This window comes from Mus pahari, chromosome 21 (assembly GCF_900095145.1).
Source record: "Mus pahari chromosome 21, PAHARI_EIJ_v1.1, whole genome shotgun sequence".
NCBI lineage: Eukaryota > Metazoa > Chordata > Mammalia > Rodentia > Muridae > Mus > Mus pahari.
Genome location: NC_034610.1, coordinates 21407487 through 21472224, shown reverse-complemented (window position 1 = coordinate 21472224; position 64738 = coordinate 21407487). Strand labels below are relative to the sequence as shown.

The window sequence follows — 64738 nt, the reverse complement described above, 5'->3', positions numbered from 1 at the left end:
GGCAGGCGTGGTGGCAGGTGTGGTGGCAGGTGTGGCGGCAGACGCCTTTAATTTCATCATTGGGGAGCAGAGACAGGAGAGCCTCTTGAATCTGAGATCTGTCTAGTCTACCTAGTGAGACCTTGTTTTTAAAAAAAAAAGAAAAGGGAGGAGGGGGAAGAAGAAGAGGGGGATGAAACGGAGGGAGAAGCGGAGGAGGAGAAGGAGGAAAAGGAGGAAGATAAAGAGAAGGAGGAGGAGGAGGAGGAGGAGATATAGATGGCAAATGAGTACATGAAGAAAGAGAAATCAGCATCTTTAGCCATCAAGGAAATGCAAGCCAGAACTCCATGGAAACCCAGCTCCTGTCCATCAGAGTGGCTACAACAAGCCAACCAACACTGCTAGTGAGTCTGTGGGGCTCAGACACTGCTTACACATTGCTTGTGGGAATGTAAATTAGTTTAGCCACTATGCAAATCAGTATAGAATTTTCTGTAATACTACGCTGGAGTTTTCCTGTGATCCATCTTGGTCACTTTGGTGGCACACTCTCGAGAACCAAGGTGAGATGAGGCAGAGGAGCCACAAGCCCCAGGTACTTCAGGACAGTACTGACACCAAGGTATGGACCAATGCAGATGCCCATCAGTGGATGGATGGATAAAGTATGCTGTTATGGTGCATGTGTATGTGAGCGCATGCCTTTAATCCCAGCCCTCAGGAGGCAAAGGCAGGTGGATCTCTCTGAGTTCGAGGCCAGCCTGGTCTACAGAGTGAGTTCCAGGACAGCCAGGGCTACATAGAGGAACTCTGTCTAGAAAAGCAAAAACAAAAGCAACAAAACAAAACAAAACAAAACAAAAAAACACCAAATAAACAAAACCAGAAAGGAAGTGTAAGTTGTGTGTAAGAGTGGTGTGTTGGCTGGCATGGTGGCTCAGGTCTGTGGTTCCAGCCCGTGGGTGAGGGGAACCTGGGTTACAGAGTAAGATCCTGCCTTAAGAATCCAAACTAAGGAGCTGAAAAGATGGCTCAGAGGTCAAGTACACTTGCTGTTCTTGCAGAGGACCCACATTTGGTTCCCAGCACCCACATGGCAGCTTACTGCTATCTGTAACTCTAGTTCTTAGGAATCCAGTGCCCTCTCTGGCCTCTTGAGGCATGTGCTTGCACTTACATGCAAATAGAGAAAACATGGACATAGCAAAAAACGAAAACCAAACCAAACCAAACCAACCAACCGACCAATTAGCCAACAACAACCAAATCATTTTCATCAAGGAAGAGAAAAATAAACACTAGAAAGAAGACACAGTGAGTCTTACTCAATTATTAATAATAACAAAACACGTCCCTTAAAGGTCAAGTGGGTGGGGCCAGAGAGCATCATGTTAAGAGGAGTAAGGCAGACCGGGAAAGACAGACATCACACGACCTAGTTACTTTTCTCATTGCAACAAAATATCTGACAGAGACAACAGTAGGAAGGAGGGGTTTATGTTGGCTCACAGTCTGAGGGTGCCCCCATTCATGGCAGGAGAGCAGGATGAAGAGGAAGCAGCTCTAAGCTGTGGCAGAAGGAGAATGAGGCAGCTGGTGACAGTTTCTGCAGTCGCCAAGCAGAGAAAGTTGAATGCTGTTGCCCAGCTGATGCCCCACCCGACTCCATTTTCCATTTCTCCTGCCTCCAGCCCAGTCGGTGCCTTACACACTTAGATGGGTCTCTAAATTTATTTAAGCATCCTGGAAACACCCTCACAGACACATCCAGACCCGTGTCTCCTAGGTAATTAGAAGTCCAGTCTGGAATAAGAGTAGACACTGTCCATGACGTGTTCTCTCTCTTCTATTGAAAGGAAGAAATAGAAGCAGAAGCCAGGATGTTTGGGAAGAAGAAGGGAACCAGCAGTGTGTGTGTGTCGGGGGGGGAGGAGCAGGAATCTGTGGGGGCTGTAGGAGTGAGCACAAAGTGTGTTGTATGTGTACATAAAAAGATCACAACGAAATCCAGCATTTGAGACAGGTCCCAGATGTCAACAAAAACAGCAATGGCTCCACTCTCTAAGCTTATTAGCTTCTATACTGGAACATTAGTTGTTCAGAACATTTTGGGAGTGGCCAGACATTGGGGATGGGGGTGACTCCCACCTGTCTTTGATTTTAGGGCTCTATCTGAACTTATTGGGAGGAGCCATGTATCTTAAATATTCAACACTATCTGGAAGGTCACTGTGTTGACTCTCCTTATCCACAACACCAGTTTCTTCTGCCATTACTAATGGCCAGTCAGCCAGTCCTACAGAAAACTCCTTCCAACCACTGCCTGTTCTCCAGCCTCCTTTCAGCAACCTGGGAGAGAATGTATGCTTTCATCTTCACCCCCAGTCTCTCTGCAGGACGCTTAGGCTTCAAGTCCAGCTGCTGTGTAGCTCCAATCCTGCCTCCCTCATCAGCAGCGGCCATGTCCCCAGCCATGACCACATACCCAGGGATCTCAGGCTGAACATTTAGGGCTCATATTTGATTCCTTCCCCATCCAATCCTCCCAGCCCATTCCATTATTTCTGCCTCAAAACAAATTCCTAGCTATTATCTAAGTGTCCGAACCATCCATACAGCTCCACATTCTGAAATTCAAAGCCCCAAGGAAAGAGGATATAATGCAGTGGGGCCTTTGTAGGTGGCTTCTGCTGTGAAGATGGAGCATTCAAGAATGGGAATCAATGTTGTATTCAAGAGAGAGTTTATAAAAGGGAGAGTAATAAATGCCTTATTAAAGAGAGCGTTCCCTATGCCCTATAGCATCTGAGGGCACATCAGAGGGTCTGCAGGCACCTCGATCTTGGGTTTCCTAACCCCAGAGCTGTAAGAGCATGCTCACACACTCCCCAGTCTTGCTTGGGGGTGGGGGTGGAGGATACCAAAATCCTAGGTGCCTGCATCTGTTTTACAAACAGCGGGAGATTTGTGCATGATCTGCACACCTCCTGAATATCAGCTCATCTGATTTGCAGAATCATCCCCAATACAATGTAAATCCTTTGCAAACAGTTGTCAGACTATACTCCTTAGGGAACAACCTGATAAGAAAAAAAGGGGGGAGTGGTCTTTAAATGTTCGGTATAGGAGTGAACTGCATGGTGAAGAGGGTCAATTTACTCTGTCAGAGCAGCCAGAAGTGACCTTCCTTTCTTCTGCCTACCTGTGTCTGTTAACTCTGCCCCGGGTGCAGCCATTGGTCCTCTGTCACGGACCCCGTAAGAGTCTTCTCTGAAGAGGGAGCACCCATACGACCAGATGCTGGGCACACAATGCAGATGGGACCTGTCTGCCCCTGCCTTCCCTCTTCTAATGGGGTAAGCTTGAAAGACCCAGTGGCAGAGGGTTGTGAAGGGACACGAGGCTGTTGGTGTGGTCATGAGGTGACTCTGAAACAGCTGTACTTAGATGGAGGCTTTGCAGGCTCCTCACTTCCGGTTTACTTTGGGAATCTGGCAAGGATAAGTCTAGGAACTATATAATCTGCTTCATACTTGAAGAAATTCGCTTCTACTGCTGGGTGGACAGTGATTTAGAAAGGACTCAGAGAACTCAAGAAGCACAGTTAGGTCAGGCCATGTGCTCAGCTCTTGGCCCAGGGAACTGGGCCTGCATGTGTGACTCACTGGGCAGGCCTGGGAGGCAGCGCCCCTGAGAACGTTTAGTGCTACTTTGAATTTGTGTTTACTGTGGGTAAGTTTAGTGTAGGAAGTAAAACTGTAGATAAGGACAGACTACCATGTACGCATTCCAGGATGGCGTAAGGTATACACAGGCAGGTGTGCCACCACTATCCTGACATTTTGGCATCCCCAGGTGTCCTGGAGTGGCTCTCCCTCCAAGATTCTAGGAGCTTTTGTCATATGCAGACCAATAACATAAAAGTGCTATTCACACTTAGAATATTTATTGAATAGGAGCTAATGCAGGGGAATTCATGAGAACTCTCCTCCCCTTCTGGATTCAGGAGGTCGTAGAGTAAGAGGCAGGAGCTGTCTGTCAGGGGTCCTCAAGGAGAGAGCACTCATAGAGCTCATAGGTGGCTCAGTCTGACACACTGTCCCCTCCACCCCTTAGTGGAGTCAGAAGCACAGACCCACTGAGGAAATTAAGCAGTGTTGACATAGCGTACTTCTCAGTCACCATGAAGGGGCTTGACATCGACCTTTCCCATCCTTAGAGACTTCTAGACTCAGCCAAATCTCTTCCTTAGGCCCAGGTAGCATGCCTCCCATGTTCCCCTGCACCCAGAACCCTCACAGAGTAGAGGGAGGGGCAGGACAGAGGCAGGTGGTAGAGGCTGTACTCTCGAATCGCAGGGCCTGAATCCAGATTCTGTGACCATGAGACCCAAGTCCTTCCTGGAACTCACCCTACTCTCTGTCTTCTTCACCTACTGTGTTTGTGAGACTTTTGTGTGGTGCCTACTGAGTGCCAGCACATTAGGGGTCTCGGTGGCAAATTAAACGTGGTCCTTGCTCCTGAGAAGCAGGAAGTGAATGATTACAGATTAACCTAGCCTGATGGGATGGTTGGCTGGAGTCTACCAGGGGAAGCTTCCAGAAGTCATGTGGAAATGGGGTTAAGAGATGTGAATGAGTGGGAGTGATCCAAGTGGACTCTCTTCTCCTCTCCCCCCCTCTCTCTCTGTATGGGTGTGTCTCTGTGTGTGTGTGTCTGTGTGTGTGTCTGTGTCTCTGTATATCTCTGTCTCTGTGTGTGCCTCTGTCTGTCTCTCTGTCCCTCTGTGTGTGTGTACGTGTGCGTGCACATGTGTATGTGCCTGGAATGGGTGATGACATTCCAGAACGAGAGGAGCATGTGGGTAACAGGTATGACTTTATCCACCAAATCCATGCATGACATGAACTTCTCTCTGTGACTGACTTCCTGTTCTGAGACCCCCTCCCACCAGCATTCTCCCCCTCTTCCCAATGTCACAGCTAAGGGCTCAGTACCAAAGTGTTGATGAGAAGCCAGCAGAGAACCCAGGAGTCCATTTCCAATGCCATGTGTTGCCATGGCAATTCAAACTAGTGTCCCCCCTTCCTATTTGTGTTCTGCCCTGGGTCATCTTTCTATGGAACTGAGAGGGAGCGATTCCAGGTAAGGAGGAAATGACAGCCTTCAACACTGCAGTGGTGGCTCACTCCAGATGGGTACACAGAGATGCAGCCTGATGCTAGGAGGGATTGGGGTACAGGGAGATGGGGAGTCAGAACATCAGGCTGCAGAACTTGAATGTCCTATGCACAGGAGCCTGGACTTGACCTTGACTCCTAAGGTGGCAGTCCACACTTCAGAAACGATGAGAGCTGTAGGGAGCATGGCGTCCTGAGTTCTCACAGCCCCCGTCCTCCTTACTATCCATGAAACGGGCTCAGTCTCTTTCCCACTATTGGGGACCTCACGATTTCCCTGAGGCCAGACCATGCATCCAGAGTCAGTCTAGGTATCTTGCTGTTCTGCTGCTGAAGAAGCCAAGGGCAGGAGGTGCCACGACTGCTGGCACCATGTAGATTCCAGAGCCAGGATCTTACCTACACCCCAGGGCATGCTCCTGCTTCTCTGTGGACAAGTGGGGATGGGTGAATGGGATTCTCTCTCCTTTAAGTTGACTAACTGTCTTAGCATTAGCAGGCCCCAGCTCAAGGGGGAGGCCTCGAAGATGGGTCAGAGCCTTTTCTTGTTCAGGTTAAAGGGGAGGGAATTATTTAAGAAGCAGCATTCAAAAGCTATTCCCAGGGGCTTCAACCTCTTCTCCAAATCAATTTTTTCTTAGATTCTTCTTTTTTTGGTAAGGCCTGGTGAGTCCAGGTAGAAGGAGGCTGCCTCTGGGCCTGTGCATCTGCGGTGCCATCTGTCTGGCATTCCCTTCCCCCTTGTCTCAGTCTGCAGTCTGTGGATCGACTGCAAGAAGAATGTCAAGGCCCCGCTAGAAGCCTTCTGTGATTCACTCAGGTCAGGTCAGGTGTCCCTTCATCCCTGCCACAGCACTGTCTTGTAAGATTCACTTCATGTCTGTCTTTGCCCTGAATAGAGGAGTCTGAAAGCAGAAAGGAGTTGTGTTAATTAACTAAGTCATTGTATGAGATGCTGGAGATGGAAGCTCGGCCTCACACAAATTAGGCAAATGTACTTCTGAGCCACATTTCTTTACAAGAGGTCCCTCGTTAGTCATCCCTTCACCCCCCTGTCTAGAACCTTCTTGAATTAAACAATAATAGTTTTCATATTGTGACAATGATATTTGGCCCATACAGAATTATTTGTTGCTATTATCACACAGAGAAACAAACTAAGAAAGTGAGTGTGTCTATGCTCGCTCCCACCACTCCCCTATCGAGATCACCTTTGTTAACATCCTTGCTTATGTTTGTGAGTGTGTATACGTGCATGTGTGTGCTGCATGCACACACAGCATGAAGCCCATGGAGGGTTGGTGGAGGACAGCTTGCAGGAGTCTGTTCTCTCCACCCACCATGTAGCTTCAGGAATCAAACTGTGGTCTTCAGCCTTGGGAACAAGTGCCTTTGCCTTCGGCTCCAGCTTTCTGGCCTGCCTTTGGCCTTCTGGACTGACTTTAATCCATGTGCTTTTAAGGATGTGTTTCTTTATTTTATTGTGGTGTTGAGGATTAAATTTGGGGCTTCCAGTGTGCTGAACACATTGCTCCCCAGAGCTGCATCACCAGCCTGTTTGTGGGGCTGTGGGTGTTGGGGAAGCTGGGGGAGGGAGAGAGCCCACATCCAGCCAGAGCTCCTCCTGTGCTCTGGGCAGGCAGACGTGGGAGGACTGCCGGACGCTTTCCACTCGACCCCAGGTGGGCATCTAAGCCACTGACCCTACTCGGCAGGAGGTGGACAAGGGGCAGCCCCTGATACCAGGGGCCCCGGGGCGACACCCTTGGCCCCGGGGATACAGGAGAGAGGGCAGAGGGAGAGACATTCCCACGCAGGCGAGAATCCTAAGTCTGGTCCGTGGCTGGAGCACTGGAAGGCCTTCCATTGGGAGATTAGAAATGGCTCGTTAGAGGAAAGCCTGTCCCATCCTCCAAGCACAGTGGGCCTTGATGAACAGAGACAGTCTATGGTTTTAGAGCTTTATTGTAGAAAGGCGGGGGGGGGGAGAGAAGGTGGAAAGAGAGAGAGACCGGTTATGGCTAAGAGGAGAGAAGGGGGAAAGGGAGAGAGAAGAAAGGCTAGAGAGTAAGAGGGAGAGAGTAAGGAAAGTAAAAAGCTTAAGAGAGCGAGGAGAGAGAGAGAAAGAGGTGAGAGAGAGAGAGAGAGAGAGAGAGAGAGAGAGAGAGAGAGAGGAGAAAGGATGAGGAGAGTGAGGGGAATAAGAGAGTGAGGTGGGGCCAAGCAGCCTCTCTTATAGTGGGGCTTGTTCTCTTGCTGTTGCTAGGTAACTGGGCGTGGTCTAGCTTGACGGTCAGAAGCTTGGGACATTGTGTACATGACTACTGGCCACAGCTTCTCCTGTGTGGACTGTGGGGGGCAGTAACTTCGACAGGAGCCAGGGGTCCAGGAGACATGAGGGAACACCTACCATCCCATGTAGGTGATTTATCACCACCAGGTCCTACCGGGGTTCACAACCCCAGCTCGACTGGAGACCAGACTGTCTGTGCATAGCCCATTGCCCCACATCTGTTTATCTATTTTTATTTTGGTTTTTAATGTATTTATTCTAATGCCATCATATCACACAGATGCTTTTGTGACTTTTTTCTTGCTTGGTGTGTCTGGGACATTCATGTCATTCCAAAGCTAGCCCTGTGAGTGAATCTCAGACCCGTCACTATGGTGTTGGAGAGAGAGGCTCTTGGACTAATGTTTGGAGGATATGGTGTAAGCTTTAATTTTTCAAAACCTAATTTTTAATGATGGTTCTTAAATGCTTTAACCTCCCTTCTAGCCCACCACCCACCAGAGGTAGTAGAAAAGAAAGGTTACTAGGATATAGGGGAAGTGGACCTGCTTAGAAACTGTTCTTTGGAGCTGGGTGTGGTGATGCATGCCTTTAATCCCAGCACCCGAGAGGCAAGAGGCAGGCGGATTTCTGAGTTCGAGGCCAGCCTGGTCTACAAAGTGAGTTCCATACAGAGGCTATACAGAGAAACCCTGTCTCAAAAAAACCAAAAAAAAAAAAAAAAAAAAAGAAAAGAAAAGAAAAGAAAAAAAGAGAAATTGTTCTTTGGAGCAAATCTTATCTGTGTTGTCAGGAAATCAGCAGTTCAGTTCACAGGTCAGTAGTGGCAGCTCAATCCACTTGCAAACACTTCACAGATCCACCAGCAATCCAGTTCAGTAGTGTTGGGATAGCAGCAGTGGTGGCACCACCTAGCAGAGACAGCCAGGCCTCAGCAGAATAGGCACAAGTCAGCAGGAGAACCAGGACCACCAGGGATGCCAGGAGTTCTTGGCTGTGCCTCTCTCAGTGAACCGAAGATATGCCATCGAAGAGAGACCAAGAAGCGCTGCACAGCTAGCTCTACAGGCAAGCAAGCTGAGCCAAGCCTAGCCGAGCCTAGCCAAGCCTAGCCGAGCCAAGCCTAGGCAAGCCCGTTGCTGTCCACTGGGTCCTAGTTACACTCCCTCCAAATGTCACGTGTCCTCCACGGGTCCTGCCTCAGCACATGAGCCTGTCTTAGCAAAACTCCACACGAGTCTGTATCAGCTGACATCGCTCTGCCAACCTGAGTCGGCAGACGCAGCAAGAAGCCACCAGTACACACAAGAGGTTTTTTGGTGTGTTTCTATTGGGTCCTGACAAATGATGACCAATAAGCAACAGTAAGGCATACCACTCCCATCCAACACCATCCACTGTCGGTTGGGTCCTTCTTTTTTTTTTTTTTTTTAAGATGTATGTATGTATATTTTTTAAAGATTTATTTATTTATTATATGTAAGTACACTGTAGCTGTCTTCAGACACTCCAGAAGAGGGCGTCAGATCTTGTTACGGATGGTTATGAGCCACCATGTGGTTGCTGGGATTTGAACTCTGAACCTTCGGAAGAGCAGTCGGGTGCTCTTGCCCACTGAGCCATCTCACCAGCCCCGGTTGGGTCCTTCTTAACATCACATGTCCTAGCAAAATGTCCCTTCACATGTCTGCCTAAGTGAAACACCCGCTCACCTTTGTCTGCTTCAGGGAAACACCATCTGACACAACTGACTTTCCAAAGAAACCAGAAGTCTCCACTTCAGTATGGCCTATCTGCCCGAGGGTTACTGTGTCCCTGAGAGGGCAGGCTGGCACTGTCGCTGCTTGTTGGCATCCACTCTGTCTCCGGGGCTTAGCTGGTGTGCAGAGGTAGCCACAAATGCTGGGCTTCAGTTATCGTCCTGAAAAGTAACTGGCTCTGTGACCCAGCAGAAACTTGCCACACACTAGACCATGCCTCTGAATCACTGGGTCACAAATTCCTCAAGTCCCGGGACACTCATATTCCAGTCACTAAAGCTATACATTTAGCACTCTTACTTTGACTGTCTTATGTCTGTGTTCCCATTGCCTCTCTTCAAGGTTCCTGGCATAGGTAGGCTGGGTGAATTAAAGTGAGTCTGAGACCAGTGGCCTGAGACCAGCGGCCTGAGACGAGGACCAGGTGCATGACCCACCTCCTGGTCTTTCAGGAGTGTGGCAATCCTGGGATCCTGTCGGGGTCTGAGCTTCTCCAGTAGGCTCCCACCACCATGCTAGGCCATTCAAAAACAGCCTCAAAGTCACCCTGATATCCCCACATCCTGAAAACACCAACCTGCAAAGCCAAGCTGGGGTTTCACTTTCCTGGTTGATGGGTGCCACCTGGAGGGCACCACCTGGAGGGCGCCACCTGGAGGGTGCCACCTGGAGGGTGCTGGGTGGGGTGGAAGAGTTGATCTGGATTTGACTGGAGAGCCAGCTGCTTATGAGTTTGAGGGACGCCACCTTTCATCATGTCCACTAGGGGGCGATGATGTTTCATCTTCCAAAAAGCCCCAGTTGCCTCTCTTCAAAAACCCAAAGCCCCTTCCAACTTCAGCTTTACGGCTTTCCAGAGGCCTAAGTGTGGGCTGTCCCTGGGCAGGGGCCCTTGTGTCGATCCAGGGAGGAAGCCTGCTTAAGAGCCGTCAGGGAATGGCTTCTGAGGATATCTTGGAGAAGAGCCTGATGAGGCAGGAGAATGCCAGATTGCCCCAGACCCAGCACCCACCTGCTGACCTGTCTGTTCCTTGGCCGGGCAGCCCCTTTCTGCTGGTGGGACTCAGGACAGTATCCCTGCTGGTCGAAAGCTGCCTGCCTCCAGTGACTGGCTTTTCTGAAACCTTAGAAGAGACTCACCCAAGCCTCTGTATCGCTGCCACAGCAGCTAAAACAATGACCCTGTGAAAAGGTGTCACTATTTTTTAGGGCACAGCCCAAGGGGGCCGGTGTGGAGGTGAGATTGGCACAGAAAGGGAGGAGTCTGAGAGGGAGCAGGGGGAGTGTCTGAAGGGTCCCCTTCTAGCAACTTCAGACATCTATCCTGTGCTGGTTCACGAGACCTTCCCCTAGGCCCGTTTCCATTCCGCTGGGGTGGGCTGGCTGTCCCTGGGGGCAGTGCAGAGGCTGGAAGCAATGACTGCCTTTGCTGGGGAAGGCCAGGCCTTTCCCACGCCTCCCCTGGAATGCGAGACTGCTCCTGGGAGTTGAGCAAAAGTGTGACTTTCCCTCCAGAGTCAGGAGGTTAGCCTCCCGGGCCTGGACTAGCATTCTTGACCAGGAACCAAAACAAACAAGGGGACGGGGCCAGGGCGGGCTCAGAAGCAGGCCGGGTAAGCCCCTGCCTCCGCACCCCGGGTTCATTCATTGTGGGAAGGAGGTGCGCTAAATTCAGATGCTCCGTTTGGTGGAGGTGGGACGGAACTCGATAGCTCCACCGTGTGGTGGTAGACTGCAGGGAGCAGAGCTGTCGCTGGGGGAACAAACAACTGCCTAGTCCCCTTCATCCAAAAGGAGACCCCTTCTAACACCCTGAGGGGGCAAATGCAAGCACTGTGCTGCAAGCACCTTCTTCTGGCCTGCAGCATCCAGGGCAGCTGTCACTGTGCCCTCCAGAGTTCCTGTCCTGGCACTGTCTGCAGCTCACTGCTTCCACCAGGGGCCATTGCGAAGGATTTAAGGGTTACTCAGCTAGAGCCCTGCCCTACCAGGACAGTGGATCTGACAAGCCAATTAGCTTCACTGTGGCTACCGGCTGGGTAGCATATACATTGTGGACACTTGGAAGATGTGCAGTGTAAGCTTGTGGGTCATTTATTGCCAGAGTGTTTTGTGTAGCATTCAGACCAGGGTTGACTGTGGTAAGCCATAGACCAGAAATCAGGGTAAAATAAGTCCTGTACTTAGCCTTGACTATGTGACGTCACTGCGACCTAACCCACAAGGCAGGAGATGCCTCTCTTTCCTCAGAGATCCAACCAGGCTAAGAGAGGGAAGGGGTCTCACCCAGAAGCAGGCCTGGACCTGAATGTGTGTTCCCAGAGCCCCTGTGCTAGCTGACACCGAGAGCCCCAGGCAGTATGCCCACCCAGTGGTGAGAAGATGGAGTTTAGGGAGGGACCTCCCTTTCACAGATAGCTCCAGGGTGCAGTCACATGCAGAGTGATTTTTGACATGGTGGAGAGGGTCTCACACAGGAAGCCGGTGGAGTAGTGTGTAGGCTTCAGACTGCCGAGCAACTCCCGAGCTGATCTTGTGCCGCCCAGGCAGCTGAGGCTGCAGTAATGGGCCTTATGTACAGTCTTGGAAAAAATGTCTAGGCCTAGGCGGGCCACATCTGGGACAGCAGGCGGAAAAAGGGACCGGGGATGGTACCTCCTCTCTGGGTGTATCTAATAGTCAGGGTCAAGTTTTGTTTCCAGAACTGGACGCTCAGAATACTTGAGTTCTCCCCATCCTCATGTAGAAGACAAAACAACTTCCAGGACCAGGCTGAACCTATAGGAAGCCTAGGTGAAACCCTGGCTCTGGGAGGGCACGACGGTACCCCATAGTGCAGGTATGGCACCCGCGTCACTTCCTTCCTCTCTACTGGAGATTTAGCCACAGCTGGGCTGCAGCCAGAGCCAGTCCATTCAAAGCCTGCCTCACTGCAGCCCTGCCCTCAGCGAGCCTCCTCCTCCTCTGCTTCCCTACAGGGCCAGAGCACCTAGGGAGGTGGGTGAAGGCTGTGATGAAATTCCTTGGAAAGATTCATTTGCCTTGGTAAGATCACCAGGACTAGATGCTGGGGCAGAATGAAGAAGCCAGAGAAGAAAGCTTTCGGCTGCACAGCAAGGTAGAGAACTCCTGTCTTTGGTCCTGCTTTTCTTTTCTATCAAATGCCAGTGGCAGTGAGACCTACTCCAGAGGTTCTGTGAGGACCTATGGATGAAGTGGAAGTCGTCCACATGTAGGAAGTGCTCACTAAATGACCCCTTATTGTTAGTTCTGTGTGCCACCCGGTGTGCAGAACCTCAAGCTCGAGGGAAAGAGAAGCTTGTGCGCATGTAAGATGGCTAAACTCGGGGTTGGTTCAGCGTCTGGTTGCAGGAGTGGTGGGGGCTTTGCATACTCAAAGAGAAGCCAGAGAAGGCAGGGACAAGTGTACAAGACCAGGAGGGACACTGACGACTTCCTTGCATTGCTGTGATAAAGCCACAATGACCAAAAGCAACCTGGGGGAGGGAAAAGGTTGATTTCATTTTACAACAGGGTCCTCAATGAAGGGAAAGTGAGGCAGGAACTTAAGACAGAAACCTGGAGGGTGGAGCTGAGCTGGAGATGACATCCCCTGGGCTTGCTCAGCCTTCTTTCTTCTATACTCCAGAGCCACCCGTCTAGGGAGAGCACTGCTCACAGTGGGTTGGGCCCGTCCACTTCACTCACTAAGCAAGGGAATGTCCTGAAGGCTTGCTCACAGGCCAATCTTATGGAGACATCTTCCCAACCCTGTGTTCTCCTTCCAGGTCATCCTGGCTTGTGTCACGTTGACAACAGCAGCAGCATATCACTAAGCGATTCATAGCCTTTGAATCTGAATTGGTCCACCCCTCACCCTCAGCAATGAACTGGCCCACACCGGTCTGCTCACCCCCCTCTCGGGAGGTGGACTTTAGAGAGCTTTGTGTTGAGTGTGACAGAGACTGGTTCAGGGACTGGGCTATTGGTCCATTGGGTCAATGAAAAATTTGAAGCTTTTCTAGAAACTTCTATACAGTCGCTGTCATGGTCAATATTAACTGTCAACTTGGTGGGATCTAAGATTACACTGGAGATAAGCCACCAGTGAGAGATTTTCTAGATTAGTTCCTGAAGGAGGAAGATCCTAAGTGGCACACTGGATACAAAGAGGAAAGAGTCGAGTACCAGCGTTGATCTCTTTCTGCTTTCTGACTGAGAATTAATGTGAGTAGCCATTACTGTCCCTGCCACCCTACTGTCCCTGCCATGCTGGACTGGAACTGTAAGCCAATACTGGCTGTTCATTGGTACCAAGAAGTGGAATCGTTGCAGTGAGGAGCCTGACTGGGTGGCTCTTCGACCTTTGGGAGGGTTTTGCAGGAAGAACATGGCAGCGTTTGGAACGTTGGGCTGGTTAAGCTGGAGAGTTCCGGTGAGAGTATGGAAGACTGGGGCTGTGGAGGGAAATACTGACAGCGGAGGCCCTGCTCACGAGGCTTCCAAGGACCGTGCACTTTACCGACAACTGGGCCAGAGGTCGTTTGTGCGATAGCCTGACAGAGTCTGGCTTCATTTTCCCTAAATGCTGAGATCTTGAACGGAGGATAAGGTCGAGCCTCAGAGTTCCTTCCCTGTCGTCCTGGTGCAGCTGGAAGTCTCCTAATGGTCGCAGCCACCTCTGCAGCACGCACTTGGCCTGCACCATTAAACTTAGCCAAGATCTTGTCTTCAACCAACTGGACTTTCACATATATTCTCTTCCCCACTTTGGCTCTCCCTCACCCCTGCTGTAGACCTGAATAAGAGTACCGAGCAATAACTGAGTGCTGTCCTGCCTAAGAGTTGCTTTCACGCAACAAATGATTCATTACTCCTGGTCCTACCCACCAAATGCTCTAAATTGTGAAACGCAATTCCATTTGGGAGGAGAGCCTAAACCGAAGGGGTAGCCTCTACTTCTCTGGGGAGTCCTTGGTCTCTTCCCTGTAGATGAGAACCTGAAAAGGCCTTGTGCGATCCTGTGGATGTTGTGGTTTCTGTGGCTGGTGCATTTCTCTTGCCCATTGTTCCTTATGCAGTGGCCTGGCTGGGATGTCCTGACAGGGTGGGAAGAGCAGGCCTGTACACTTCCCTCATCTTCCCTATTTTATCCCTGGTGCAGTTGCAAGTCCACCCCAGTCATCTGGGCCCTAAACCCTGGACTACAGGAAGTAGCCAGCCAATTGGCCTGGCCTTATCGCACCATGAATGAATGCAAATCTTAAACTCACTTAGTGGCTGCCTGGGCAACCCGATAAATTCCAGCTGGGGCCAGCTGCTCTTTGTGGGTTTTGCAGAGGCACTTTTCACTCTAACCCAAAGTTTAAATGGACAGCCATACCTGCTTGTTACAGAAAAGGTGGGAACCGCCAGCAGTCAACATACAGCCACTGTTCAGTGCAGCCCACCCTAGCTAGTTTTCTGTGGTGGTTGTGATGTACAGCCAGCAGTGCTGAGATGTTACACCCGTTGGGTCAGACCATGTGTGTGGGTTGTTTATTTGTTTGTTTGTTTTGAGACAGGGTTTCTCTGTGTAGCCCTGGTCATCCTGGAACTCACTCTGTAGACCAGGCTGGCCTCAAACTCAGAGACCTGTCTGCCTCTGCCCCCTAGTGCTAGGATTAAAGGCGTCCAACACTGTCCACCCACCTGCCTCTGCCCCCTAGTGCTGGATTAAAGGCATCCAACACTGTCCACCAGCTCACTGTGTGGTTTTGTGCCCTGTTTTCCCCTGCATGACCTGGAACTTGAAAGGCTTCTGTCCCCATGTCTTGTTAACATTAATACCGCGTTCCTGTTGTGAACACCTATCATTTGTTGCTCGTTGTGAGTGCTGGACACTAGTGCCCAGAGAATCTGCAAGCATCCATCAGTATGTCTGTAGAGGTATTCCTTCACTCCTCCAATATTCCTGAGGAAAGGGAATACCCACTTAACAGTCGTCAGGACCCAGGAAAAGGCCAATACATGTCCTGGGGCTAGCCAGTGAGGATCCACATTACCTCAATCTTAGGGATTGGTTCAGGAAGGGACACCATACAGGTTGGTCCACTTAGGGATGATGGAAAGCAGGGTGCAGGCTGGGCAGACAGGAAGTTTTGAAGACCTGCCGGGAAAGGGAGAGGGGACAAGGGAGGGCAGGGCAGGATGCAGAGCAGTCTTCTCAGTGGAGGTGCCTATGTTATGCCTTTTATGTTCTGTTCTTCCTGCCTTGGGAACTTTGTTACTTACAAAGTTAAGGTAGCACCCATGTTGCTTTAAGTGCTGCATACTTCCGGGTCTTGGTTTCCTGCCATACTAAGTGATGCTGTTGCCAACATCACCACTATCTGAGTTCACCTGTAATGAGAGGACTTCTTTGCAGTATTTTTGCAGATAGAAGGTGATGTGATGAAAGGACAAGTGGCAACCACACTGTGCCCACGGGACAGTGGCCACTGCACTATGCCCACGGGGCAGTGGCCGCCACACTGTGCCCACGGGGCAGTGGCCGCCACACTGTGCCCACGGGGCAGTGGCCGCCACACTGCGTCCATGGGACAGTGGCCATCACACAATATGACACATAATATGACCATTAGGCACTGGCTCTAATACAGTGGCCATCACTCAGTGACTATCACTTAGTTGTCATCATACTGTGGTCATCACACAGTTACCATTACATGGCTATCACACAGAGGTTATCACACAGTGGCTGTCGCAGAGACCATCACGCAGTGGCCGTAACAGTGGCCATCATATGATGGGATCACACAGTGACTACCATACAGTGGCCATCACATAGCATCACATATTGGCCATCACATGGTTTCCATAGCACAGTGGCCATCACAGTGACCATCGGACAGTGATCATCACAGAATGGTACATTATGGCCATTACACAAGGCTCTGCAGACACAGTGTCACCTGTTTAAACACTGGTGGGACTTAAAGCCCCCACCTCCTGCCTATATGACATTCAGTATGATTTTAAAAACTGAATTCTGATGAGACATTTTTTTGTACCAAGCCAAAGTTGTATTTGTTTTCAAACAGGAAATTTATGTTAATATAAAACAGATAAAAACAGACAAATATCAGAACACACAACACACAAAGACTAGCGCAAACCCTTCCCACTCACCCCCCAAGTTCTCAGGCCTTTAGTACAGTTCCCCAAAGACTAGACGGTATAGGAGAGTCACAGTATTGAATCAGAAAGAACAGACATGTTTCAAAGCGTCTGTACACAGGTAGTGGGGATGGGTGGGGGATGAACACTATCATTCTAAATGCAAACTGCAAGAGGGTCTCAGGGACTCCTTGCTGGCATCTGGAGCCCAACCACATCTGCTAGTTTCTTGTCCACCTTGAAGGGTTGCATTTTAAAGGATAAAAAGTGCACGCGCGCGTGCGCGCGCACACACACACACACACACACACACACACACACACACACACACACTTCCATAAGGCACAGACAGATTGTCATATGGGTAGTTCTGTTAGGGACTTGGGTGAAACAGTGAGACACTAAAATATTAAGGAATGCTGGGAGGCCCAGTGTTCCCGAGCTGTGTCCGCAGCCAGGGCAGGATGGACAGAGCAGTGAGGAGTTCCTGCTTCCCATGCTCCAAGGCTGCACAATGCCATTTGAAGCTGGAATTCAGGGCTTGTGTGCATCCCCCTCCCAGAGCCTGGAAAGGCAGGGAGTTTTCTCCCCAGAGACTCATTAACTGGTGGGGTCTTGGCTGCTTGGCAAGGGCTCACTCACCATAAGGAACTCCCCTAAGGTGGGTACAGAAAGCATTGTGGGCATCTATCTAGATGGAGCCAAGGCAACAGAATGGTCAAGAAAGCCCACATGCTCCACCCTGTCTTGCCCTGTTGAAGGTACCACTCAGGCATCAGGGCTGGGTGCTTGCTCTCTGTTGCCCCTTATAGCAACTGACATCCTGAGGGCACTCAGCAAATGTTTGTTGAATGACTTTGTGTCCATATATATACTGGATGCTATTCCTCACCTGGCTCCTGGTCTGATCTGTAGTCTTTTACTGAGTACCTACTATGTGCTAGCACAAGCCCCAACTCCAAAGTGATGGAATCAGTCTATGACCTGGCCTTTGCCTGAGAGCCGCCCACAGGCCATGCCTTTTGTCCTAGTCTTCAACCTCATGTCCTGACCACAAGCCATGCTGGTGAGTGGATGCTGAACAAGTGAAAATGTGTGTCACAGCCTGACAGGACAGCTGCCCAAGAGGGCCAACCAGCAAGAGGAGGAGCCTGCTTAGCCTGGGAAACAACTATTTTCCAGAAAGTCCCAGTGGGCAGGGATATGGCTGCTATGTATCGGGGGAGGCCCTGGCCTCCCCATCCTACTCTTGGCTTTTGAGTTTCACAGGGCACAAATGGGCAGTGAGCCTGGAAAATGGCTGGGACGGGCGCTGCCCGAGAAGGGAGTGGCCGCAAGGTCCCAGAAAGGGGCAGCCTAAAGTCCCTCTCCAGAGCAGCCCTGCATGACATCCCCCTGCATGACGTCCCAGTGCAATTGGGCAGTGAGGGACCAGAACTTCCCACACAGGTGTGGGCACCAGGCTTTCCAGGTGAGTCTCTGGAAAGAAGCCTCAGGATGTACTGAGCTTCCTGAGAAGGGAGGCAGGCAGGCCAGAGTGAGATGCAGGGATTGGAATCCCAGCCCTGCCACTTCCTGCTTTGTGATACTTAAGAGTCTCACAGGATCTCAGAGCTCATTTGCCAAACGAGGACAATGTATTTCCTAGACCCCAGTACCTGTGTCCCGCCCTGATGGCCTTTTAAATGAAGCTGCATCCCAGCAGCCTGCGGCTAAGGTGGGTGTGGCTTTTGAAGTTGCCCATAAGATGGCGAGCCTTACAATGAGCCACATCTCAGGTGGGACTCAATATGGCACTAAAACCTATACACAGGGTCCTGTACAAAGGTGCCTCTTTAACTCAGTGCCTAGGCATGTGGACGGTATGAAAGACACTGGTTTCTTTTCCCTCCTGCCCGTTGTTGAGATGAAACACATACACACTGTCTCTAGGGCCTGACTCCATCTTTCAGAGCACAGGCAAATACTTTCAGAACAGAAACAACCCTTTTGCTCTGTGGGAAACAAGGCAGCTATTTATAGCAGCTGCGGAGCAGGTTAAACAGGCCTGTGGTTCCTTTCTGTCCTGGTAATAGGTCACCAGGAGCACGCCTGGTCCACCCCTGACTCTAGGACCTCAGCTGTTGTGTCCTGGTGGTGGCTGTGGGTGAACCCTGATGCATCTCAAGGGTCTATCTGGGAGGGCAAGAAGCAAAGGAGAACTTGTTCCCCTTTCTCTGAAACCGTGGCAGTTAGAGACCGTATTCAGACAGGACCACGGCTGCCTGGAAACCCGGCCATCATCACTGGTGATGAGGAAGGAGGCTCTGTCCATGCCCAGCACACGTAGAAGCTAAAGGCTTGGCTGTGTAAATTGAGCTGGGTACCAAAAGCGCCTGATTCTCAGACTCTCACCGAGGCAAACAGGGTTACTCTAGCTCCTTAAAGGATTCAGCTGCACCAGGGTAGTGGTGGTGCACACCCTTAGTCCCAGCACTGGGAGGCAGAGGCAGGCAGATCTCTGAGCTCGAGGCCAGCCTGGTCTACAGAGTGAGTTCCAGGACAGCCAAAACAACAACAAACCAAAACACTAAATTAAAAAAAAAAATCATCCTAAAGTGAAAAGGTGGACGTGAGGTCCCTAAGGAAAGCGAGTTCTCAGAGGCTCTTGCTGGGAGAGGAAGAAGGAAGTGTGAACAGTCAGATCCAGACTCACAGCAGTGGAGACCCAAGGCCTGCAGCCACCTCCTGAATGTCTCTCTCCTCCTCCTCACAGCCAGAGAGGGCCAGATTAGGCGCTGTGAGGAAACAGTTGCTCCTGGCAAGGTGCCTCAAGCTTTCTCTCAAAACAAAAACAAAAACAAACAAACAAACAAACAAAAATAGAGCGGGTCTCGCCAATGCCCTGGCACCAGGCTTCCAAGTAGGAACAAAAAAGAGAGGCCAAGGAACTTCACTAAAGGTACAGCTCAGGGTAGGTGGATGCACATCCGGTGCAACCCGTGGCTCTTTAGAAGGGAGGGGTGGCACACATGGCCAGAGCATCAGCAATGGCAAAGTCTGGAAGCCTACAGAAACAAGTGACCCAGTGAGAGGGTTGACAGGGGCCTGGGAAATGCCAGTGAACAGGCCCAGGAGTGGGGAGCATTTTCAGTCAGTTCCTCATGAGTAGCTAACTGGTATAGTTAACACCATAATAATCAACAGGAAAATGAGAGTCAGGACAAGGACGAGGTAGGGGTCTGGGTCTTCTAGCTTCTGCCAGCTGCTTACAGGGACATGCCCTAAGCTCTTAATTCTACCTTGGGAGACTCGGAGTTGTCCCAGAGAACAGGAAGGACGTCATAAAACTCCACAGCAAGGGGACAGGGCTGAGGTGTTTACTGTTCTACCGTCTGGGGATAAAAGACTCTAGCTGCTACATGGGGGGGGGCACCTGTCCTCAGCGGCCTTGGGAAGGCAACTCCGAGTCTGAGTAGAGTCACCTGTTCTCCGATGCTCTCCGCCCACCTTCTCCCCTCTGCAGGAGCTGCTGTCCGGAGCTGTAAACAGTGAGTTATTTTTGCTTCCCCTTAGAAAATCTGAGTGCCACTGAGGGAGCTCTGTGTAGGTTCAGGCCTCCTGGGTTCAAAACTAGCTCATTGCAGACAACCTAAATCCCCAGAAAGTGGACAACCATCACATTAACATTTGGGCCCCGATTGCACATTCCTTAGTGTTAATCCCCTCCAGGAGATGGATCCCTACATAAAACATTCACACATTCTCTCTCACCCCTTCTCTGTGCTGTCTCCCCACCCCCACCCAGACACACACACTCAACCCAACCCCAAAGAAGCATTGCACAGACAGAGGGTACCCTTTCCCAGCTGAAGGTCACCAAGAGGCAGGTGATCTGCCAGGCAGTTCCTGAGCTGAATCCTGGGACAGGCTTTTGGGGGTGATGTGTGTTTGAGCCAGAAGCAACAAGTGCTTGCCTGGGCTCTGGCCCCCAGGGCCTCATCTCCACACCTGTCCTGCCTTGCTCATCGCTGCAGAGTGGCAGACGAGAGATGGCTCTTGACCCCAGGCTCCCTGATAGCCATGGTGTCGCCCACCTAGCAGGGGCTTCAGAAAGGTGACCTTGCCTTGGCCGAGCCAGTTGCACAGCTACGGCCTGTAGATCTTGATAACATCCTTGATGGGCCGCCGGCAGATGGGACAGCAGGCCCGTGCCTGCCTTCGGAGCCGCAGGCCACAGCTGTGACACAGGCACATGTGTCCACATGTGTAGATGACCGTGTCCACCTCGCTGTCGAAGCACACTGTGCACTCTCCATTCCTGCTGCCTGCCGGCTCGGGTGCAGAGAAGGCTGGGGACACCGGGGGACTCAGTGGGGAGCTGGGGGCTGTCACTGCCAGAAGGGAGATAGGATTTCATTAATGGCATGGCTCTCAGGACTCTAAAATGTAGCGTTCCCGTGGTAGCAATGGGCACAGTCCCATCTTCGTTTACATTTTGAATTTTACCCGTTTTTGATAGTGCTGTCCCACAAAGCAGCCTTTGTCTTCTGATTCTCTATAGGTATTCACCCACTGAGCACAGCAGAGAGGAGCAGATGCAATGGCAAACACCACAGGCCTGCTCGGCCAGCAAAGACCAAGGCCACAGGCACAGACAGAGGACCCATGTCATGAGCAAGTCCCGCCCCTCCGGGTTCTGTTTCCTTACCCAGAGACGATTCTGACGCTGAGGACGACTGGTTGATGCCAAAGGTCACGTCTGAGTCGCTGTCATCCTGGGAGCCACTGAAAGATCCTGGTGGCGTCATGGTCTCAGAACTGGACTGTAAGGTACCTGGGAGTCAAACATACTCTATTAGGGTGTGAGAGAGAGGTACAGGCTAGTCCCTGCTTCTCATCTCTCTGCACCCTCCTGTCTAGTGATGGATGAGGTGACTGTTCGGGGTTCTGTGGATGTCTGTGCTTTGCCTCCTATTTAGGTACCTTCACCGTGGTATGGCTATAGCTCTATTGCAATATCTACCATAATATATTGTGTGTGATTTATATACTGTATAATATATGCATACTTTAGCTGTTATAGCTCCTATTTCAAAAACAGCCTTGGGATGCTGGGCCAGACGCAAAGAACCTTCCATTCTTTAATCCCACTGTGATTCGAGGAAGGGCATATAACCCAAGCAAGGCCACCGTGCTGCTGCCATTAGAACTATCGGTAAGGAAAGGCGCATGCCACTGTTGTAGGCTGCCAAGGGAGAAGCCTCTCTGAGGCAAGGCCTAGGTGAGTGTGGAGCCAGCAGAGGCTCATCCTGGGGGTGCACACTCATCATACAGACCTCGCTTTCCTGAATCCATCAAGAGACTCCCAGATTTCTGAGCTACTCTACACGTTTTACCTGGGGCACCAGAATGGGGCTTTGTCACAGATACAGGATTCCAGACTCTGAGCATCTCTCCCTGCCCAAGCTCAGCGCTAACTCGGAAAATATGTCCTTTCTTAGGAAGACGAGAGATGCTTCTTTTACTCCGTTTGAAGGAAGGACAACTATCATAGTAGCAACTTGGAAAACTTGTCTCAGGCCGAAATCTTAAATTAGGTGGTTCAACAGCAACGCTAACTGTAAAAAGCTCAAAATACCCTAGCCAAACCCCACAGACACCGCTTCTCCTTCAGACACCCAGGCTGTGGTGTTACGGCACGCTGTGTCAGACACCTGTTGAAGCCATTCCATCCATGGCAACCCCACTCTCTTCCACCCAGGACACTGACCCCCAGGAGAGTGGGATCTGCCCATTCCTTCAGGGCTGTGTGACTCTTGGATGATAATCTGCCTTTCTGTTGTCTTGTGTTTAGACGGGGGTAGTCATGTGGATTCGCAGGCCATTGGGAGCATCAAGGCCAACACGGTGGCATGGTGACTTTCTGCTATAACCTGGACTGTGAGCGTGGTGCTATGCTCTCTGGAAGACTTCCTTGACCATTGCACTTAGTCCCCCAAACTTGCCTCTGCTGTAGTGGCAAATGTCACACCGTGTAGTTGTCCCTATCAGCTTGTCACATGAAGCAAGTAGGTATCCTGTTCTCTGTTGGCCTGGCCCACAGCTTCTGGCCTCTTTGTCTATTTTTGCTAAGAGCAAAGACAAGAATTGTCTCCAAAGGCTCAAGCCTTCCCTCCACTATCTGCACTAGCGACGCTTCTCTTGCACATGCCAGTGAATTTCCCTTGTCTTTTACAGTAATTTTGTTATTTTTTTAATGTTATTTATTTTAGTATTTTTTAAAAAAAATCCTAGTAAGATAAAGGAAATAAAAACAAGTAAGTAAATAAATAATAAAGGAAATAAAACCATCTTCCAGCCAAGCCCTGACAGCAGCTGTCTTCTACAGGGAACTTTTGTTGGGGACCACGGTGCACACTCACCCAGGAGACGCAGCTGGCCCGCCACACCGCCGCGCACCGCGAAGAAGGCCCAGAGCGCCTGCGAGGTGTCCACGCACAGCAGGCGTCCCCGCGGGCGCCCGTTCACCGCCAGCAGGACGTCACCGCCCGGTCGCAGCGTGAAGCTGAGCGCGTCGCCTCCGCTGGGCACGGGCCCGGCGCGTGCCACCACCCAGTATTCCTTGCGGTCCAGCAGCGCAGCGGGATCGGCGGGTAGCTCAGATGGCCGCAGCGTGCCAGGATCGCAGGACGTGATGCCGAAGGCCACAGCCGCGGGTGCCGCGAGCCCCAGGCGCCCCACTTCTACGCACAGGCTCTCCCCCGGCCGCAGCGGCCGCTCGGAGAACACGAGCGTGCGGCCGCCGTCCGGGCGGGGCGCGCAGGCTAGCCTGCGGTCGGCGGACAGGCTCACGTCGGGGCCGCGCGTGGCGTGGAAGCGCAGCTCGGCGTCCAGCAGCGCGGGCGATGAGGCAGGCCTCGCGCGTTCGCGGGCCACGCACGGGACGGCGGCGTCGGGACGGCCGAGAGCCAGGTGACCCAGCTTGGCTACCACCTGGTTGTTCTCCAGCTCGTTGTTGTCGAAGTTGGCAGCGTCGTGGCTGCCAGGAGGGGGGCAGGCGCTGAGGCGGGCCTGGCCCAGGCGCAGGGGGGTCAGCGTGTCTGCGAAGGTGCTTTCTATGGGACAGAGGAGAGGTGTCAAGAGGCAACTGGCACCCAGGACCTCAAGCCTCAGACCCGGTCCCTTAAGCCTTAAGGGCCCTGGACTCCAGTTGTCCCTGATCTGCAACCTCAGATCCTACACACCACCCAGATCCACCGACCTCCAACCTCAGGTCTAAAATCCTGCGCCCCTGATTCCCTCTACCTCCAACTTCACACTCCGTAACTCACAAACCTCAAAACCTGGAGCTTACATTGCCGAGCCCTGAAACCTCAGACATGAGACTCAGAACCTACTCAGACCACAGAAGCCCACTGCCCTAAATGTAAGGCCTTGGCCCCCAGATCTGCCTGACTGCTGATCCTTAGCTCCCCTTATATCTCACTCACGTTCTCCCTGACCGCAGGCTTCCACCCAGGTCCTCTTGGCTGGACTGGATTAAGTGTGACTTGAGCCTCCAGCCCTGGCTGTACCCAACCTCCCATTGCTTTGGAATGGCCTTTCCCTTCCGTCTCCACCCGGCTTCCTCTTTCCTCCTGCCCTGCCCCGTCTGTTCTTGAACTTGTGATCTGTCTTAGTGTTCCAAGTTCTGGAGTTCATGCACCATGCCCAACTTCTTGCCTCTTTTTTTTTTTTCCTTTGTCTTTTCCTCTCTCTCCCTCCAGAGGTTTTCATACATTTGCACAGCTGGGCATTGGAAGTTCCTTTATTGTTTCCGTAGTTAAAGCAAAACATCAACCTAAACAGCAAATCCTACACTGGGGCCCTAGGCAGGCTAACCTGAGCTCACAGGTCTCACTTAATACAGCAACTGACAGGCATGAACTATCACTTCTGCCATTTAGCATGGGAACGGAGGCACAGAACCCAAGCTGTCTTGTCTAGATTCAGGGTTCTTTACCACAGTGCTGCCAGGAACAGAAAGGACAGGGCACATGACAGAATGGAGATAGGGGAGGAAAGAGGAAACGAGAATGCCAGTGTACTGAGTGGGCGGTGCTGTTTGCGGATAGTAGAGCAAGAGTTGGGGAGAGTCAAGAGTTCCATCTAGCAGGCTCAGTGCAAGGCTGGGGTGTCCGAGAGAGGCAGGTAGGCAGCAGGAGGGTGGAGTGTGCATTCGGGAAAGTCCCGTGGGGTTCCTGTGTTGGGAGCTAGATTAAGAGGTAGTGCAGGTTCTGAGAGGCAGGGATCTGTGTGCCCCATTGGAAGTGCTGTTCCCCAAGGGTGAATGCTGGACTGGAGAGTAACTCAGTCCTGTGAGAATAGGTTGTTATGAAGAGAGTAGGCCTGATCACCGACTCTCCGGCTTCTGGTTCCACTACGCTATGTCTCCTGCTTGTTGCTCCTGTCGCCCCGATGGCAGCTCCCAGAGGCCCTACAACCTGCACAACATGCTAAACAGATTTTCTGGCGAACCCTCAGGTATTTTGTTGTAGTAGACAGAAGCGAGGCTAACATAGAAGCCAACAGTTCAGAGATGGCATCCAAGTCCCGCTGATGTCCTCAGATCAGGGGAAATTGTCTTGCTTTATGAGAGCTTGTTCAAGTCTACAGCTGTTTATACATATGTACACATAACTATCTTCAGATTATGTTACACATACACACACATACACCCAATCACACCCTGCGTGGCTCTAAGAGCTAAATATATATTTAAAATATGTTTATATGTACTTTTAAAACATCTTTGTTGTTTTTATGTTTATGTGTGTTTTTCTTGTGTGTGTGTGTGTGTGTGTGTGTGTGCTATATACCTGGTACACACAGAAGCCAAAAGAGGGTGTTGGATACCCTAAGATTGGAACTACAGATATTTGTGAGTCACCATGTGGGTGCTAGGAATAGAACCTGGGTTCTCTGGAAGAGCAGCAAGTGCTCTTAACTGCTTGAACAATTTCTTCAGCTCCATGTGCACTCTTTTACATGTGTTTTATGTGTTCTGTTGTACACAACTCAAGAGAATGAGTGCACCCAGCACAAAATCCAGGGCCTTCTATCTCAGCAGTAGAGGGCCTGTGGTCTTTACAGTCAGGTACATGATGCCTTGCAAGGCCTATGGAGGACTGCTGCTCTGGCTTCTGTACCCACACCCAGATTTCCTTGGAGAGAATAACTCACCCTCACTGTTATCACCTGAGGAGTTGGGGTCTCTCGACCTGGCCAGTCACTACTACCCAAGCCTCTGCCTACAGCCACAAGTCAAGGGGTGGGGATGTGAACCCTAATGCATGGCATGAGGCCAGTCAGTCTTGGGACCCAGAAAAGCAGCTGGTAGGCCAGAGGCCTGCTACAGCAGGTAACCCTTTGTTTGGCCAAGCTGAGGAGGAAGCAGGAGGGAGAAGGGAAGATGCCTCCCCAGGCTCCACCCTTTGCCAGGTAGAGGTTCACTGTGGTGACCCTTTCTTCCTTAAATGATATTGAAGCAACTGAGTATTTCAGACTGCCCAGCCTGCGATGACATGGCTTTGGTGTGACATTGGGCAGAGGGAGGATGGGAGCCACTCGGACTCAGACCTTTGTGTCAGGAAGAGGGATGGCTCTCCTCCAGCCAGCATCCCTGGGCCCCACGGTGCTCTGGAATGCCAGTGTAACTTAGCAGATGTGAGCCTCAGTTTCCTTAGCTGCAGGCTGTCCCAGGGTGCACTAATTGGTAGCTCAGTCCTGATGTATGAGGCATAAGCCAATGGTCACAAATATAAATATAATGAGCTCTAAAGGAATCAAAGTGACTAGTGGGGAGGGGCAGGCAGCCAATGCGAAGGGCTTCCTCAGAATCACAGCGGGGCCTGGCTGCAGGCTGTGCCACCTGAGAGCCTTGGGTAAGCTGGGTGCTGGAAGCCAGCTCTGCTGTCATTGGCTTAGGTGCAGCCTACACGGAGACTTTCCAGGGGACTCCGTGTACAACCAGGGCTGAGAGCTGAGGAGCCAAATACAGAAAACCCGGCCTGGCAGACCAGGAACTTCAGGACTGGTCACTTTCCTTCTCAGAACCTGGCTTCTCAACTCAGCGGGGAGCCACACCCTGGATCTAGCTAGTCCAGTGTAGTAGTTGGACCCATTGCAGAAGATGCAGGGCGTATACTTCCACCAGGCCAAAAGCTGTGTGTGGCCTGTAGGCCCCTTTGACTTGAGTCCTGGAGCAGTGAAGGCAGTCCCAAAGACGGACAGTGTGTTTCCCAGGCCTGTGGTGATGATGAACTAAAGCCTGCACACACTGGAATTTTAGATAAACAAACTGGGTGGGTAGGAGCATGTCCTAAATACCATCATAGAACGTACTGGTGCTACAGTTTCTGTTTCGTTTATCTTACATTCAAATCTAAGTAGGTGGCCTGGATTTTTATTGCTCTGTTTGACAGCCCGACATCATCTTTGGGTCTTGCTTCTCAGGCTTTACTCCATGGGTATGAGAAGAGAGAGGGTAATAAGGGGGTACTGGGTGATGTTTTGGGGGGGAGGACTTCATGGCTGAGAATTTTAAAGCAATAAATTACCTCCCCAAAAGTCTAGAGCACACAGGGCAAACACTGAGCTACCTACCGGTGGGACCTGGGGTACCTCTCTCCCCAAGCCAAGTTCTCCCAGGGCTCGCTCAGGGTTGCACGTTACACTACCTCACACCTGTTGCCTGCTTTAAATATTAAGTCATAGTAGCTCAATATCCATTTATTTACTGGTATTTGTAAAAGTTTTATTCAGGGCTGGGGATCAAAGCTGGAGCCTTGCGTGCTGGGAAGGGCACTGCCGTGGAGCCACAGCCACCACTGAGACAGGGTTTTGCTGTGTGGCCCTGGCAGCCTGAGGCTGTTCTATGTGAATCAGGCTGACCTTGAACTCCTAGAGATGCACCTCCTCTGCCTCCTGGATGCTGGGGTTAAAGGCATATAGTAACACACCAGGGTCTTCTTATTTTTACTATCCCCCCTCCAAATCCCGCAAACCTAATTAACTTTGGAAGAGAAAAGAAAGAAAACATTACACAGATTGTTACTAACCCCTGGCTACTCTGGGGCATTACCTGGGCATTCTGTGAACCAAGACTTTCTGGGGTGGTATGCCACCCCCAGAAATGGTTGGTCTCTAAAACACCCTCATTCCCCAATTATGTCTTTACCTGGATGTAACCATTATCAACTTGCTTTCCCCATGGGAAAGACACTCATAGAGCCAGAAGTTTCCCACACATAACCCTGGAAATGTTTTTGTTGCTCTTTTTAACTGTACACAGGGCTGGGGTGGAGAGGTGGCTCAGTGGTTAACAGCACTGACTGCTCTTGCAAAGGACCAGGTTCAGTCCCCAACATCCACATGGTGGCTCATAACTCCAGTTCCTAGTGATCTGACCCCCTCTTCTGGTTTCCACCACATGCACACATGTGATGTAGGTACATACATTCAGGCATGCCCTCATACCATGAAAAAAAGCAACACAACTGCATGTGTTGTGGGAAGGGAAATTTGCCCATGACCCCACATCCCAGAGACAGAGCTCCCCAGCACTCGATGCCCCCATTATATGTTTGTGTGTTCCATGCTCAGGGACAACTCAAAAATAAGGAAACGGAGGCTCAGGTTGGCCTTGTTACATTGTGGGCTCTGCTTGATTCTCCCTAAGGGTCACAGAATACTGTGGTGGTGGTGGTGGGGGGGGGTGCAGGTTTGCTGACTGAGAAAATCAGAGGAGGGGTCCTGTGTCCCCTAGGTGTATCCAGACTCATTTAGTCATCAAGGCCCGGCCTCCAATCTGTATTTTTAAGAAATCCTAACCTACTTGCACTGCTCATGTGCGGTTGTGGTTTCTTGTCTGCTCACAGACATGGGCTGGATTGCTTCCCAGTTCTACAGGGATAAAGGGTGGTGGGAGATCTGGTGGGCAGGAAAGCTGCGGGTTTCTGAAGCCTTCATGGAAAACCTTTAAGGGAAAAGGGTGGGCAGGGGTGTGGTTAATGCCCAAGGGAGGCCCCAGCTCGGAGCAGAGCTCTTCACCCGGGACACAGGCCCCGCCCACAGACAAGAGAGCAGAGTCTTGCTTTCCAGCTGCTGTTCAAGTTTGGGCAATGCCTCAGGCCATGCACCCCTTCAGGCATCATTTCTTATAACCCTGCCAATGATCCCCTGAGCTGATCGCTATCACGAGCCTGCTTTACAGTCAAAAAGAACTAAAGTCAGGGAGGGCCCAGCTCTGCACCGAGGCCCCACAGACCAGTGAATAGCTGGGTGTGGGCAGCCGTCTCAGCAGCTCTCCTGTCCCTGCCTGTTCTAACCACTTAAAACTTCTGTGGCCGCTTTATTTCTGGGGGGAAGAGGCAGCTCCTGGGCCCCAAGTCTGCCTCCCATGCCTAGTGGTGGTGTGGGAGAGGGGGGCTCCCAAAACCAGAATCCAGTCCAAACATTTAGCTATTTGCACCATCTTCCCATAACAAACAAACAAACCAAGCAATTCACAGCAACCCCTAGTGTAAAGCACAGTCCGTTCAAAGCGCTAAGGAGAAGGATGAGGGAACAGCTACTTCTAGGAAAGAGGTGTCTCAGTGTGGCAAGCTTCAAGCTACAGACAGCTGGGTAAGTCAGTCTGTCTTTCTGTCCATCCTCTCACTTTGCCCCTGTGCCCTTCCTTACAGGCAGGTTACATGCAGAGATGTGTCCCCGTTCCCTGAGGAACCTACTCGCCTCATACCTTCCAGATCTAGGACTGGGTTGTTTCAAGTGCAGGCTACAGGCTCAAAGGAGAACAACTGACTGCCATCCACTGGGGTAGGAGAGATCAGACAATGGCCTCCCAAACCCACCCTGAGCCCCTTCGCAGTTATCTGGCTGCTGTGTCTGACTGCCCACTGGCACAGGTTCATCTGCAGAGTGAATGAATAAGAGCCAGTAGTAAATAAATGAATACTGGGATTGAGGGAGGCGCAACATGAACAAAGGAATGGAAAGGGGTGAATGGCAGCTTAGTGGTCTAAGAGTAATAAATTGGCTAGCCAAAGCATGGACTCTGCGGCCAGCCCACGTGGGTTCCCTCCCAGTCTGGTAACAAAAGTAATTCTCAGCGCCTTAGTTTCCTCCTCTGGAAATTGGACACCATTGCCTTTGTGAAAATCAAGCCACATGAGGCAGATGGGTGACTCAAATGAGCCAAGCCCCATGGAGTTGTGAACTCTGGGGATGTGCAGGCTGTGCCAACAGACCTACCCAGAAGCTGCACTTCGTCCGTGATGCCATAGACGTCGATGAGTGCCCAGAGTGGGCCGCCCACGGCCACACCGCAGTGGAACAGCACTGGCTCACCATCGTTGACACTGTAGAAGACGCGACCGTGGCGATCGGCCCAGTAGGCCAGCACCGTGTCCCGCAGCGCCAGGTTCTCGGGCAACGCCTTGGCCCAGTAACCAGGCCTCGTGACCAGGTCAGGGCAGGCGTACTTGGGGATATCCTGTGCGCTCATGAGCGACGGGTCGTGCGCAGTGAAGCCGAAGCGCAGCGCGCCGCTCCATCCGGGACGCACGGCCACCAGGCGCAGCCTCACCTGCTCGTACAGGCGAATGGGGCGCTGCGTGAAGGTGACGCCGTTGCAGAAGCTGTTCCGCCGCGTGGCCCTGCGCGAGTGGCCGTCCAGACGCACGTTCTTGCCCTTGGCCTGCGCATGGAAGCGCGGCGCCTCGCCCAGGACCGCTCGCCTCTCTGGGCCCAGGCCGTAGCAAGGCCGGGTGGCCAGGAGGCGTGCAGGAGGGCTAGAGTCTGTGGGCAGAGAGGAGGCATGTCAGCGCTAAGAAGTCCTGTGGCCTGGAGATTTATTAACCATTTCCATAAATTCCACCTTAGACTGGGCATGGATACATTTTAAATTCTAAAATTTAGAAGGCTCTGGGCTAGACCTAAGGAGTGCCTCCTCCCCGTCCCTAACCATGGCAAGTCACTGTACACATTTCGCAGATGAGCAAGCCAAGCTTGATGCTGGGTGTGCGGTAAAGGGCTCCACCAGTTTCATATCCAGTTTACGGCTTGGGGTCAGATGACCTCTTCATTCCCAGCAAACTCTCCCACATTTAGAAGCTTCGTCCTAAGATCACATGTGAGCTGCACGGTGCCCTAATTCTTGAGCATCAGTGGGGATGTCTAGCCGTTTTCCTTAAAATGCATGTTCAGATCGAGATAGGGATCTAGGGAACACACATTCTTTTGGGAGCCCTATGGCAGCCGGCACTCCCAGCCTCTGGTGTCTAGAGCTGGACCTCAGCGGCAACCCTATCACTGTCCCCGCCTGATTTCCTTGTCTACCAAAGGGTGCAGTAAACTCCCATCGCTACTGAAAGGCAGTGTGGATCAAATCCCCACATATGTGGGGCCACCTTGTGTCTGTGATGGCCCACTGGTAACCTCACGATTTCTCTGTGGCTCTGTCCTAGCCAGGACTCTGGCTTTCTCCTTTCTCTGATGGTCATAAAATTAGCTTGTCTAAAATGTGCCTTCTGGGGAGATTTTTCTCTGAGGGGCTTTTCAGAGAACTCGAGGGAGGAGGTAAGTGGGTGGCCATCGCAGGGAGGAGTTCTGATTTACTACAGCAGCAGAGGCCATTTTCAAAGTGTCAAGCTACCCCAGGGACAGCTCTGCCCACGCCCACGCTCACCCCAGCATGCACTGTGCCATCTATGGTCCTCTCAGGGATGGGCATGGGGGGTTTAGTTCACTCTAAGGCTGATGGCTGGGAGACCAAGGGAGAATAACAATCATGGTCCCTCTAAAAGCTGAAAAAGGAAGCAGCCTCTTCAGATAGAATGCACCCACACTCCGAAGACAATGGCAGACCAAGGGGCAAGATGGGAGGGAGGGAGGGAGGGAGGGAAGCCTCAGGGACTGTAGTCAACCAGGTACTTAACAAACATCAACCAAGGGTCCACTACTCATCAGACAGCACACTAGGCTAGGCAGTGAGGATACAGCTGTCCTAAGAGAGATAAAGATTCTCCTCTGAAGAGCTGACAGCCTCGGGACCAAAGCCTGACATCAAATGTGGCATCTGTGTTGGTGGGGTGTGCTGCAGAGAACAGTGTGCTGAGCTGGAGCCAAGACCCTGTCCTGGGCTTTCATGGCGAGCCTCTCTGACAGGTGACTAGAGGTAGAAAAGGAAGGAAGGGAACAAGCCAGCAGGTGTAGGGAGGACGCCAGGAGGCGGAGCAGCAGTGCAAAGACCCAGAGGAAAGAAAGTATCAATGCAGCTGGGGAGCTGTGGGGTGGAGACTTCACTTTACAGTTTTACTCTGAGGGAGCTTCAATAGTGGAAGCTCAGAGCTGAGAAGAAGGCTATGCTGGACCTTGGGGCAGGATGGGCTGTTGGGAGAGCCATGGCTTGGACAGACCTGCTGGATCCCAAGGCTCAGATGTGAGAAAGGCCAGTAGGTGACAAAAAGGAGTCAGATTCTGGGTGTGTCTTGATGGCCGAGGAGATACAAAGATTCTAATAAAATTTCCACAGAAATATAAAAACAAAACAAAACCACAAGATATATTTGCATTGAACGTTTAAACAATACTCAAGGAATAGAACCCGTTTTAAAGGGGGGTTGGTTCTTTAATGTATATTTGAAGAGGAAGCATCGAGAAGAGGTAGGGTAGGCTTGTGGCAGGTGTGGCCCAGGGCTGGGGCTTCCGTTACACCCCCATGCCCAATAAAGACCTGACCACACCAGGTCCTTGATAAAGGCTAGCCTAGCAGTTAGCTACACTGGCTTCTCCCACAGCCTGTTTGCAGATAGGGAAATGGGACAATGGAGGGACTGCAAGACCTAAGCTTAGGTCAGTCCCTTCTGTGGACTCTAATAGGCTACTCAAGTGCAGCCATGCGAGTGTCAGGGCCACTATTGCTCCAGGTCAACCAGGCACAGCTTCCAAGTTGGGGCAACAGAAAGAGTTCATCCTTCTCCACACACACCCTGCAGTCAGTCGCTGCCTCCATGGTCCCCTTCCCCACTACCATGCCCTGCTGCTGGGGAGACGGCACTCAAATCCAGCAGCTGGGGTGCAGTCCTGGTGGTTAACCAATACAGACCTTTCCATTTCAGACAGGCTTTTACTTACAAACTCTGCAGTCACCATGCATCCAGCAAACATCCCAAGGCCGCTTACTCTGTGGTACTTGTCCCTCAGTCTCCTTTCTGTTCTCTCAATAGAGCAGCAAGGGCCTGGGTGGGGAAGGCTACAGAGAGTACTCACAGGAGGCCCTGAACTGACACTAGAGAGTGGCAGGCTGTGTTCCTTCCACTGCTCATTCAAGTCTTTCGTTTATTCACCAGATCCGTGCTTTCTGCAGACCCCACACAGTGATTTGCATCGCTCCAAAGGAGCATAAAGAAGGCAGCCTCATGCCCCAGCACCCAGGAACTGTAGGTGGCAGTGATGTCCACAGAGACAGGTCTTGAAAGATCAGAGGGGGGTGCTGTGAGCCAAGCAGGGACTGGTTGCTGTGGGGAAAGGGAAAGACTGCAGTAGTGCGGGGCTTGGGGTGCCAAGGCTGGGTAGCCACTGCTGTGAAGGGTTGCTGTATGTGCTGTCACTGTCCTGGCACTCAGCTGGATGGCCCTAAATGCCAAGCCAAGAGGCTCAGCCCAGGTGGCAGGACCCAAGGTGAGAAGGGGCTGTGTGTAGGCTTCCAGCAGACGGGCCTGCGGCCAGTCAGTACTGCCTATGATAAGAACTACAGAGACCTAAGAAGTTTGCAAGGTAAACTCCCAGCAAGCAGGATGCCCAGTGTCAGCCATGAGCAGGGTCAGCATACACAAGCAGACTTGGGACTACAGTTTTTGCCAGTGCCCAAAGACCAAGGACATGCCTCTGCTGAATTCTCCAGGAAGCACCGATGGGACTCCACAGCAAAGCCTTCAGAGCACCCAAGTGCAGTGTGAGTGTGGTTGACTGTACTTCTCTCCCGGCCCCACGCTCTCTGTGCACCGGTCCTATCTGACCATCACAGCCTCTCACCAAGCAGCCCGGTAGGCTCAGCAGCTGTTAATGGAGCCCAGTCTGATGACTCGGGCAGGGAGGCAGGCAGAGAGATGGGGAGATGCATCCTCTGCTACTTTCAGGCGCAGTCCCTGCAGACTCCACTATGCTTTTGGACAGCAGGCAACCAAAAGCCTCAGGCTGACATATTTGTTTAATTTTGATTACACAGTTCAACTTCCTTCAGGGAATGAGAGATAAACACTCTGCTCCCCCCCACCCCCACCGCCACCACCACCACACACATACACACACACTGAGGCCACAGACCCGGTGAGAGGCAAAGAAAACCAGAGTGATGGACAGGATGGAGAGCTGTTGCGCTCTTGACACAAACTGAAGACACTTAAAGGCCAACAGGTGTCCTGAGGTGCCTCCAACACCTGCTTTGTTAGGCCCAAGGACACGGGAGACTCAAGCTCTCGGGAGGGCCACGACTACGTACAGCGATGGGAAACTGTATTCATTCACTTCAACAGGGGCAACAAGAGCTGTGTCACAGAAAGCTGGGGAAGAGATGGGTACTATCAGCCTAAACCCATAGCACTGTTCACCTCTGCGCTGGTCCTACCATAGGCCGATGCCCTCTACTCTGCATTCTCCCCACAATGGGTGATTCTCATCATGACTGCTGTTGGCTTTTAAGAGGAACCTTCACCTGCAAGATTACTGTACCCACTTCCGGTAGACAAGCAAGCTCTGGGCAGCCACGACCCACAGTGCATAGCACAGGAGCTAAGGCATACGCCCCAGCTTGCCGACCCCTTTCCTGCAGCAGTCTGAGGCTCAGTCGCTTCCCAGCTCTGTTGAGCCTCTGTTAGTATATACCCAGTCCTGCCCCAGGTCCAGCCTTCCTGGCGTGTCATGGTGGGACATCCTGTCACAGCTGCTGAGCTGAAGCCATGAGCACAGAAGTTCCCAGCTGCTGCCACCAGGACCAGATTCAGACACCATCCTCACAAGAACATCCAGCTAGGACGAGGCTTCCAAATCACACGAGGACAACCCCGTGTCCCTTTGCTCGCACAGCCAAGGCCCCGGGCTAGTGAGGCCCAGTCAGTGGAGGGATTTCTAGGACTGAGACAGAGTGGATCCCAGCAGCTACCTTGTCGTTGACAACAGGGACAGTCTCTGCCTGAACGTCACAGCCAGGGGTATGGGGTTCCCTAGAGTTCACCCACAGGAACAATGCCTGACACTAACCCGTGACAGATTCAGGGCTGGAGAGGGCAGATTGGGCATTTCCGACGCCCAGTCCTGGATAAGCCTAGGAATGATCCTCTTGGGTGGCTCCTGCTGGGTGGCTCTGGGCTCTGTCTGTGCTTTGCTACTAATCTGCCCGAGAAACCCTGAGCAACCCTTTGCCTCTCCAGGATGTAGCTTTGCCATCTGCAAATGGTGGATGACCTAAGACCTCCACCCTGGGGTGGCTGGCAGGGGTGATGGGAACATCCACAGATGCTCCCCAAAGTTCTGGCCCTTAGCAGAGAGGTAGCAAATATTCATGCCCTCCATCAAGGTGCAACCAATGGGCAAGCCCTGCCTCCAACTAGATCTCCGTTGGCTCCAGAGAGCACTGCCCTGTAGCCATACAGCTTCAATTCAAACCAAGCAGTGTTATGCTTGCTGTGTGACCTTAAACTCCACGCTTAACATGTCTGAGTTTCAGGAAGACCTAGAAGACTAGTGGACGTCATTCTGGGAGACCTTCTGATCTCGTTTGGAGGATGGCACGGGCTTATGTGATAAGTACTATGGTGCACACAGTGGATGTCTGTGAGACATTTAGCTGTCTTTAATCAGTGTGCTAGGGACACATTCAGCTCTGTCTTTAATCAGTGTCCTAGGGACACATTCAGCTCTGTCTTCAATCAGTGTCCTAGGGACACAGTGTCCTAGGGACACAGTCTCTCCCAGAAGGCCCATGAGTTTGGCCAGGAAATGCCACCTCAAACCCTTATGGCTACCTCCAAAGACAGAGGCCTGTTCTTAAGCCATCGTGTGCCGGGCACGGGTGTGCTATGCCAATCCTCCCCAATCCTCACACCACTGACCCTTTGATCTATGTCAGGCTGAGGACACAGTACTCGCTGCCAGGCATGCTAGAAGCTTCGACAACACTGGTAGCGATGATGGCATTCTGGTTTCATCCAGAAGCAGAGCGTGCCCAACTTTAACAAAAGCAGATGCTTCGTTGGGAATCCCTGTTGAGCTCCAAAGATGTGTTGGACACAGGCCTTCACGCTTGGTCCTGAAGCTGGAAACACCCCTGCGGAGTCACTACCTTCCGTTTCCAACAGGGAAGAGAGGCTACGAGGTCAGACCCGGGGCCTTCCTCCGACCCACCCGTCTTCAGGGCAGCTGGTTAAATGCTTAGGAAAGGGCAGTGTGGGATCTCGGGTCTTACTGAGAGCAGTGAAGAGGGTACGGCCTTCTCTCCCCAGAAACAACCCACACCCCGTGCACACAATCAGACATTCACTTCAGAGGTTTCCTGGACCCTTGGTTCATCCATCCTTAGATTGTAGACCTTGAATGAGAAATATCTGGTTTTGGTCGCTCTAATACAACATGCAAACCAGCTCTGCAGGCAGCATAAAATAACATGGGATGTGCCTGTGTGTGTAGGCAAGCTTTAGAGATAAGAAAACACACACACAAACACACACACACACACACACACACACACACACACACACACACACACACAAAAAACCCTGAGGCTTCCCGCCACACCAAAAGGGCAAGGACTTGGGTGTCCTTGGCAGCAGGGGAGACCTTTCCATTGGTGGGTTTGAAGTGGCTAGAAAACGACAAACTTGCCCTGGCTCCCCTGCCAAACACAGCAACAGGCGCACAGGGGACTTTGTTCTTGGCCTCACAGGCCTCGCTGGCCAGTACTCTGGGTGGACGAGGGCCAGCCCGCGCTGGAAACCGCCACTGGCTGCCTCCTCTTTGCTCTGCAAACAGCTATCAACATTCAACAGACGTGGAGGGCTGGGGGTCCCTCAGGGCTGCTGGGGGAGAAAGTCTTGTCTGTTCTCTGGGGCCCGTGAAGTGTAACTGCCCCCTCAGCTGTGCTGACTTTGAAGGGACCCAGGCAGAGTGTCATCTGGTTGTCCCTCCAACTGTATGTCCCGTCCTCGGCCAGATTCGTTCTTAATGAAAGGACCCAGGAAATGCCAGCCTATGGGTGCCAGCTTCAGGGTTAAGAACTCAGAGCTGTGTAGGCCAGAGAGAATGTCCCTCATTCCTTCCTTGGTACATCACTTCCTCCTCCACATGACAGCTCTGTAGCATCCATTCTGCGCCAGTGCCTGTGTGGGATGTGGGGTGTGCATCCCAGCGAGTCCCACAGAGGGCTCCCCTGCTGTCTTCTTCCCCCTAGGAGGTAGATTTAGAGCTGAAAGCAGCTCTAAGGACACACAGACACACAGACAAACTGCACAGGGAGGTCAGAGGAGCTGTCCGTCAGACAGAAGAAGGGCTGGCAGACGTGGTTCAGGCAGGGAACAGGCAGCAGGGAAACCCGGGAGAAGAGAATAAGCAGACAGCATTGGGAGCTTTGGTGGAGCAGGAGGACACAGAGGGAGCAGAGGGCTGTGCGATAAAGCCCCGGCAAAGATCGTCAAGAAAGCTTGGGGCTGCTTAAGAGTTTGTGGACAATGCCCCCAATGGATCTACCTCTCTGAAGAATGAAGTGCACACTGTGAACCTCCCTTTCTTCCCTGCCTGTCTAAATGGCCCAATAGAAGAGGCACGAGAAAGGCAGCCAGGATTTTGAACATCGAGTCCAATTGCCACATCCCCCACCCCAGTGGCTCTTCTCCAGGCAGCTCTGGCAGCTGCTCACTGATAAGCTGGCTGGAGCTGTCCAGGCCTGTGTTTCCCTCTCTTTTTGCCTTGCAGACAGCCAGTCCCCCAACCTGGTGTTCTGAGCGGAGGCTTTGTGCCAGGTGAGCACCTACAGGTTCTCCTAAGAGTTGGGTGTTTGTGCCAACAGACCTACTCAGCCCCTTGAAAGGTGGACATGGAACAGGGGTGGAACAGGCTCTCTACCACACTCCTCTTCACAGACTCACACTGCATAGCATGTCTACCTCAGGTCTTGCTAACATCCCAACTGCAAGGAGAGCATTGCAGATGTAAGCGAGGCCATTGTGGAACTTGGCACAGAAAGGGACTCTGGCTGGGGCAGGCAGAGTGGCAGTGGAAACTATCAATCAGCTGGTTCACAGCCTCAAAAGAAGGTCAGCATTTGGTGGAACTCCGGACAGACAAAGGCAAAGAATATGAAAAGGGAAAGCGGTGGCCGTGGAGTGGGGGAGCTCCCATGGAGGAGGAGCTCCGAGGGAGGAGGAGCTCCTGTGGAGGAGGAGCTCCCGTGGAGGAGGAGCTCCGAGGGAGGGCCTGCAGCCCTGAACAGAGCTAGAGGGACATCTGCTGGAAGGCTGATCCTTGGAAAGCCAAGGCCACCAACCCAGAGACAGAGGTGGCTGCTACAAGCCCCGCCCCTGAAGAAGAGGACCTTGGAGAAGCAGAGGGACTGCTTAAGCCCTGGCTGACTGAGGTGGGCTGACAGTGGGGTTCTGAGCAGCCATCTAAAATGGGATCAAGATGCTGTGACCACAGCCTGTGAGGAGGCTTAGCACATAGTAGGCCAAGGTGTGCTTAGTTTTACACTGCAGGCTGGCTATTATAATGTCTCATAGTGCCTACTGCCCTAAGAGGTGAAGGCCTGTGCTGAGCCTGTGAGAGCCTCTTTCATACAGGCTTCCTGCAGCCAATCTATAGGTCAAAACCCATTTCATAGATGGGAAGATGAGGCCTAGAGATGGGGAGGGTCTAGTCACGGCCAGGGCACAGGTCAACCACATTTGAGCAAACGCCCACACTTGTTTCCATGGGACAGGAAGGAGATGCTGGGTGTAACAGGACAACTTAGTCTTAACCCCTCATCTCAACAAATCTGGGTATACGGATTCTTTGCCTCTAAGCATAAAGGCCACATGTGGAGTCCTACTGTGTGCAGGGGTCTAACTGTCTCTCATTTCCGGAGACGGAGGAGAGCAGTACCATCATCATTCTCATCCTAAAGATGACAAGGGGATGGAAGTTCAGAGTGGGGAGCAAGCTTGCCCGAGGACACACAGCTTAGAGGCGGCAGGACAGAGATTTGCACTAAGCACTGCCTCCAAGCCCAGGGCTCTTTCGTATACCTCTCTTGGAATTCTAGCCAAGTCCAATTGTAACTGATGTAAGACCCTGGGTTCGGCTCCAGACATCAGTGCCCAAATCTGTCAAGAGGGAGATAGAGTGAGATGGCGCAGAGCCCCCCCAGTTCTGAGAACAAAGTTCCCATCTTCCGGGACAGAGTCCTATGCTACAACCTAGACACATGGAAATTCCACTCCTCCATCTTCTGCCCTTGAACACCAAGGACCTTGAAGGACAGGAAGCTCCCTTGAGGCCCAAGGAGAGGCTGTTTCCAGTGGAAAGTTACTGAGTCCAGCTTTGGAGGTACAAGGTGGAGCGTGTGCCTACCCATCCCATAAATCTATCATCCTGGGGGGTCAAAGGGAAGTGAGCACATGCCCAAGGGCCATAACTGTGGTATAAACTGGGTGGTGTTGAGGGTGCAAACAAAATGCCCTGGGCCCTCTGCCAGCCCACAGCCAGATGCCCCCGCCTATCCACTTCCCCAAATGGCTTACTCATTAAAGAGCTTTTCCTACCAGTGGGAGGCAAGGTCTGAGGTAGGGTGCTACTAGGCCAGTGGAGTCCCCGTGAGAAGGAATGAGGAAGGATTAGGGTGCTTGGCGGCTGTTCACAAACACCTGCCATTGAGCTGAACCGCGTAGAGGCTGGCTGGATTAGCTGGGGCGAGTGGCTTTCCATTACCTCACTGTCCTGATCTGTAAAACGGGTCTAACTCCTTCAGACCATTAAGGGGACATAAGAGCAAGGGTGAGAGGGCCACAGAAAGCATCCCTGGCTCACCGGGGCCCCTATCCCAGGATTCCAGAACAGACTGTTCTCTGAGGATATATGTGACATGTGGCTATGGCAAGCCACTCCAGACACAGGTATACCCTCACCCTTGCACCAGGGACCTTGACTTGTGGAAGTCTTTCAGCACTAAAATCTGTCTCTCTGGACACAGCAGACCTCTGCCCACACTGCCATGCACATCATTTCTGAAAGTAGCTCACAGGTCCTGGAGGCCCTAGCTGCTAGTGGGGGACATTTCCAATGGGATGGCCTGCGTCTCTTCCCAGCTGCGCTGCCCAGAAAGCCCCACGACAGTGCCTGTCCTCTGACTGGCTATGGCAAAGACTGGGACGTATACTCCAGATGTGGGGGCTTCTCAGGCAGGAACCCATGGTGAACCCACAGTCCACCAGGAGCGTGCTCAACCTTCCATGCCTGCAGGTGGAATTCAGGACAGCCAAGCAAAGAATGCAGAACTGCCGAGAGTTAACCTGCAGGGGGCACCCTCCTCAATCCAGCAGTCCTCAGGATCAGTCCTGCCCTCCAACGTGCAGAAACTGTGTGCCCCAGGGTAAGGGACTGCTTCTCCCTGGGGCACACAGTTAGTAGCAGTCTCCTGCCAGTTACTTGTGGCTAAAAGCAGTGGCTATTAGGGACTGTGGCTGCTGTACGTTAGCAGTTATCATTACCCTGTGTTTGACTCCTCTGAGAACACCTGATCCAGGCTCGCAGCCTGCTGGCTGGGTGGATTCATGACTCTAAGGCACAAGATGAATGCTCTTCTGGTCCAGAGCTCGGCACACCTGGATGGTATCATCACCTCAGTGTGCCGGGAGAGGGTGTAGCTTGGAAGATCATGCTACCTGACTGGCTGAAGGGATGCAGAACACAGATGTAGGTAGATAATCAAGGACTCTGGCCTACACATCAGTGATAGCCAGAGTGGGGACAGGATGCTCTTGCCTGACATCCAGCCTCTCAGCTTTGCCCACTGAGCTCGAGTTAGCAAATGTAGGACTGTGGTGCCTGCCGCGGCTTGGGTATGCAGGTTCCACTGGGCAGGCACATGTACCCTGAAAGAGGCCAGTGCGGAGCCACACCCACCTTTGTGAATGCAGAGCCCAGGGTACTGGGAGGGAATGTTTTGCCATAGGCGACCGGGATAGGAACGAGTCACCTTCAGATGACGGAGAAGGAAAGTCCCAGGATGCTTAGGGTGGGGACAAGGGGCATCCACTTGATGACAGACAAAGGTTCCTGAGGGCAGGCCTGAGGCTGGGTTGCTCACCTGCCTCTTCTCAGCCACCTAACCCAGGGCAGGTTTTACTACTGCTGAGTCTGTTTCCTGGTCTTGCCCCTTAGCCTCTGCTCCCACTGTCTGCCTCCAGGCTTCTGTTTTACACCCCAGAGCACAGCACCAAATACAGACAGAAGTGCAGAGTCTTCCCTTTCCACCCAGGGAGGATGAAACAGTCTGACCCTGGCCCTGGTGGGGAAGCTAGGGAGTAGATTGCACTCGGTCTGTAAAATCCTCCATCACATCCCTCCCCACAAGTCACCCCATTAGCACCGGCCCCAGACCTCTGCAGTTCTGCTCCTGTCTTCTCCCCCAGGTCTTTGACCTTGAGCCCTCTGCCTTCAAAGTCACTTCTCCCAGGATGGAGTATACCTCCTCCAGGAAGCACTCCCTAACTCATCCTCAGGCCTCTCTGTCACTCACCATCACTACTGTGTCTTGCCTGGTGTCATCCACTAGAACCTGACTCCCCAAGACCAGACTATGGTTCCTGTCCCAGCTAAGTGTGCCAACTGCCCTATCAAAAGCGGGTGCTCTGGAAAGGGCCGGGGAGCCTGAGACCACTGTCCATGTACCTGAAGGCCACCTTCCAATCTAGTCCTGGATCTGAGGTTGAGACTGACCCAGCTACCTGCCAGCCAGTCCTTATACCCCCAGAGGCAAGACTGGGAACTTCTTTCCCCAGCGACAGCCATGACCATGGTGGCCTTCTGTCTTGCTTACTGCTCCCAGAGCCTACTCAATTGATCCTGCCTTCCTGGGAGCTGCCCCTCATGTTCCTGCTTCCTGCTGAGGATCTGGGGTGCAGTGTAGCCTTAGCCTAAGGTCTGAGCTCCAGGCTCTACCCTCACCTCCCCTGCAGCCAAGTGGCCTCTGTCCCCAAAGGCTGTATTCATCAGAGATACATTTGACCTGTGACATGGACATGAGCAGACACCCTAGCACTGAGGAAGCCTGGGTTCAAGGCCAGTGTAGACCGTACAGAGTGAGAACCTGTCTCCACAGAACCCTCTTGGACTGTAGAGACGGCTCCCTGGTTAAGAGAGAGCCATTACTACTCTTGCAGAAGACCAGCATTTGGGTCCTAGCACCCATAATGGGAAGCTTATGACACCATATTACTTCAGTTCTGGCCTCTGCAGGCACTACACACATGTGGTACGCACACACACACACACACACACACACACACACACACACACACACGGCTGGAGAGACTGCTCAGCATTTGACAGCATTTGCCAATCCTCTAGGGGACCTGAGTTTGGTTCCTAGCACCCACACCAGACAGTTTAAAACCACGAGCATTCCAGTTTCAGGGAATCTGACATCTCCGACTTCCAAGGACATCTGCACTAATGTGCACAATCTCACACACGTGCATATACATAATTAAAATAATAAGACATATCTTTACAAAATAATCCTTTTATAATGAGTGCATGCTAGTATATTTTCTATGTTGTATCACTAAAGAACATTTAGTAGCTGGAGTTGACCCATAGTAGACAGGCACGTTGGTGGCCCACCTTGGTTTGGGGATAGGGTGGCACTAAGCTGGTCCACTCTACAAGAAGGATGCTGCTGTCTGGCCATGGCATTCAAGCCTGCACCCCATGCTGGGCACATGATAGACGTTGGTGACCACAGAGTAACTAAGGCACAAAGCCACATGGAGACCCTAAGAGCAAGCAGACACTCAGCTGGACTTCCTTTCAGAGGTAACCTCCTCTTCCAGGAAGCCTTCCTAATCAGCCACAGTGAGGGACGGGCAGGTAAACCAGATAGGATGGAACAGAAGAAGCCTAACTTGCTGTCCAGAACACAGACCACCTCTCCACTTTGCATCCATCCACACAGGATAGACCCCAGCTCCTCTCCCTATATCCACTGTCTGCACAACGCAGCCCACGGCATCCTTACAGGGCCTCACCAAAGGGAACTTGTCCAGCCTACACGGTAGCATGTAAGTCTCCAGGCAGTTGAAGGAGCTTCTGTGTGGCCTTGAGGCTCAGCTCAGATAGAAAAGAAAATGTCAATGACCTGGGGGAGAAGAGGGGCCAAGAGGACAAAGGAGGCCCAACTCAGCTCCACACTACATCTGAGAGAAGAGGGTGCAGAGAAAAGAACTGACACTTGTTGGCCTTTGGCTGGCTATGGCAGTCTTGACTGATATCTTCCCAGGGGCCGAGAAAGACATGGCTCAGAGGCACCAGCAGCTACTTGCTCTGAGAGCATCATCTCAACAGTCAGACAGGATGCTATGCAGCAAAGTGGCCAAGCAGTGTAGGCTCTGCCTAGGCTTGCTTTGTCTAGGAGAGCCTTGTTTGAGTTGATGGGGAGAGGGGCTCTGTGGGAAGGATCATTCAAAGCAGGGGCGAGTACACCCCATCTAGACTTAGCAAGCTATGTAGTAGGTTAGGAATCCTCTCTCTGTCTGTCTCTCTGTTGTCTGTCCATCTTTATGTCTGTCTCTCTTCCCCCTATGTACAGTGCTTCGGCCCTTGACTTTTCTGAGCCTTCATCCTTTATCTGTGAAATCAAAGATAGCCCCTTTGAACACACATAGTGAAGATCTGGCCCAGTCTGCCATGGCAGCCCAGTGCAGACTTGGCATACCTTCTCAACCAAAACTTCCAGACAAGTACCTGGTTATTGAGCAGACACTGAAAGCCATTGGCTTGGCCAAGTACTGGACAACTTAATGATTAAACCAAGTCTACAGTTTGAATTCAGCATCTCCTCCAAACAGTGCTACAGGTGAACCCCAGAGGTACACAGGGAAGGGGCTAGAATGTGCTGGTTGGTACCCACCCCATCCTGGAATGGTACTCCCCCCCCCATTTCTACCCATTTATTTTCTCCTTGTAAAGTCCAGGGGAAGCCCAGGACAAGAACAATACTGTGGGGGCATTAGGAACCTGATGGATCTCCATCAGCTAAGTCCCAGCTTGGATGGAGCCTGTGTGGGCTGGTCTTACCCAGTCTCTCTGTGTGGCCTACCTCTAAACTGGAGGGTACTATACCTTACGTTGCAGGGTTGAACTGCACCTAGGAAGGGAGGCTGACGAACACAGTAGGAGCTTGACAGATGCAACATCTCCCGCTGACCCTTGCTCTCTCCTGGGTCAAGGGTATAAATCAGAATATGTTGGTGCAGTTTGAGAGAGCTGCCAAGGTTATGAACACCAACCAAAGGGCACTTCCCTTTCCTTGGCATTTCCTTATTATGCCATGCAGCACACCATGTGCATGGTGGAATGCCCAATAAACATTATCTAAACCATGGTGGCACTTAATAAGTGTTATCTGAGCCTCAATTGAGAGAATAGTGCCTGTCAGGGAAAAAAAAAAAGGAGGACTTTGGATCTAAATAAACCTAGATCTCATTTCTGGCACTGCCAACTAGAGGAGCTCCAGTAGGCAAGGGCAAGCCATTTGACCTCCGAGAGCCTTGGTTTTTTGGTTTTTGCTTTTGTTTTCCATTCATCAAATGGGAGTAATGACTCTGCTGGGAGGGGTTGCTGGGAGGACTAAACTCATTCATTCATTCATTCATTCATTCATTCCCCAAGCATCCAAACATCGATTGTGTCCTAGCCCCTACTCAACACACAACAGTGATGAAGCATACATGTGTCACCCAGTGACTATGCTCAGGAGAACCATAAAGCAAAGAAAGGGGTCTGGGAGGGAGTGACAATGTCAAGACTCAGTCTATAGCAGGGGCCTGAGGGGAGGGGAGGGGAGGGGAGGGGCGGTCCCTCGAGGTCAGCGTGAAACTCGCAGGCAGCCTGCTCGGAGTGTGATCAGAGTGCTGCAGCCTTCAGAAGCGCGATTGGCTTGTGACTGCAGCCACATATGCAGGGAGCTGGACTAGAACCCAGGGGCTCAGCAAACGCCAGCCCTCTATTTCCAGTCCCACCCCATGCCCTGAGAAGGAGAACACAGGCTTCCTCAGGGCCAGCCTGTGCCAAGTACTCCTTCAGCCAAACATGCAGGCTCCATGTGCGCTCCACCACCCGGTTCTGAGCCTGCGCTAGGCACTAGGTTCTGGGCTGGGCAAACCAGGGAACGAGACAATCAAGGCATGGAGTCTGTCCTCACAGAACCCCTAGAGAGTCACAAGAAGACACAGTGATGGTGCAGCACGGTCATACAAACACGAAGCCTTAGGAAGGTGTCCCCATTAGGGCAGAGAGTGTAAGGTCCCTGGGAAAGGTGACCAGGGAACCAGGTGGTGAGACATTGACTGGACAAGAAAGAACAGTCCAGGTGTGAGAGGGTGTGTAGATGCCAGACGCTAGTGGCAAGTAGATCTAAGAACAATATGTAAGTCTGCATTTTGGGCACCTGCTATCTGATGTGCCTCCTCACTTGGTACAAGCGTTCGTTCCTGAGGGTAGGAGGTTCCCACACAGCACGGGGTGGCCTGCCTTGACTCTGAGCCCCCAGCCTGGAGAGCTCCACCCACAGCCACAGACTCCAGGGGAATGGACACCCCAGCAATGTGTGAGCACTTGGTGAGACAGCCTGTCCCTTGCTTTGCTCCAAGTGTGACCCACAGGTGGCAGAATGGCTTTTTAAAAACCAACCAGAATAGCACAGGAATTGCAGTTGAGTATGGAGTGTGTCTCAGCCATGGGCTTCTGTGGTTGCCATCTCTGATGAGACCTCAGGTCCCTCCAGCTCAGTGGCTGGGTCTCCTCAGCCTAGTAAGAGCCATGTGCACAAGAAGCGGTCATCACTCTGTCTAGTACAGACCCAGGTTCCAAAGCCACCTCTGAAGCTGACCAGCCTGACTCCACCTGGCTGACCTTAGGAATGATCCAGTTGAAAGCCACCCAGGGGCTTCTTAGTAGAAGGGGCTGTCTCCCTCCCCGGTGGCCCCTGGGCCTCAGGTTGGCCCAATCCCTTCCAGGGGAGGAGACAACTCTATTAGGGTAACTGCTGGAGGAAGGGCTGTGGGGGTGTCAGAACAGAGATGGGGTGTCAGCTGGGCTGCGCTAAATATGACCTACAGCCAACTTGCTTCTTCTCTGAACTACCCTCCCCCAACACACACAGACACACAGATACACACAGACACACACACACACACAGACACACACACACCCCACAGCCTTTGCCTAAGGTCGCCGCGAATGCCCAGTTTTATGCCCAAACACTTCTGAAGACTTGGGACACAGTGGGGGTGAGAGGCGGGGCAGACAGGCTGACAGGGCCCATGCAGTCTCCCACCACTGCCTGTCACCGGGTCATTTCTCCTGTTCTGAGCTTAAACTTCTTGTGTAAAATCGGGTTGCCTTTTCATAGGAGGACGCTTCTTTGCAGACAGGCAGTGACAGCCTCTGCGCGCTGACATGTTCCACCATCACTAGGCATTTTCAGCGAGGCGTGGCGTTCCCGGCCTCCGCAAGCCCGTCCCACGCCCCTCGCCCACCGCCTTTCTCGGGTCTGGGAAATTCTAGGGCGCTCTTAACTAGGGGGCTATGCGTCCCGCAGCAATTGCTCAGATGGGCTGGGAGGGCCCCCAACAGAGCGGACACCCGAACAGGGCACAGCCGGGCGCGCGTGGGAACGCCGCCAAGAACTAGCACGTGTGTCGGGGGCTGCCTGCGGGCTGTACGCGGAGACCCGGGACACCCGCGCCCTGCAGTCCCCCTGAAGGGCTCCGGGCGGGGGAAGCCCCGATACCCCCCTCCGGCTCGCTCAATAGCGACCTCCGGCTGGAACAAAGGCGTGGGGCACACGGCCAAGGCCAGGAGAACCAGGAGGGGTGCGTGCATCCCCGCAGGGGTGCGGCTCCGGGGCTCGGGCTCCGGCAACCAGGCTCTGGCTTGCACCCGGGCTCCGCGGCTGCGACGACCCGGGGAGGACCAGGCGCTCCGCGCCACTTCGGGGCGCGGCTCCGGGCGTACCTGGCAGGGTCCGGTGCACCGTGTTGCCCATCGCTACTCCGAGACTCGCGGCGCGGGGCTAGCTGGGCGGGCCGGGGGCCGCGGCCGGGCTGCGGGGCATTGCCGCTGCACCGGCGACCGGCGGGCGGCAGATGGGCGGCGCGGGCGGCCGCGGGAGGAGGCGGAGCCACCGGCCCGGGCGCGCCCGCCCCGCCCCCGCGCCCGCCGCCAACCGTGCCTGGGCGGGGCCGGGGCCGCCGCCGCGTCTTTTGAAAGTTTGCACCGGTAGCAAGCTGGAGAGGCAGGGCTGGCCTCCCGCCCTCGTCGTTCCCGCGCGCACCGAGCTTGCTCTTTCTGCCACTCGGGAGGGGCCGCCGGGTGTTGAGGCCTCGTCCAGGCACTGGGCCACTTTGGGTGGTGCCTCGACTCCGGGACGACGTGCACACATGCAGGTCACGCCAGACAGTGTCAAGGGCTCCATCCATGACAGTCCATCCAGGGTGAGATGGGGAGGGGTGGAAACTTCTCCATTCCCTAGGCCGCATACCTGAGGAGAGACTTCAGTACGTATAAGGAGGGCTGTGGGGAAACCCAGACTGAGCTTAAAGTACTGCCCACACCCTATGTACCAGGCCCTCTGCGGAGGAGCCCCAGACACAGTCCCTGCTCTCAAAGAAGAGAAAATTAGCAATTAAGATCACATAGTGATCAAAGCCAACAATAACATGAAGTGTCAGGTAAGGCTGGCTGAGGGTTTTTGAGAGAACAGGGTGGGTGGTGTGAGGTGGTGTTACCAGGAGGGAGGGGGGGTGTTGAGGGGGGAAGGCGCATCCACTCCCACTACATAAATCTTTTCTCAGCACCTTCCAGTCTTGGCTACTCTCCTGTACAAAGGCCTCTAGTCCAATTCACAGACTAACACACCAAGATGGGGGAGGTGTGATAAGCCTGTGAGGAGACCCAGTCCCTAACCTCAGACTCCCATACTCAGTATTCTCATCAGCGTAGGAAGCAGGGTTATTACCTCCACAGCACAGACAGGGTAGACCGAGGGTCAGTGGGTAGAAGAAATGTCCAAACCTACCTCCCAGTTGCTGAGGGCAAGCTCCCTCTGAAGCTGTGAATAGAAGGGTGCTCAGAGGAGACCCGCCTGCCTTGGTTTCTCCGTCGTCCTCAGACTCACTCTGCCACCAGGAAGCCATGACCAGACCTATTGTGTACTGAGTTTCTAATTCTCAATTACAAGTGCTCTCAGTTATTTAAAATTTCACCCCAAACTCTGGTGGGCAAAGGTACTTTAGCTGGGTGGGCCTTCAGTCTGTATGACCCTGAGGTCCTTACAGAGGTCACCATTGCTATAAAAGGAGTTGAGGAATTTCACTCAGATAAAACGGCTCAGGACAACAGGACTTTGTGGCGGCAGGGTGGGAAGCTGCTGTTAAAAAGCCATTTTCAAAGCACTCCAGCAAGTAGCTGTGTTTCAGTCACCCAGATGTTCACTGCAGCCGCTGAACCCACCCAACCCCAGCTGTTCAGGTGTGTGTCTGGGGGTGGGGAGGACATGTGAATTTGAAAGGCTGAGATTGAGCCTCTCGGTCCCCATTTAGACGTGCTGTGGAGAAATGCTATGTCTTCCACGTCAGTGACAACAACAGCAGACCATGCAGGGAAAAAAAAAAAAAAAAAAAAAAAAAATCAGGATCAGGGAATTTCTTGAAGGTCCAGAGTTCCAAATTAGTGTGTTAAATAGCATGGGTTTAAAGCGATGCTGTTTTCTATCTGCAGTCCAGCAGAGTCTAGACTGTCTCTTATTTGGGTATTTATGGTAATTGCTCATCACTGAGGTCCCCTGCCACCCTGTCCTGTCCCTTGCTGCAGCTGCTGCCTTCCTGTCCTTCCCCCTGCCTCCCCACATAGCGCTGGCCCACTCATCGCATACTGAATACAATATCTGCAGAGAGGCCTGGCTCTGATGGGCAGAAGACAGAAAAGAAGGATGGAGGCAAAAGAGAAAGAAAGAAGAGGAAGGGGAGAATTGGAAAGGGATGAGCGGTTGTGACGGTAGTCCCGCCTACTCATCTTGAGTGACAGATGTGGGCAAAATAAGCAAACAGAATAAACAGTGCGTTAAAACAAATGGAGACTGCGGCCAGGCCGGCCCAGGCTGATTGGCTCATCCTAAAAGCTGCATTGCCTCTGAAGCCTGCCTCTCACAAGAAAGCTGAGCCGACTTGAATAAAGGAGAGGCCAGTGGCTTAGCCACTGAAGGAGACCCCTGGGCAGGAATATACTGTGGTGGGTCATTCTAGAGACCCAGGCTAGAAAAACCACAGAGGGCATCCCCTGATCAAGGCTGATCTCCCATGGCCCTGCTTCTGTACTCCCGAGAAAGCAAGAAACTTCTATTAGCATGGGTTAGGAGATCTGGGACCAGACCTGGTACAGAAACATGGAATGACAGGAGGAACATGGGTCCCTGCTCATGTGCTGCGCCTGGGGCTCTGTGACCACAGATACATCCCATAATGCTTTCCTGCCTCTGCCACATCAAAGAAGACAGCTCGAAAATTCAGCTGTAGACACAGAGTCTCAGAAAGTGGAGTCCCTTGCCTCAGGCATCCAGCAGCTAAGAGAGTGGAGATGGTTACCCAGGTGAGACCATCTCCAGTGTTCCTCAAAAGTGAGAAAAGAGAGGCTCTACCAGGGGCCGGGGCACTGGAGCTTAGAGGAGAGGGTGGCAGGCAGAAGTGTTCCCACAGGGCCCAGGGGATAGGGCAGGTAGGATACCATCAGACTTTGGCCAGAGCCTTCAGACTAGCTATCCCAGCACACGACCACCTGCCTCATCTGGCACGGAGACTAGACTACCACTTTCCTTTGGTACCAACCCCACATGGGCTGTAGGCCCTGGGTGAGCATCCCTGAAGTTATACAATGCTAGGAGCCTATAGAGCAGGAAGCAGTGAGAAGCCTGGTCCTGGCTCTGCTTCTGTGGGGCAGCTCTGACAGATGCAGCCCTGGTAGCAGTAGGAACATACACCCGAAAGACCCACCTGAGCTGGAGGTGCCACCACAGGCACATCCATAAGCTCGGGAAGCCAGAATCCAGGCTGCAGTTGGATTACAAAGCAGTTTTAAAGTTACCACAAGAAGGCTGCAGAAGACCCGTGAGTCCTGGTGAGTTTGGGCTTCAGAACAAAGCTCTTGTCTCCTAACACCAAGGGATATACTCCTGAGACTGGGTGCCTGCCTGAAATGCACAAGACCCTGGATTTTGTCTTCATCATTGAAGAACAAGCCTAAATTTGCAAATCTCGGGGTCATAAGGTCTCATTTTATCTCATTTGCTGTGTACAAAGTGCCAGCAACGGGGTAAGAGGTACCTGGCACCGCTGTCTGAGTCCTCACCACCACCTGCAAGGTGACTGTGAACCTTCCAGGAAAGGAAGCAGCTTCAGTTACAAGGAGGGATAGTTGTCAGGCTCTCCCAATCTGAAGAAGGTAGACTGCAGACGGTTCTCATTTCTCCACAGAGGACGAATCAGGCTCAGAATGGTGGAGTCACCTAACCCAGCCCTGAACAGAGGAGCCAGGCCGTCTGAACTTCTCTAGCTCCAGGATTCACTCCCACAGTACTGCCCTCGATGAGCAAATCGGTTCTGTCGGGCACAGAACCCAGCAGCCACATACCTGGCAGCCCAGGGGAAAAGGAAAACAAGCCTTGTGCCATGGTTTTCCTCACTGACTTCTGGATACACGTCTGGTCCTGAAGATAGCTGTAGCCACACGAAGGTCATTTTTTATCCCGTGATGTATCAACCATGTTCAGATGAATGTACCTAAAACTCAGTGGAGGTCACTGTGCCAGAACCTGAGGCATAGTGTCCAGACTCAATGTTTCCATGATCCAAGGTCAGGGTGGAGGTGATCTGATTCACTCTGTGGGCACAGGGCAGAAGCTGGAGGCAGGGTGGGCTGCAGTCAACCCACAACCCTAGCTTTCATTGGCTGTGGAAGTACTAGGGTAGTTACAGTACAAAGGTGACCCACACTGCACGAGCAGCAGGCCCTCCAAAGCCCTTTGCACATGCTAACATCACAATAGGGGAAGGAGGTAGTTTTACCAAGATCTCTAAACCCAGCATGTGTGGGTAGCTTGCCTGTGCTTATACAAGAAAAGACATTGAACATCTGGGCTCTGCTCTGTTAATCCCCAGGGTAACTCTTTTTTTTTTTTTTGGCGGGGGGGGGGGTTGAGACAGGGTTTCTCTGTGTAGCCCTGGCTGTCCTGGAACTCACTTTATAGACCAGGCTGGCCTTGAACTCAGAAATCGCCTGCCTCTGCCTCCCAAGTGCTGGGATTACAGGCATGTGCCACCACGCCCAGCGTCAGGGTAACTCTTATGGTAATGTAAGATAGATAGATAGATAGATAGATAGATAGATAGATAGATAGATAGATAGATAATATAAAATAGAGCCAGGCATGGTGGCGCATGCCTTTAAAACCAGCACTCAGGAGGTAGAGGCAGGCAGATTTCTGAGTTCGAGGCCAGCCTGGTCTACAAAGTGAGTTCCAGGACAGCCAGAGCCACACAGAGAAACCCTGACTCGAAAACAAAACAAAACAAAACAAAAAGACCCACATGTGGTGATCTACACCAATAATTCCAGCATTCAAGAGGCAGCGGGAGGATGATTTCTGCAAGATCCAAGCCAGCCTGGGATACATAGTGAGTTTCAAGCTAGCCAGGGCCACATAGTAAGACACCACCCCCAAAAAAGGGGTGGGAAAGCATCATTTCGTAAGATCCAGGATTTATAATGCACAGGCTCTCTAAATTAAAACAAGCAACGAAAAAAAAAAAAAAAAACACAGGGAGATGGAAAGGATAAAAGTATCCAAAAATGACACCAGAGAAGAGATTATCAAAAAGAACCCATAACTGAAAGAGCATTTTCTTCTTCACAGTGAAAAAAACCTCAAAGGGAAAACCCTGCAATACTGTGAGAAAACACTAAGAACAATGAACACATTAAAAGACATCCTCAGGGTAAGGCAGGCATGTAGCGTAGTGGTAGAATGTCTGTCTACCATGAATAAGGCCCCAGATTCAATACCCAACACCTTAAACAGGAAAGCCAGGTGTGGTAGCTGACATTTGTTAATACCAACATCAGAACTCAGAGAAACCCTGTCTTGAAAAACAAACAAACGAAAGAAAGAAAGAAAGAAAGAAAGAAAGAAAGAAAGAAAGAAAGAAAGAAAGAAAGAAAGAAAAAGAAAAAGAAAAAGAAGATATAAAATAAAAGGAGCCGAGGTCTCTGGTCTCGGACTTGTTTATGAAGGCCCCATCTTTGTCACCTCCTTTAATCCTTGTCTCCATCAGCAAGGAAGGTGCTATTATCATCTCTTCTCTATGTTGGGAGGCTCAGAGCGAGGGAAACTTATCTAACGCCACTCAGCCAACTGTGGCACAAGTGGGCCTGGAACCCAACCCAGTCTGACCCCAGACTCTGCTTTTGTTATCTTGGCCCCCAAGTGGCTGAGAGTTTACAGAGCGACCAGCCTGTCATACTGGAGCAGCCAGAGTCCTGATGATTTCCTAGAGTTGTAGAAAACTGGTCCTGGGCATGTGGACTTTTAACAAAAACTAGAAGGAAGGGCTCTGTGGTGCTTAGGAACCCAGCTTCAATCAGAGCTTTCCCCTGACTGACTGGAGGACCCTGGGTGGGTCACATGCCCCGGTCTGCCTTGTTTCTGAGTATGTGCAGTAAAGATGACCAGTGCACACATGCATCTCAGTACTGGAGAAGTGGCTCATGAGCCAGCCACAGGAGCCACAGCATGGGAGGCCTCCTGTGTACCCAGGATGCTGGCCACCCCTGGGCCCATCACTATGTGCCTGCTTGCTGTAGCATCCTCTATGGAAAAGTCCAGATTGGTCAAGCAGAGTGGTTAGGGTCCATGTTCTGCTCTCTTCTGGTTGGTGTTGTTTCTAGGCTCTGGAACTACATCCCTGTAACAGGGAGGCATTGGCTTTCAGTATTATCCTCTGTGGCAGCAAGATCTCCCACTTTGTCAAACAGCAACTCACAAACAGAGTGAACTAGCCTGACTATCAACAGTGTTAAGGGGAATCTAAATGGGCTTAAAAAGAAATAAAGGGCCATGTGTTATTCACTGCCTGCTTGGCTCAATGTTTTAAAGAAATTAGCTTCAAGTTAATTGACAGATCCAATGCAACCCTAACCATGACAGGTGTGAGTGTGAGTGTGTGTGTATGTGTGTGTGTGTGTGTGTGTATGTGTGTATGTGTGTATATGTGTGTGGGTGTGAGTGTGTGGGTGTGAGTGTGTGTGTGAAAGTAGATTCAGAAGAATAGAAGACAGTTATTTACAATGAAGGAGAAGAGATAGGGAAAGAAGAAGGAAATTGGAGTTTCTTTAGTGGGTACCTTTTGGTTTGTGCATTTCTTAAAATTAGCATACCAGGGAACAGGTTTCTTTCTTTTTTTCTTTTTCTTTTTTTTTTTCTTCTGGTTTTTCGAGACAGGGTTTCTCTGTGTAGCCCTGGCTGTCCTGGAACTCACTTTGTAGACCAGGCTGGCCTCAAACTCAGAAATCCGCCCACCTCTGCCTCCTAAGTGCTGGGATTAAAGACGTGCACCACCACTGCCCAGCAGTAACAGGTTTCATAATGACATATACCCACTTTGCTTTGGTCGAGTCTCCCTCATCTCCACCTTCTCTCCCTTCACCACCTTCCCCATGCCCATAGCCCTCTCTAACTTTCCTGGATATTAATGTCAATCATAAGACTAATTAAAACACTGTGGCATTGTGTTTGGATAAATAACCAGACCTGTTGGGTAGAAGACAGAAGACAGACACAAACAAATGTGTGGTTTGTGCTACGCATAGGATAAAGACAGTCTTTAACGACTAGTGTTGGTCCAACTGTCTGTCCGTAGAGGTGCAGAACCTTGCCCATACCATCACAACAGCAGCAGAAGCTAAAGGAAAGAGTGACATGGAAGGATATCTTCAGAGACAGAGTGCAGGTCAGTCCATAAAGTGCTTGTCTGGCACGCACAACACTTCAAGTTCAAACCCCAGCCCCTCATGTACTGGGTATGACCATGCACACCCATAGTCCCAGTGCCAGCACTTGGGAGTGGGAGGTAAGAAGATCAGAAGTTCAAGGTCACCTTTGACTCTACATGGAGTCTGAGGCTAGCCTGAGCTACATGAGATCCTATCCCTCTCCCTCACAAAAACAAAAACCATACAGGTGGGCACACAAAAAATATCTTTATGCCAAGCGTGGCACACACCTGCAATCCCATGTTCAGGTGGTAGGAGCAGGAGTCTGCTACATAGGGCATTCCAAAACAACAGTAAAACCAAACAAAAATTCATCCTTAAAAGAAAAATGTAGGTGGGCGTGGTGACTTAGCTCTCTAATCCCAGAACTAGGGAGGCTGAAGTAGAAGTATTGCCACAAGTTCAAGACCATCCTATGCTACATGAGCCTTTGTCCTGTAATACCCACTCCCGATAGTCTTATTATTTATGTGACATTAAAAAACAGAAAACAACATGACCAAGAGGTGTGGAGATGTCTTGGTGTGTAAACTGACTATCACTCAAGCATGAGGGCCTGAGTTTGAATCCCCAGAACCCATATAAAAGGGGGAGTCTAGCAGCAGGTGCTGTGACCTCTGCACTGGGATAGGGTATGGGGGTGGGGGTGGGTCCAGCCTCTGTCTCAAAACTAGAGTGGGGAGATGGAGGGAAGACACCTGATGTTGACCTGTAGGCTCCAAACATATGTATATGCCCGAGCTAATAACTACATAACATGCACTTGGGGATATGAAGGCAATATAAAAGGGGGCAAAATCCAGATATTTCACCATAATATTTTAGTGGCAAGTGAGTGAGCATGTATGTACTGAATCTCATCAATGATCAGAGAAACAAAAATCAAAATTACAAAGAGATAGTCACAGCACCCCAACTGACTGGCTGAACCTTAAAATCTTGATAATACTAAGTGTTGACTAGACTGTGGGAAACCAGGAAATCTTACATGGCTGGTGGGGTCGAAAGTAATTACATATTTTGGAAAACATTTAGCAATATCTATTACATATTGAACTATTTATATCCAGTGTTTATTTATGCCTGTTCAGCATGCATTTCTATTTACCTGTATCTGTTAGGTATCTATTTGACAGTATCAACAGTACTATAACTAAGCCTTGTCGCCATGATACTGCAGTCACACTGACCACTGGGTCAAACCAAACTGACAGAAGAGACAGCCAGGAGCGAGGAGGGGTGACATGAGGTGGTGGTCATCTGGACATGGTATGGTGGGCAAGACCCGACCAAGAGGGCTTATGGGAGCCTGAAAGTTTATTGTCTTTTAGAGAAATCTCACTGCAGTCTCTCCTGAGCTGTCAGTGTCTCAACTCTGAAATCCACAGTGGAACTATTCCGAGTAAAGACTCTCCCAGCAGCCAGAGAACTGCCAGAGAGATGCAAGGTGGTCTCACAGAGTCAGAGCTGGGACTGAGGGGAGTTGCCCCAAGTTGTGTGGTCCTCTTGGCTTGCACCTTCCAGTCAGGGTGGAAGGTAGGACCCTGGAATGCTGCAGAAGAGCTTGACCGACAATTGGAGGGGATGGGGTGTCAGCTCTGCTGTGGAAGTTTGAACACATTCCTTGCCTCCCTGAACTTCATTTCTACATCTGCTAAATAAAGGCTAGGAATAACTGCCAATACCAGCTGATGTAACACCAGAGTGGTGAGTTGGGTAAGGGAACCAGTGTGTCATCTGGCCAAGGGGCTACTGGAGCTGCTGTCCTTGGCAGCAGGCATTGCCTTCAAGTCACATGGGAATTCCTTTTGCTTGTTTGTTTATTGAGATGGGGACTCTATATGTGGCCCCTGGCTGTCCAGGAACTCCCTGTGTAGGCCAGCCTCACCTCAAATCACAGATATTCACCTGCCTCAGCTACCTCCTGGATGCTGGGATTAAAGGTGTTCACCACCATGACTGGCTCACTCACTCAGTTTTCTTACGGAAAGAACAATTTAAAAAGGCACAGAAATCAGTTCAAGAACACACAGGGGCCCAGGGGACAGGCTAAGAGGTCTCAGCTGGTCCTTCTGACCTTCAAGACCTGGACCCTGAGGTTGTCCCAGCCGAAGAAGGCTAAATGGTATGCTGTCCCAAAAGTAGTTCAATGCCCACCCCCATCCCTAGAGTCCTCAAGGGGCAGGAGTCATTGGCTCAGGAGCAGCTCCACAGGGCACCCTTCATCATTCCTGTGCAAAGACAAGACCTGCCCTGAGCTGGATCCCAGAGAGGCTCTTTGGACCACCAGATCATGCTGGGTCACTCTCTGGTCCATCTAAGGGGCAAAGCGCCCCCAGGTCTAGTCTCCCCTACAGTTGCTGGATATTAATGAGACGAGTGCATATGGAGTATGTGAGTGCATCAGGAGTAGCTGAGTGGCTGAAGAGCACCTAGGCAGGTAGGTGGAGGCTGCCTGGCCGCAGGCAGGACAAGGGAAAGCCCAGAAGAGCCAGGCTCTGCAGATCTTTATTACAAGAAAAAAAAAAAAACCGATGCATATTGATTGTATGAAGTAAGAGGGTGTCTTTGTAGTCTCTGTGATAAGTTTTGATCAGTCCCCGGTACCCTTTCTTGGGCCCTGACCTCCCTCACAGAGGCACCCAGGATGGAATCACACACCTTGTGATTCAGGAGCTGAATCCTCGGGGTCTTGGGTTGTCACAAAAGGAGTTGGCTTAGCCACCAGCCAGAGCTGCTGCTGGGGAGGAAGGGAAGTGGTGGTATTTTTGGGACCCATCACATGAGACAGACTGAGGTCCCCCCTATTTTTAGCAGCCAAGCTGCAGGTACCTATTTCTCTCCCACTGGGAGAAAAACCTTCAACAAGCATCCGTTCACACTAGCCCAATAAACTCCTTAAATAAAGCAGCTACATTTTGGCATCCCCTGCACTGGAAACATGCTCCCTGGGTTTTTAATATCACACACGTGGCTTGCATAATTTTAACCTGAGTGCTTGGTTGCTGTCTTGTTCCGTGAGTCACTGTTTGGGGTGTCAGGATCTGGGGGTGAGATGGGCGGGCTCTGTGGATGTGCGGGCCATGTGCAGTGCAGGGAGTTTGTCTCAGTGAGTGGGTTCTCCTAATCTTCAGAGAGGGAAGGCAGTGACAGGGAGGCCCAGAGGCCACTGGGCTACATTTCCTGACTCTTCAGACCACGTGGGAGACTCCCTCTCCACAGTCCCTGGTGTGGTGTCATAGTGGGTAAAGCCGGCCTTCCCACCTACCCATCAGATCCCTCCCTGGCCTGCTCTGGAGGACTTCCATAACCTCAACCCCTCCATGGCTGTGTTCAGCGGGCATACTGAGCTTCCTGTAGCTTCAGGGTACTTGTACCTGTTGTCCCCTACCCTGGAGTGTCCCCTTACCTAATCTCTTAGCTCATATCATCTCCTGTGAAAACCGCACAGGCCTGACCATCTAGACTAGACTATCTGCAATCTGTTCCATCCCGAGCTTGGGGTTGAGGGGGAAGAGCAGATGGGGGGGTCTCTCTCTACTTCATTTCATACCAGACTCGCGGTCACACACTGACTGGGTTGTTTCCTAGCTGCCATCCTTTCCCCTTGAGCCTAACATGGTCAGGGCCCTTTCACCTTCACTGTCCTCCAGCATTGGCTCTGATGTGCCTTTAGTAGATGCTCAAAAAAGATCCACTGAGCGAATGGAGCAATTCCTCCCAACTCCCTGCAAAGCTTTTTCCTACTTGAGAGTTGAAGAAGCCACAGCTCAGAAGGTTAGTGACTTGCCCAGGGTCACATAACCCTCATGGAGAGATCCAGAGTGAGCCCAGCACTAGGCCCCATATTTTCTCCTCTGCGGATGTGGTGAACACCACTTTGCAGGGCAGGCAGGGAGAGCCAAGTTGGGCGCTGTACCATGAGGACGTAGGTTTGATCATAGTCCACAGGGAGCGGGAAAGAAACGCCATCCATAAAGAGTGTCACTGTGGCCATTAACTCTGCATATCTGTTCACTGGTTTATTGTAAAGTCAGTTTGTGTGGAGCACTGTTGTCACCTTAAAGAGCTCAGAAACAGAGGGGCCATTTAGATCACAGTAAGCTGGCTCCAAAGGTCTACCAAGAGCTTCATGGACGGTGGCTCCTTCCATTCAGAAGTTCTTCCATTTGTCCTTCCTCTGCTACCCCAACTCCATGGCCCATGACACTGCCACCACGAAGTCCACCCTGGTCTCAGGCACATAGGAGTGAGGACCCACAAAATGCCTTCGCTGATACATGGGGCGTGGAGGTGCAGAGACCCAGTGAGGGTGACCTCATTGCTCCCACACTGCCCATGGTCTCCGTGGCACTTCTGTCTCTACCTGGGCTGCCACCTGCTAATCAGCTGCCCAACTTCTGTCCATCCCCCCAGGAGCTAATGCAACCCTGCCACGGCCTTCCCCACATCTGTATGATGTGTGTGACTGGAAACCAGAATTGTAGAGACACAGATGGAATCAGCCTTCTAGTCTGGGACCTCAGTGGATGATAGCATCGGAGGGGCCAGAGAGGTGGGCCTTTGGAACTTCTTGTTCTGCCAGCCTGAGGGAGGTCTGGTTCCTAACCTTGCCCTGTCTAGTGATTCTGCTGTGGGACATGGAAAGGGTTGCTTTGAGCTAATCTTGACCCCATGGTTGCCCCCATGCAATGACAGTTAAAGCTGGTGTAGTAGTGAATCATGGGAAAGGGACAAGATACTGTCCCTTGTCCACACACTATCGAACACAACCCCTTCCCTCCCAGGCTGACAGACCTGGATCCCTGAGGCCCATGCACAGCTGTGTGGTCCAGGCGTTCAGAGGAGAAATCCTTCCTTGCTGAGGAACGGCTTGACCCCAGACAGTCCATACCCAGGTGCTGCTGGAGCTGTGAGGACAGCGTGAACAGAGCAGGTCTCGTCTTTCGTCAGGTGGTCTCCCCATGGTCAATAGAAAGAGGGACAGCTGGCTTTGCCCTGGCTTGTCCACTACAGAGTTTTAAATATCGCTTACCACAACCTAGGGTAGGGAGGGGACACACTGGAGGGAGCCCTGCATGTGGGCTCTGGCTTTTCCTCTAGGGATCCTCTGAGGGCAACAGAGAGATGTGGAGGGCTCTGTATACATAGTGAGCGTGTGACAGTGAGCAAACCTGTTCTGAACCCTACCGTTCTGAAGGGAAGAAGGCCCTACCATTGGAGCCACAGCCTGCTGGAGCCGGGGAATGGCTGCTTTATCAGGTATGTGTAAGCACCCTTCCTTCTTGCTCATCCCAGAAGCCCAGGTTTATGTTATAGTTGGCAGATGGCCAAAGGAGCGTGTATTTGGGGACGCCCCTCTTTTCTTCCTCTTCCTTTTTTCAAAGTTGTATTTTACTGTACTTCTCCCAGCACTGGGCCTTCTTCCGGCCCACATGGGCTTTGATGAAACTTGTGGGGACAACACCAGGTGGTCTAAATCTGAGAGGTGTACATTTAGGCTTCATGAAGTAGATTCTTGTCCACCTTGCTATGAACGGCACGGCTCTCTAGTAACACTGCTTCACACGGAGGCTGGGAGGCACACAAATATGCAAGACACTCACATCAGGAACATCCCTGGTGACACGGAATCAGCTGTGTTCCTGGTGGAACTTCTTTTGATGGCCTTTCTCTTGGGCCATCAAAATCTTGTATGCTTTGTGTGGTGAACAGGCTGCACATAGCTGTGGCCCTCTTCCTGTCATCATGGATCCAGGGGCCAAAACTCATTTCACCTTTTAGAGCCTGGTAACTTGGCTTCCATTCTCTACCTCATCTTTGTGAGGCAGCAACGGGGCAACCCCAGCTTCTCTGGCTGTCAGGGGAGTCACAGGGAAGACACAAGTACGCCACACCTGCAAGGCTGGCAAGGACCCTGAGCACTGGAAGAAAGGATGTGGGTCCGGGTGCAGATAGGGCCGACTGTGATCAGTGCGGGTGTGGGAATCCGGGGCTCCTTTTCTCTTCTCTTCCCATGACACATGTGTTGAGCTGTCTGAGATTGGTATCCTGTGCCTTATGTTGAGGGGCTGGGGCTGTAGCTCAGTGGTAGGGGCTACACAGCTCCTGCCTTTAATCTCCAGCACAGCAAACAGAGGGAAGTTATCACTGTGTTTCATTTTGGATGATTTCCACTTCTCTGCCTGCAAAGTCACTAACAAGGCCTACTGGGGATCCAGCCCAGGGCCTGGACCTGCTCAGCCTGGCAGGTGCTCTCCCGCTGCCCTGAGCCGGATCTCCAGAGGTCTTTCTTCCAGATCAGACCTGCACTTTCCCTCTCGTGTCCTGCATGCTGAAGCTTTCTTCTCTAGAACTAGTGGGACAGGGCATTTGTCAAGAGCCATTTTTGAAAAATGTAACTGACAAACACTGCATCTGTGTGCAGCGTGCTTCGGGTGTTCTGAGGGGCATGTGCGCTGTGGTAGCAGCGCAGCCAAGACAAACCCACCACCACCAAGCTATCTCACACACTTTGTCTTTTATTTTGGCAATGAACATTTATGATCTCCCCCTTGCCTCTTCAAATATACACGACACTGCTAGTAACTGTGAAACTGACTCTCCTGGCCTTTTCAGATTCCACATGAGACCAGACACACCGTCTCTCATTTGTCTAAACCGCGTCTGGCTTGTTTCACTTACACAATGTCCTCCAGGCTCGTCCGTGCTGTTGTCGCTGGTGAGCATACCTTTGCTTTCAGGGCAGAGTTGTACTCCACAGGCACGCAGGCTGACTCCGTCAGGACACTAACCTCTGGCCTTCCGGAAGGAACCAGTGCACGTAGGATCCTTCTGTTTCCAATGTACCCTGCTACTGATGACTCAAGGCAACCCTTTGCCCTCATGCCCAGCTTTGTCCTTTTGCCTCTAGCCACAGTGATGATGGCTTGTGTGGTCCTCAGAGCATCTCCTGGCCAGGGGGAGGACTCACCCCTTGGAATACTCCTTTGCCTCACTCAATAAAAAAGGACCTAGCACATGAGTGGGGGGAAGGGCATTTTGCCACATATAAGTTGCTACTTAACACATAGAGAACAACAAAACAAAACATAGCCAACAGATGATCTCATGTGGAGATTTGGGTAAGAACAGCCGCAGAGGCTCACGTGTTGGATGCTTGGTCATCAGGAAGTAGCACTATTTGAGAGGGATGAGGAGGTATGACCTTGTCGGAGGAAGTGTATCACTTGGGGTGGGCTTTGGGGTTTCAAAAGCTCAACCTTTGCTGGCTCTCTGTCTTCCCACTGCCTGAGGATCTGGATGTAGGACTCTCAGCTCCACTTGCATCATGCTTGCCTATATGCTGCCATGCTCCCCACCATGATAATAATGGACTAAACCTCTGAAACTGTAAGGCAACCTCAATGAAATGTTTTCCTTTACAAGAGTTGCCATAGTCATGTTATCTCTTCACAGCACACTGACCAAGACAGTCAGTAGAGAAGCATTTCTGAGGTCCCAGTGATGCCAAGGCCAGGCAGCAGCTAAATGTGTCTCTTTTCCTATGCTGGAGTTGTACAGGAGAGGGACATGGCAATGAGGAGCTAATGCTCAAATGGTCCCAGGAGGCACAGCATAGGAGAGTCAGTCTCCAGAGAGGCAAGGGTGGCCAGTAGAAGAGGTGGGCCTTTATCCTCATATTCCAAAGGTCCTTCCAAGATGTCACCATGCTGCTGTTCCCTGGGGGTGTCCAGATGTTCCACGTTTGCTGTCACGATGTATTCGCAAAACCTGTCTTGCCGTGGTCTCCCCCAGGACTATTGCCCCATGCCAGCTAATCATCCCCAAGCTCGCCTTCTGGCCACCACCATTCTGCTGGATTTGAACTTCCTTACAGCACCAGTACCAGTATCTGATTATTAGACCCATTGGTCCTAGTCAGTTGTCCATGGTCAAGACCATACAGTGAGGTTAGATATGAATGACCACAGGATTTCTGAAACTCTCAGTGTCCACACCCACACCAGCATCGATGGATTGATCCATCTATCAAAAGCCTATGTTCTGTGGAGCTTAGTCTCAGCCCATCCGTTGAGCTGCTCTCACCACGCAAAGCCCCACTCATGACGCAGTCTGGTTCTGGGTGTTGTCTTCCTCCCCACAGCAAGCTGGCACGTCACCTCATAACACAGTCGGAGGCACCGTGAACAGCACCAGCTTCAGAGGGTAGTACTATCGCTTTTCAGACCATCAGCCTGCAGGGAGTGGCAGCTGCTTGTCTGGCCCTACCCTCCAATGAGCCAGCTCTCTGTTGTGTCCTCCATCAACAGTAGCTCCTTGCTGTGTTCATTTGCTGGGCTCTGAACGTTCATCATCAAGTTTTCAGCTGCGGCAAAGACAGACATCTGGAACCTTCAGTCTGCGGGCGCCCTGAGGTCACATTGTTCAGGAGAGATTTGGGTGCCCTGGCTTGTAGCCTGCTTTACTCATTGATGAGAACAAATTGGAGAGCCGCTCTTTCCTCATCTAGACACCTGGCTGTGTTGCTCAATCCCGTATTGTCACGGCCACCACACCCTCTGTGCCGTCACCAACCTCCTCCCACCTTTGTCTCAGGCAAAGCCACCTGGCACTGGTGCTGCAGTCACTTGGCATACTGTGGGAAATGCAGCCCGAGGGCTGGGTAGGAGAGCCATCATCAGGCAGCAGCTGCAAGAATGGTCAGGGGCTGGGAAAGGGATTGTCACACAGATATAAGGCCCCCAGTTTGGATTCCCAGTATCCGTACAATTCCCAGTAACCAGGCATGTTGATGCACATTTATAACTCCAGTGCTAGGGGAATCAAAGACAGGAGGATTCCTGTTGCTCATTGGCTGGCCATCTTAGTGGAACCAATGATGTTCAGTAAGAGACTGTGTCACAAAATAAAACAGAACAAAAACCATGAGAGTTATAGCAGAAGATATCTGACCCCTGGCTTCCACATGCAGGCATGCACTCAAACATGGACAGTTCCACCTGAACATGGAAACATGCTGTGAATGTGCATGGACACACGCTGTGAATGTGCATATGTGCCATATGGCCTGGGGAGACCCATCTGCTCTCAGCAGCTGTATGACCTTGGACAAGATAGATCACCTGCCTGAACCTCGTTGCCTTTAACTAAAAAATGGGACTCTGTTAGAGCCTCTGACTGTACAATCCATGGAAGACCAAGTAAACACTGAGTGATTAGCCCAAGGCCTGATACTCAATGGGTATTCAATAACTGACATCTGTCACTGTCCCTCTGAAGGAGCGTACTGAGCCACATGCCCTTGCACCTGATCTCCCAGGTCTCCTCAGCCCTCTGATTCAGATCAGTGTGGTCACCATAAACCTCACACAGCTAGCTCCAAAAGGTTTTGAGAATGGCTGACCACCATAGGACCTCTCACTTCAGAGCATTCGTTTGACCAAACACAACCATTCATGTTCAGAACATAGTTACAGGTTTTCTCCAACATCCTGGTCCCTTCTGCCTTATGTGGGTGGGATGGCATTGTGATGGGGGGTCCTGCCTCCTCCCCTTCTTCCAGTCAGTAACCTTGGCCTGAGATGCTTCTTAAGGCTTTCAACAGATAGCCTTCCATTCCTTCGTCCATCACCCATCCACCCAGCACCTACTCGTGACCCATCTACCAAACATCCATCCATCGCCTGTCACCCACCCATCTACCACCCATCCCCTACTCATCCACCCACCAACCCACCCATCCATCCATCCATCCATCCACTCGGTCATCCATCTTGTCCCTCCCATTCATGCATCCACCCTCCTAACGAGCTGATGAGTCAGCTCTGCTCTCTACAACACAGCCACCGAAATTCACTTTCCAGGGAAGGTAATGTCAAGGAAAAGAGCCAGCAAACCAAGCACGACTTTCCAGGGCCTTCCCCTCACGATCTGACCCCGGCTTCCCTTCTCTTCCCCTTGCCTACCATAATCCAGACACTCAGTGAGAACCACCCTCAGTGGCGAGAGTTGGTCTTGGACTGTCCCTGGGTGTTCCTTTTCACTGTGTGGTATGCAGGCTGCCTCCAGTGTGTGACCTGAAGATGGGTTTGCTGACTGACTAAGGCAACATCTGACTAGTGCACCCACCAAGAGGAGTCATGAGCAAGGTTACTAGAAAGACAGTTGCCCACCTCCTCCCCAGATCCTCTACATCTGGGAATAGAGACATAGCCCTGGGGACTCTGGCTGAAGGCCCTGGCCTGTGACCCTCACAGGCCTTGCCATTCCTGAGCACCTTTGGCTTCCTATGTGTCAGCTGTAGTCCCCACGTGGGAGCTCAAGCCCTTAGGATCCTCCTATTCAACCAATTCAATCTCTTCACTCTATTCTTCCTGCCCTTCAACTAAGAACTGCCTCAGCCCCCAAGGGTCACCTGAAGGTCTCCTGGGGGCCACCTGAGAGTCAGTTTTACACATCCCCTGTGCCCTGCGACGCTATGGCATTTCTCTCTTCTCAGTTCTACGCTCAAGTGTAAGGGTGCCTTGAGGTAGCTGTGTTCACTTGGACCCCAAAGCAGAAATGGGCATCTTGACAGTAGCCTCTAAACTCGATGATGTTTTTGTAAAGATCCCCACACCAAGGTCTCTGGACGACCCTCACACTCTTGGTGCTTTTCTAGCTGCCTGAGGTCTGAAAAGAGACAGGAGCCTTGCTCTCTCTGATTCCTCAGGGGGAGGAGGGCAGGAAGCTTGCTTCTTCCTCCCCCACATCTTCCAGGCCCTCCTCCCCCAGGCCCATCCCTCACTGCTGTTCCAAGGAGGAGGAAGAATGTCATAGATGCTGTAGCTGTTTTTCTGGAAGACAGTGAAGGCGCATTAAAGTATGTGGTCCGTGGGTGTGAGCTGGGCCCTCACAGCTCCATGATGGGGAAAAGCACCAAGGCCATGTGGTTGGGAGGGAGGCAGGAGAGAGAGAGAGAGAGAGAGAGAGAGAGAGAGAGAGAGAGA

At 51.8% G+C, this 64738-nt stretch overlaps 1 protein-coding gene across 1 annotated transcript; it reads right to left on the bottom strand.

Annotated features, from left to right (window-relative positions):
• Positions 1-20153: 20153 nt before the first annotated feature.
• Positions 20154-46773, bottom strand: Neurl1b (neuralized E3 ubiquitin protein ligase 1B). Its single transcript, XM_021221710.2, has 5 exons — positions 46662-46773; positions 29649-30194; positions 22778-23470; positions 21064-21189; positions 20154-20746 (listed from the first exon to the last, which is right to left on the bottom strand). The coding sequence occupies exons 1-5, from the start codon at positions 46690-46692 to the stop codon at positions 20502-20504; spliced, it is 1641 nt and encodes a 546-aa protein (XP_021077369.1). The 5' UTR covers positions 46693-46773; the 3' UTR covers positions 20154-20501.
• Positions 46774-64738: the final 17965 nt, after the last annotated feature.

What these genes read in the sequence shown, in the direction of transcription:
- Neurl1b (XM_021221710.2), bottom strand. Translation starts at nt 46,692, where the DNA reads ATGGGCAACACGGTGCACCGGACCCTGCCAG. An exon ending in GGACGAAGTGCAGCTTCTGG is followed by an intron (nt 23,471 to 29,648) that starts GTAGGTCTGTTG and finishes TCTGTCCCATAG; the next exon opens with AAAGCACCTTCGCAGACACG. An exon ending in AGCGTCAGAATCGTCTCTGG is followed by an intron (nt 20,747 to 21,063) that starts GTAAGGAAACAG and finishes CCCTTCTGGCAG; the next exon opens with TGACAGCCCCCAGCTCCCCA.